This window comes from Haematobia irritans, chromosome 5, assembly GCF_050003625.1.
Source record: "Haematobia irritans isolate KBUSLIRL chromosome 5, ASM5000362v1, whole genome shotgun sequence".
Lineage (NCBI taxonomy): Eukaryota > Metazoa > Arthropoda > Insecta > Diptera > Muscidae > Haematobia > Haematobia irritans.
This window is the reverse complement of record NC_134401.1, coordinates 12,088,778-12,149,725: the sequence shown is the minus strand read 5'-3', so window position 1 is coordinate 12,149,725 and position 60,948 is coordinate 12,088,778. Positions and strand designations below refer to the sequence as shown.

The 60,948-nt window shown below is 32.4% G+C and overlaps 10 protein-coding genes across 10 annotated transcripts; 5 read left to right on the top strand and 5 right to left on the bottom strand.

Moving 5' to 3' along the window:
• Positions 1-1,045: 1,045 nt before the first annotated feature.
• On the bottom strand, positions 1,046-1,964 carry LOC142240942 (trypsin-1-like). Its single transcript, XM_075312687.1, has one exon. It carries the CDS (start codon positions 1,921-1,923, stop codon positions 1,144-1,146), a length of 780 nt encoding a protein of 259 aa, XP_075168802.1. The 5' UTR covers positions 1,924-1,964; the 3' UTR covers positions 1,046-1,143.
• A 341-nt stretch (positions 1,965-2,305) lies between these two features.
• On the top strand, positions 2,306-3,252 carry LOC142240931 (trypsin zeta-like). The gene has a single exon (XM_075312677.1). It carries the CDS (start codon positions 2,321-2,323, stop codon positions 3,212-3,214), a length of 894 nt encoding a protein of 297 aa, XP_075168792.1. The 5' UTR covers positions 2,306-2,320; the 3' UTR covers positions 3,215-3,252.
• A 5,226-nt stretch (positions 3,253-8,478) lies between these two features.
• LOC142240940 (trypsin 5G1-like) lies at positions 8,479-9,355 on the top strand. Its single transcript, XM_075312685.1, has one exon. The coding sequence runs from the start codon at positions 8,489-8,491 to the stop codon at positions 9,269-9,271; it is 783 nt and encodes a 260-aa protein (XP_075168800.1). The 5' UTR covers positions 8,479-8,488; the 3' UTR covers positions 9,272-9,355.
• Positions 9,356-16,878: 7,523 nt separating this feature from the next.
• LOC142240953 (trypsin-4-like) lies at positions 16,879-17,770 on the bottom strand. Its single transcript, XM_075312698.1, has one exon. It carries the CDS (start codon positions 17,709-17,711, stop codon positions 16,944-16,946), a length of 768 nt encoding a protein of 255 aa, XP_075168813.1. The 5' UTR covers positions 17,712-17,770; the 3' UTR covers positions 16,879-16,943.
• A 6,822-nt stretch (positions 17,771-24,592) lies between these two features.
• Positions 24,593-25,481, bottom strand: LOC142240954 (trypsin-3-like). The gene has a single exon (XM_075312699.1). It carries the CDS (start codon positions 25,426-25,428, stop codon positions 24,664-24,666), a length of 765 nt encoding a protein of 254 aa, XP_075168814.1. The 5' UTR covers positions 25,429-25,481; the 3' UTR covers positions 24,593-24,663.
• A 6,374-nt stretch (positions 25,482-31,855) lies between these two features.
• On the top strand, positions 31,856-32,647 carry LOC142239515 (trypsin eta-like). The gene has a single exon (XM_075311304.1). The coding sequence runs from the start codon at positions 31,856-31,858 to the stop codon at positions 32,645-32,647; it is 792 nt and encodes a 263-aa protein (XP_075167419.1).
• A 5,246-nt stretch (positions 32,648-37,893) lies between these two features.
• On the top strand, positions 37,894-38,820 carry kappaTry. The gene has a single exon (XM_075312337.1). The coding sequence runs from the start codon at positions 37,982-37,984 to the stop codon at positions 38,768-38,770; it is 789 nt and encodes a 262-aa protein (XP_075168452.1). The 5' UTR covers positions 37,894-37,981; the 3' UTR covers positions 38,771-38,820.
• Positions 38,821-41,231: 2,411 nt separating this feature from the next.
• On the top strand, positions 41,232-42,283 carry LOC142240577 (trypsin eta-like). Its single transcript, XM_075312269.1, has one exon. The coding sequence runs from the start codon at positions 41,307-41,309 to the stop codon at positions 42,072-42,074; it is 768 nt and encodes a 255-aa protein (XP_075168384.1). The 5' UTR covers positions 41,232-41,306; the 3' UTR covers positions 42,075-42,283.
• Positions 42,284-45,327: 3,044 nt separating this feature from the next.
• On the bottom strand, positions 45,328-46,188 carry LOC142238899 (trypsin delta-like). Its single transcript, XM_075310630.1, has one exon. It carries the CDS (start codon positions 46,146-46,148, stop codon positions 45,369-45,371), a length of 780 nt encoding a protein of 259 aa, XP_075166745.1. The 5' UTR covers positions 46,149-46,188; the 3' UTR covers positions 45,328-45,368.
• Positions 46,189-50,738: 4,550 nt separating this feature from the next.
• Positions 50,739-51,748, bottom strand: LOC142238678 (trypsin beta-like). The gene has a single exon (XM_075310383.1). It carries the CDS (start codon positions 51,715-51,717, stop codon positions 50,902-50,904), a length of 816 nt encoding a protein of 271 aa, XP_075166498.1. The 5' UTR covers positions 51,718-51,748; the 3' UTR covers positions 50,739-50,901.
• Between the last annotated feature and the right edge of the window lie 9,200 nt (positions 51,749-60,948).

The window sequence follows — 60,948 nt, the reverse complement described above, 5'->3', positions numbered from 1 at the left end:
CAAGATCATGCGATTTGACGCCTTTAGACTATTTTTTGTGGGGCTACGTCAAGTCTAAAGTCTACAGAAATAAGCCAGCAACTATTCCAGCTTTGGAAGACAACATTTCCGAAGAAATTCGGGCTATTCCGGCCGAAATGCTCGAAAAAGTTGCCCAAAATTGGACTTTCCGAATGGACCACCTAAGACGCAGCCGCGGTCAACATTTAAATGAAATTATCTTCAAAAAGTAAATGTCATGGACCAATCTAACGTTTCAAATAAAGAACCGATGAGATTTTGCAAATTTTATGCGTTTTTTAAAAAAAAAAAGTTATCAAGCTCTTAACAAATCACCCTTTATAATGGTAAAATTAGATTGGGGAATCACTTACACAGCAAAAAAAGCGTCGCCAAAAAATTGTGAAAATGTTCTTTTTGGATCCGAAAGTGATGCAAAATTTGGCGCATATTTAAGCGATGATTTTGACATGGGCTTGTCATAGGACGGATGTCCACCATTTCAACAGCCGTTGCACTGAATTTGCATCACTTCTTAAGGTTTGATGCGAATCCATTGATTTGGATGTGAATAAAGAAATTTTTTGATATTTTGACGAATAAATAATTTTAATTTTTTTTAATGCATTATAACGCTTGTCTGGAACGTTTGACATCAAATATTTTTAAAAAATTTTCTAGAAAGGATTTAGCATTTTTTCGGCAAACTTTAAATAATTTGCTCTATTTTTTAACTTTTAATCTGTTTTTAACCCATTTAAAACAAATAAAATTTTAAATTTCCCATTAAAAATATGAAAAAAGCGAGTTATAAAAAATTGACTCAAATGAACTTCCTGTGCTGTTAAAATAAAGAACATCTTTGGGAGACAATTTGTGGAAGTGCTTTTAAAGTTGTGCCTTAAGAAGAACTTCCAAATTTTTTTGCTGCGTATTTATAGTTCCCAAAATATTATCACAATATGATCTATTATCTCTACACCAATGCAAAGCAACCTCCCTTAATCCCGGTCAGTTTTTCTTTTGTTTAATTTCAAGGAAGACATAAAATATATCGGATTTTTTATTTAGTAAATATTTTTCATGTATTTAAAATTAACATTAGAATTTTGTTGCAAGGTGAAATGTCCTCATTTCATCGATTTACAAGGAAAGACCAGTCTTTTCGGCAATCCAAGGCAAGACAGATGAGACACGAGCATAGACACCAGGATAATTGGGTTCAGCACAACCGTAGCCCCAGGAGACGACACCATACAAAGTACCTTCGCGAGCCATTGGGCCACCAGAATCACCTTGGCAAGAATCCTTACCACCTTGAGGAAAACCAGCGCACAACATACGATCGGTAATGACTCCGAAACCACTGTAGGCCTTCTCGCAAACATCTTTGCTTACTTTGGGTACTTGGACAGCTCTCAAAACGGAATTGTCTTCATTAGGGTTCTTGGTGTTACCCCAGCCGGAAACGGTTAGGAGAGTACCATCAGCTAAATCATCACCAGAAGGCAATTTGGCATAGGTCAATTCGAAAGGCAAGACGGTTTCGTCATAGTCCTCCAATTCCAAAATGGAGAAATCGTAGTCAACAGTGCTGCCATCATATTTGTGATGTTGATGAATGCGAACGGGTTTAACCAAGAGACCACCAGTTCTGGAGAAAGAGGAGCCTAGGCGAACGTTGAAGTTGGGATAGAACTCGGAATCACCATCGGTACAGTGAGCAGCAGTAAGAACAAAGCGTTTGGCAATCAAGGAACCTCCACAGTAATGCCATCCATTTTGAAGGGATACTTGGAAGGGCACATCCTTGATATCGGTTTCGAAGCCACCAACAATACGACCATCCAAGCGAGGCATACGAGGTACGGCAGCTGAACAGCCAGCCACAAAGAGGGCAGCAAAGGCAATGAAGAAACGCATAGCTCAAATGTTCCCAAAAGACCACAGAAACTAATGATGCTTAATCTACGAAATGTGTTGCACTTTTATAGGAACTTTCAAAACCCTTAGAACCTTAAAATTGTCATTCTCCATTTCAAATATTGCTTCAATATTTTCTTATCTAAAGGAATTTTAAGAGTGTAGACTTAAAGTATTTTCTTGAATAGGTTTGGTTAGTATGCTAGGTTTTTGAAAGAAACGCCACTTTATCAGCCAGAAAGTAATCCCATTTACGTTACTGATATTTACAATTGACAAATCGCTATCACAATGCCATTGCATAAAATGCAACTTGCAATCTATCAAACCCCTGGAATTCCCTCCAACTATCTAAGCACTTGAAAAAAAATATATAGCCTGTACTTAGCAGAACCAAATGCCTTTTAGAAATAGTTTGCGTTTGGATTTCTTACGAATATCAACGTCTTACGGTAAAATGCATTTTGGACTAGTCCTTCTGATCTCCCTCTTGGCTTTCGGCCATACTCTACCTTTGGAGGAATCTGTAGAAGGATATTTGGAAGGATCTCGCATTGTTGGTGGTCAACCTGTTGATATAACTTCCTATGGCTATCAAATAAGTTTACGTAAGAGGAGTATTTTTAGTCCCCAGAGTGCGTATAGGCATATCTGTGGTGGTAGTATATATTCGGAGAGCATTGTCATCACTGCTGCCCATTGTGTCATTGGTGCTGTTCCCGGAGAATTTATGGTAGTAGCTGGTACAAGCTTCCGCACCGGTGGCGATGGTGTTATGGTCCCCGTTAAAGAAATCTTAATGCACGAATCCTATGATCCCCCAACCACCAACTATGATGTTGCCATTTTGATGTTATCTACTCCCTTACCACTGAATGGTTATAACATACGTGCTATAGATCTTATCGATTCAGAACCACTTCCTGGTACTGAAACTGCAATAACTGGCTGGGGAGCTTTGGTCCAAGGTGGTGCTTCGCCTCATCATTTATTTGTGGTTAAAGTTCCTGTGGTTAGCCGTGAGCAATGTAATGCCGATTATGAGGGTCGCATTACTGAGCAAATGTTGTGTGCCGGTGATCGTGATCAAGGTGGCAAAGATGCTTGCCAAGGTGATTCTGGTGGTCCACTGGCAATTCGTAATAAATTAGCTGGTATTGTATCTTGGGGCGAAGGATGTGCTCAACCCGGTTACCCTGGTATATATTCTAATGTATGGAATTTGAGGGACTGGATATTGGACAAGGTCAATCAGCAAAATGGCCGAAAAGAGTTCTTTGATTTTCTATGAGATGATTTGATAAATTAAATAAAAAATAATTAAAAATACTACTTTGCCCATTTCTTTAAAATTTTATGACAATATAAAATTAAATGCCTAACCCCCCATATATAAAAAACTTAATAAAAACTTCAAGCCTACTTTTACCATAGAAATTCCTTCAGTAAACTGCCAATAAATTGTTTGGCATAGTTCATTATAATTTGTTATTAAAGGGTGATTCTTTTGAGGTTAGGATTTTCATGCATTAGTATTTGACAGATCACGTGGGATTTCAGACATGGTGTCAAAGAGAAAGATGCTCAGTATGCTTTGACATTTCATCATGAATAGACTTACTAACGAGCAACGCTTGCAAATCATTGAATTTTATTACCAAAATCAGTGTTCGGTTCGAAATGTGTTTCGCGCTTTACGTCCGACAAATTTTGTTCAGCGATGAGGCTCATTTCTGGTTGAATGGCTACGTAAATAAGCAAAATTGCCGCATTTGGAGTGAAGAGCAACCAGAAGCCGTTCAAGAACTGCCCATGCATCCCGAAAAATGCACTGTTTGGTGTGGTTTGTACGCTGGTGGAATCATTGGACCGTATTTTTTCAAAGATGCTGTTGGACGCAACGTTACGGTGAATGGCGATCGCTATCGTTCGATGCTAACAAACTTTTTGTTGCCAAAAATGGAAGAACTGAACTTGGTTGACATGTGGTTTCAACAAGATGGCGCTACATGCCACACAGCTCGCGATTCTATGGCCATTTTGAGGGAAAACTTCGGAGAACAATTCATCTCAAGAAATGGACCGGTAAGTTGGCCACCAAGATCATGCGATCATGCAAGGCGTCAACTTTAGACTATTTTTTGTGGGGCTACGTCAAGTCTAAAGTCTACAGAAATAAGCCAGCAACTATTCCAGCTTTGGAAGACAACATTTCCGAAGAAATTCGGGCTATTCCGGCCGAAATGCTCGAAAAAGTTGCCCAAAATTGGACTTTCCGAATGGACCACCTAAGACGCAGCCGCGGTCAACATTTAAATGAAATTATCTTCAAAAAGTAAATGTCATGGACCAATCTAACGTTTCAAATAAAGAACCGATGAGATTTTGCAAATTTTATGCGTTTTTTAAAAAAAAAAAGTTATCAAGCTCTTAACAAATCACCCTTTATAATAAATTATGTTAAAAAAAATAAATAAATAAATAAATATTAAATTTAAATTATAATGCTAGTTAGTAATCACCACGATTTCTTTTATTATCTAATCATTTTATAATTGGAACATGTGTGCGTATGATTAATATTAATAAGTTAGCAATCGGAGAAATTTGGCCAAAACTTGAGTTATTTCACAGCGTTGGCAAATAAAGTGAAATCAAAGGGTAGATCAATATGTCCTCCAGAATTTAACAATACGGATTTTGACAATAAAATCAGAACTAAGAATTATATACCAAAATGGTGTGACATTCGAACCATGGTTAGGTTAGCTTATCCGGATTCATTTCAATCTGACTTTTTAGTTCATTCAAATACCACATTAACTAAAAAGTACCTATAACAAATAGGCATTTCTAGTTTTGTTTTTTTTTACCGTTGAATCCATCCGATAAAATTTTTCCAAAATATTGGCAGACAGCTTAACATAAATCAACATTTTTCAGTTCCACCGAACCATCGCAAAGGAAATTTAGAAAATGTTTATCTTTTGGGATAGGCACCTAATAAGACCAAATTTAATTTTTTTATTGTTCTCTTGGTCTTATCAAAGCTTCTCTAAGTGGTTTCACTGCAATGTGGAACGCCGTTCGGACTCGGCTATAAAAAGGAGGTCCCTTGTCACTGAGCTTAACATGGAATCGAGCAGCACTCAGTGATAATAGAGAAGTTCACCAATGTGGTATCACAATGGACTGAATAGTCTAAGTGAGCCTGATACATCGGGCTGCCACCTAACCTTGGTCTTATTAATGTCGTAAGAAAGTAGAACCCTATATTTTTATTTTATTATACAATTTTGAGGGGTGTATGCTATACTAAGATAGCTACCAGATATTATTTTAATTCGAACAGGGGTGCGTATGATTAATTTTAATAAATAATTAATCAGAGAATATTTACCAAAACTTGAGTTATTTCAAAGCGTTGGAAAAGAAAGTGAAATCATATGCAAGGTCAATATGTCCTCGAAAGGTGAGCAATTGTAACAATAAGGTTAGATCTGAGGATCATACAGGGGGGCTGATATGTAATGCAACAAAGTTGTGGGCTATTTTTTTTTAATTTGTTCAAATTTTATTGTTCGAAAGCAAAGAAGATTTGTTCGATTTGACTACCTTTTCACGAGTTATAGCTTTCAAACGTTCGATAATGTCAACACACGCTGCACCAAAGTGACTCTGCGGTATTTTGGCCCATTCCTGGCGATGTGTCGTCCTGAGATGGTCAATACTTTGGTGTTTTTTTAGAGCTAAACTTACAATCCAAAATGTCCCAGAGGCAAGTGTCTAATGCATTGAAATCTAAAGATTTTGGTGGCCATTGATCAGTAGATATGAAGCGAGTAACCTCCATTTTATGCCATTCTTAGTTGATGCGTGTTGAGTTCTATTGAATGACCATAATCTACGGCCTAAATGTTTATCTGCCCAGGGCACTACTGTCGTTAGGACTTTTTCCCGATAATATGTGGCATATATATTTTCCTCCACTCCACAGTCGATAGATACTCCACAGTCGATAGATACGACCATCGGCCGTTACAGTGGCCCACACCATTACCATCAGTGACACTTGGGCTCTGGTGGCCAATCAAAGGTGTAAATTTTCAGCTGACCTTTTTCGTAAAATTCAGTCTAACATTCTCAGCTCACGAGCAAATATTCTAACACTGCGAAGGGTATATCGATCAAATCTGGCTTTGAATTTTGAATTGTAATATGAAAAACATTTTTTTATATAAAGCGCAATGCCATGGTCCTCAAATCATTGCATCCTCAAAAAATTCTAATCACTGGAGAGGAGGCTTAAGCCCTATGTAGGATCTAGGGTGTCCAAAACGGCCGAAAACTTAACTATTTCAGTATTCGCTTTGGATATGAGAAATTGACTTGTACAGAGAAATTGGCGTAGCCACCTGTTTGTCAATTTCAACATATTTGAATTTGAAATATTAGCATACTTTTAGGCGAAGAAATTTATGTGAAAAATAAATGGACATGCTAATGAAAATTGTTCATAAACTTATTACTGAACATACAAATACCCATGGATTGCGATGCTATAATTGTTTGATATACTCTAAAAAGCGATTAGAAAGAGCTAGAGATAAAAACAACTGTGATAAATTAGATATGATACAAAAAGTCACCCATTAGTCACACGTTTAGTTAGCCTATTTTGGAATTTCATAAGATATATCTTCTCATAAGAAGATATATATTTTTATACCCTGCGCCACACTGTGGAACAGGGTATTATAAATTAGTGCATATGTTTGCAACACCCAGAAGGAGACGAGATAGACACATGGTGTCTTTGGCAAAAATGCTCAGGGTGGGCTCTTGAGTCGATATAGCGATGTCCGTCTGTCAGTCTGTCCGTGAACACATTTTTGTAATCAAAGTCTAGGTCGCAGTTTTAATCCAATCGACTTAAAATTTGGCACAATTATGTGTTTTGGCTCAGAATAGATCCCTATTGATTTTGGAAGAAATCGGTTCAGATTTAGATATAGCTCCCATATATATCTTTCGCCCGATATGGACTAATACGGTCCCAGAAGCCAGAGTTTTACCCCAATTTGGTTGAAATTTTGCACTAAGAGTACAATTAGTAGTGTAGTCAAGTGTGCCAAATTTTATTGAAATCGGTTCAGATTTAGATATAGGTCCCATATATATCGTTCGCCCGATTTACACTCATATGACCACAGTGGCCAATCTTTTACTCCGATTTAATTGAAATTTTGCACAGGGAGTAGAATTAGCACTGTAGCTATGCGTGCCAAATTTGGTTGAAATCGGTTCAGATTTAGATATATCTCCCATATATAGCTTTCGCCCGATTTACACTCATATGACCACAGAGGCCAATTTTTAACTCCGATTTAGTCGAAATGTTGCACAGGGAGTAGAATTAGCATTGTTGCTATACGTGCCAAATTTGGTTGAAATCGGTTCAGATTTAGATATAGCTCCCATATATATGTTTTTCCTATTTCGACAAAAATGGTCAAAATACCAACATTTTCCTTGTAAAATCGCCTAATAATGACTCTAATTTTCCTAAACATCTAATACGTATATATCGAGCGATAAATCATAAATAAACTTTGCGAAGTTTCCTTAAAATTGCTTCAGATTTAAATGCTTCCCATATTTTTTTACTAACATTGAGTTCCACCCTAGTGCATTAGCCGACATAAATTTTGAGTCTATAGATTTTGTAGAAGTCTATCAAATTCTGTCCAGATCGAGTGATATTTAAATGTATGTATTTGGGACAAACCTTTATATATAGCCCCCAACACGTTTGACGAATGTGATATGGTATCGAAAATTTAGATCTACTAAGTGGTGCAGGGTATAATATAGTCGGCCCCGCCCGACTTTAGACTTTCCTTACTTGTTTTCAAATAGCTAAGTCCTTACTCAAGTTTGTTGCAACATATTTCTGATTAATATTTTTTTTTTAAATTAATCATAAGCTTAAAAGGACAAATTTACAAACCAAATGATTTCATTTTGTTTGATATCGCTTCGCATTAGTCACACGTTTAGTTTGCCTTTTTGGAAATTTTCCTATACAATTAGGCAAATTGAGACCATGCAAGTATTTTGTTTGCATGTAAAACAAATTCCACATTGCGATAATTTTGATACATAATTTATTGCTAGTAAAATCACAAACATGAAAGGTCTGTAAAATCAAACAAACGATTACCAAGATATTTAGACTATCACTGAATGATTATGAAGTGATTTAAACCCGTTGAAAGGCAAATCAATGAAAAGCCATAATTCAATTTGGCCAATAACCGATTTTATGTAGACCTCTAATCTTATAACCTTCTGCTTCTAATAACGTGGGCGTGGGTTTATCGCAAATCTCTTTGTATACCCCTGTATATATGAAATCAATGAACTTGCAGTCACATTCAAGGGTGTCCAAGTAAGATTCCCTACACAGATGACCTATAAAATTCCTATAAATTCCATTCAATTTTGATTTGATCAACATTAGTTTGTGGTCTTTAAACATTAGCGTTTGGAAAATTTGTGAATCATGTATTCCTTCATCAGTTTTGCTGTACTCTTTGCTGCTGGTTGCTCGGCTGCCTCTGTACATTTACCTCGTCTGGATGGCCGTATTGTTGGTGGTTATGAGACCGACATTAAGGAAGTTCCCTTCCAAGTATCCCTTCAAAATGGATGGCATTATTGTGGAGGTTCTTTGATTGCCAAACGCTTTGTTTTAACCGCTGCCCATTGTACCGATCGGGATCCAGAACACAATCCCAACTTCAGTATACGTATTGGTTCCTCTTACTCTAGAAATGGTGGTCTCTTGGTTAAGCCCATTCGCATTCATCAACATTGGGACTACAATAACATTAATGTAGATTATGATTTCTCCATCGTGGAATTGGAGGATTATGACGAAAGTGTTTTGCCTTTCGAATTGACTTATGCCAAATTGCCCAAGGCTAAAGATGTAGTGGCTGAAGGAACCCTTCTTACTGTTTCTGGATGGGGTAATACCAAAGACCCCCAAGAAAGCCGTGATGTTTTGAGAGCAGTTCAAGTTCCCAAAGTTACCAATGATGTTTGCGAACAAGCCTACAGTGGAATCGGAGTCATTACCGAACGCATGTTATGTGCTGGTTATCCTCAGGGGGGTAAGGATGCTTGCCAAGGTGATTCTGGTGGTCCCATGTCTATTGATGGTGTTTTGGTTGGTGTTGTCTCTTGGGGTTATGGTTGTGCTGAACCCAATTATCCTGGTGTCTATGCTCGTGTATCATCCATACTACCATGGATTGCCAATACCACTGGTCTCGATTTATGAAAAATAACAATAAGAATATGTGATATTTGATTCAGGACAATGATTAAAATAATCTATCGTAAAAAAAAGATTTTATAAAAGAAATATCTATGTTTTTTTAATTCTTTTCTAACATTTTTGAAAGGCTTTATATAGAAAAGTTACTAACGTATAAAGAAATATGGGTTCAAACTAGATTATCTTTTCTAAATAATACAGGGACATTTCAAGGCATCTCCAAGTGGTTTCCCATACAATGGACAACAAAATGGAGGTCCCTTTAAATAGAGTGGCACTTATCGAGAAGAAAACCCTTTTACCATATGTGGTATCACAATGGATTGATTGATTGAATAAGAAACTCTTTCCCTATATCTCGAATATTTTGTAAATAGATTAATTAAAATTTTGGCAGAATTTCTCAGACCATTAATATATTAATATTATTCATACGCTCCCATGTCCTCATAAGATAAATAATTTAATAATATTATTCATACGCACCCATGTCCTTACAAAAAATTATTTGAATATGTCATCTTCCCTAGAGCAATATGTTAGTATGCTCAGATTTATAGTTTTATATTTTTGCAATGGAATTTTTGAAAATTACTTACGAAGTAGCTAAGCAATTTCTCTGTATGCATTAGTTACTATTCCAAAGATGTGTGTGTAGGAAGAACCATTTACCTACCGCAATTGACCTATCGATTCATTTTGTATCAAATCGATACGAAATCCACAAATTTGAGCGATATATCCGCGGTTGACACAGTTGGTAGAATTCTACCAAAAATAGCAGATTTTTTTTTCTGTTTGGTAGATTGGTAGAATTCTTGATGTTTTTGAAGATTTTGCCAAATATTCCTCTCCAAAAATTTTCTATAGAAAAACATTTTGACAAAATTTTCTATAGAAATAACATTTTGACACAATTTTCTATAGAAATAACATTTTGACAAAATTTTCTATACAAACAAAATTTTGGCAAAATTTTCTATAGAAAAAACATTTCGACAATTTTGTTTGTAAAATTTTCTATAGAAATAAAATCTTGACAAAATTTTTTATAGAACTAAAATTTTGACAAAATTTTCTATAGAATTTAAATTTTGGCGAAATTTTCTATAGAAATAAAATTTTGACAAAATTCTCTATAGAAAAAAAAAATTGACAAAATTTTCGATAGAAATAAAAATTTGACAAAATATTATATAGAACTAACATTTTGACAAAATTTTCTATAGAAATAAAATTTTGACAATATATTCTATAGAAATGAAGTTTTGACAAAATTTTCTATAGAAATAAAATTTTGACAAAATTTTCTATACAAACAAAATTTTGGCAAAATTTTCTATAGAAAAAACATTTTGACAATTTGTTTTTAAAATTTTCTATAGAAATAAAATCTTGACAAAATTTTTTATAGAACTAAAATTTTGACAAAATTTTCTATAGAATTTAAATTTTGGCGAAATTTTCTATAGAAATAAAATTTTGACAAAATTCTCTATAGAAAAAAAAATTGACAAAATTTTCGATAGAAATAAAAATTTGACAAAATATTATATAGAACTAACATTTTGACAAAATTTTCTATAGAAATAAAATTTTGACAAAATTGTCTATAGATATAAAATTTTGAAAAAAAATTTCTATAGAAATAAAAATTTGACAAAATTTTCTATAGAAGTAAAATTTTGACAGAATTCTCTATAGAAATTAAATATTTGGCAAAATTTTCTATAGAAATAAAATTTTGACAAAATTTTCTATACAAAATAAATTTTTGCAAAATTTTCTATAGAAATAAAATGTTTACAAAATTTTCTATAGAAAAATCATTTTGACAATTTTTTTTTGTAAAAATTTCCAAAGAAATTAAATTTTGACAAATATTTCCATAGAAATAAAATTAAGACAAAATTTTATATACAAATTTAAAATTTGCTATACAAATAAAATTTTGACAAAAATTCTTTATAGGAAAAAAATTTTTGACAAATTTCCGACAGAAATAAAAATTTGACAAAACATTCTGTAGAACTAAAGTTTGGAAAACATTTTCTATAGAAATAAAATTTTGACAAAATTGTCTTTTTTTTTTTAATTTTGAAAAAAATTCTATAGAACTAAAAATTAGACAAAATTTTCTATAGAAATAATTACTTTTCTTTATATGGTGAACTACTCTCTTATCATTGAGTGCTGCTCGATTCTATGTTTAGCTCAATGACAAGGGACCTTCTTTTTATAGCCACTTGGAGAAGCTTTGAAACATTCCGAAATCTCACCATTATAACTGATAGGTATAACCACGGTGGCCACAGTTGGTAGAATTCTTCCAAAAATGGTAGATTTTTTTACAGTTTGGTAGATTGGTAGAATCCTTGAAGTTTTGGTAGATTTTCAATTTTTTATAGAAATACAATTTGGTAAAAATTCTATAATGATAAAATTTTCACAAAATTTTCTACAAAATTAAAATATAGACTAAATTTTCTATATATATAAAATTTTGACAAAAATTTCTATGGAAATAAAATTTTGACGAAATTTTCTATAGAAATAAAATGTTGAAAAATTTTTCTATAGAAATAATTTTTTGACAAAATTTTCTACAGAACTAACCTTTTGACAAAATTTTCTATAGAAATAAAATTTTTACAAAATAGATATAAAATTTTCTATAGAACTCAAATTAGACAAAATTTTCTATAGAAATAATTAATTTTTTATATATACCGTATATAATTATTACTTCAAAAGAACTTCTAGCGAAGTGAAAATTATAAATCTAGAAGAGCATTTTTGGATGTATAATAAAAGTAATGACTTAGGAAGAACTTCCAATTTTTTTTGCTGGGTTCCCATAGTTACCCTATCAATTCTCTTTGTTTCAAATCGTTTCGAAAGTACTCAAATTTTCTTTGATTATTTTTATATTATAATTCAAATTGGAAATAAATTCGTAGTGTTGAGATGGGAAAGGAACTCTTTCAAACTTTAGGAAAATAATATCTTAAGTGGTTCCATTCCATTTTCCACATTGTCTAAATTTTGTCAAAAAAAAAATGCTAAATCCATTCTAGAAAAATTGCGAATTTGAGGTCAAATGTTTTAGGCAAGCGTTAGAATAAATTAAAAATCATAAAAAAATATTTATTTGGTAAAATATCACAATTTTTTTTAAGTCACATCCAAAACACTTAATTCGGATCACATCTTAAGAAGTGATGCAAATATAGTGCAACGGCTGTGGAAATGATGGACATCCGTCCTATGACAATTTAACATGGTAAAATCATCGCTTCTGCGCCAATTTTGCACCGCTTCCGGATCCAAAAATCACAGTTGCATCACTTTTTTGGCGACGCTTTTTTTGCTGGGATTTGGTAAAAGTTCTCTGTTCAAAATTTTTTTAAAATTAATCATACGTACTCATGTCAGATTTAAAAAATGTTAGGCAGTATTTGGGGGCAGTGTTGGGGCAATTTTGACAAAATTTTCTATAGAACTAACATTTTGACAAAATTTACTATAGAAATAAATTTTTGGCAAAATTTTCTATAGAAATAAAATCTTGACAACATTGTCTATAGAAATAAAATCTTGGCAAAATTGTCTATGGAAATACAATTTTGACAAAATTTCCTATAGAAATAGCCCATTTTAAGGGAAAAATATCCAATACTTACAACACTGTTTGGGGACAATATAATGCGTCATAATTAAATTTTTTTTTCTTTTGCTTCCAGCAAAAACTGATAAAGAAAAACACCGCATGAAAAAATAACAAAAAATCTACTATCATAGTATAAGAAAAATCCTTGAAAGAATTTTTCTCAAGTTATCTGATTTATTTATTTTCAATATAAAATTTGTATCTCTCAATGAAAGTCAACATATGATTACAAATAACGTCCGGTCTTTTCAGCAATCCAAGGTAATGCCTGATAGACACGAGCATAAACTCCAGGAAAATCAGGACGGGCACAGCCAGCACCCCATGAGACAACACCCATCAAAGTATCATTCAGGACCAATGGACCGCCGGAGTCACCTTGACACGCATCCCTGCCACCCTCTACATAGCCAGCACATAACATTTGTTTGGTAATAGTGGTATTATAGGATTTCTCACAATTCATCTCATTAACTTTGGGCACTTGAACAGCTCTTAAATGATAGATATCATCAACTTTATCATATGTATCACCCCAACCGGATACTTGTAACACTGTACCATCTACCAACTCATGGCAGGAGGGTAATTTTGGATATTTTACCTCGAAGGGTAAGTCTTTTAAATCATAATCTTCCAATTCCACTAATGAATAATCATAATCGAAGGTAACTCTATTAAATTTGGGATGTTGATGTATACGTATAGGTTTCACCAATAAACCACCATCATTGGAAAATGTTGAGCCTATGCGTATCATGAAATTGGGATTATTTGATTGGTGTTTAGTGGTGCAGTGAGCCGCGGTAAGAACAAAACGTTTGTTTATTAAGGATCCTCCGCAAAAGTGCTGGCCATCTTGTAGGGATACTTGAAAAGGTATGTTCTTAATATCAGCCTCAAAACCACCAACAATACGACCATCCAGATGATTTAAAGATGCCAAGCAATAGGCAGTCACCAAAAGAAATACTGAAGAGGTTAATAGAAATTTCATTCTTCAAAACTAATTTGTAGTATTTCGCAATCGCAACTAATGACCAGTGACTAGATATCAATGTTTTTATATTGCTCTGGTATGATTTAATGTCCGGGTTACCTATTTTCAATACTCTCTACTGAATGGCAATCAATTAAAAGCAACAATTAACAGAGAGAGAATGAGAGGGAGAGACAGAGTACTTTTGAGTGACAATCAATTCAAAGCAAAAACTAACAGATAGAATGAGAGTCTGAGAGATAGAGTACTTTATAGTGATAGTTGTAGTTATGTGCAATGATTGCAACATGGGTGTTTCCTATTTTTGGTCATTATATTTCAATTTTAGCCAATATTGCGGAAGATTTGAATAGGGAAAAGTATCCAAAAATATATCATGTATTGAGTTGTATTGACAACCGGTTAAAAATCTTAAAAATCACAAAATCTACTTTTCGAACTTTTTAATTGGTCATCTGAAACAGTTTATTTTTTGTAAAACATTGCAACCCTATATACAACCCCTACATAAGTTACACTAAACTAAGGTATTAACCCTTTCACTACCGAAATAAACCTAATGTTAAAAACTTTTATTTTTCTTCTGTTTTTACTTGTACTAACAGCATGTAGAACAAAAATTGTCATTTTGAAAACCTACCTCAATTACTTCAAGAACTTGTTCTGAAAAGCATGTAGAATAAAAATTGTCATTTTGAAAATCTATCTCAATCACTTCAAGAGCTTGTTCTGAAAACTTGATTCTTGAATTGTGACCAAATGACCTTACGAAAATAAGGGCTATTTGGCCTATAATGTCTTCCAAAGTGTGAGAAAAAAATACAAAAAAGAACCCGAAAAAGTAGCACCTTTAGTTTAGTTGTATAAATGTCCATTTACTAGAAACATACAGTAGAAAAATTGTCTTAAATTTTCGTATTTTTTGTTTATTTTTAAAGAAGTTTATAAAAATGTATTTTAGACCTCACCAATATGGACAATATTTATAGCTTATTTAGATTAAAGTCTCTACTTTAAAATAACATCGAGAAATAAATCGAAACTAAGTGGGAAAATAGAATTTGGTGTCTTTTTCGAATGTGCTTCTAAGTGGACATCGGCAGTGAAAGGGTTAACGTTGAGCAACTTAAAAGAAAAACAAAAAAACAAGTACATACGGCCGTAAGTTCGGCCAGGCCGAATCTTATGTACCCTCCACCGTGGAGTGAGTAGAAACTTCTACTAAAGACTGTTGTGGTAAAACTTACCGATGGCAAGGTATCTCAAAACTTCTTAACATCGTCGTTTAAATTGTAAGTTAGTCCATACGTGGTATATATTTGACAACCAAAAAATAGATTCAATACGTATATAATTCAGTTCTTGACCCGGTATATGGTATATAGGGAAGTGTACAAATAATTACCAACAGATATGAAGGTTTGCGCGGTAATTAGAGAGCCGAGTTGAAATTAGAGAGCCGAAGTGAAATATGAAATATAAGGGGGCTATATACAATTACGAACCAATATAGCCCAATTTTTGTATGATTGGGGATAGGTTTATCTGGGGGCTATATATAACTATAGACCGATATGGACCAATTTTGGCATGGTTGTTAGCGGCCATATACTAGCACAATGTACTAAATTTCAAGCGAATCGGATGAACTTTGCTCCTCCAAGAGGCTCCGGAGGTCAAATCTGGGGATCCGTTTATATGGGGGCTATATATAATTGGACCAATATGGACGAATTTTTGCATAGTTTTTGAAGACTAAATACTAAGACCACGTACCAAATTTCAACCGGATCGGATGAATTTTATTCCTCCAAGAGGTTCCGGAGGTCAAATGTAGGGATCGGTTTATATGGGGAATATATAATTATGGACCGATATGAATTTTTGCATGATTGTTAAAGACCATATAATAAAACCACATACCAAATTTTAACCAGATCGGATGAATTTTATTCCTCCAAGAGGCTTCCCATTTCAAATCTGGGGATCGGTTTATATGGGACTATATATAATTATGGACCGATATGGATAAAATTTTGGATGGTTAGCGTGATTTCAACAGACGGACGGACGGACATTCTTAGATCGACTCAGAATTTCACCACGACCCAGAATATATATACTTTATGGCGTCTTAGAGCAATATTTCGATGTGTTACAAACGGAATGACAAAGTTAATACACCACCCATCCTATGGTGGAGGGTATAAAAAGATATTACCGTCAATTGTTATCATTAAACGAAAGTGTGTGGATAGTCTTTTCAAACCTATATATTAGTTTCAAGTGGCACGAGTTCTTATCATTAATACGAGGTGTATATTTGTTGAATTATCCAGAGATATTTGAAATTAGATCTCTTTAAAATCTGTTCAATAGTAGCTCTTCAAGGGACAAAATACCTCATATTTGTGATACAAGAAGAACAAGTGTTTGCATAATAGTATATAAAATAAAGATAAAAATATGGATGACATTTTCCCGCAGACGCTCTCTTGAAGATATTGATGATATTTCGCATTAATCTGAGCCACCAAGATGCAATGGTTAGCATGCCCGCCTTTCAAACATAGGATCGTGGTTTCAACCTCAGTTTCGAACGAACACCAAAAAGTTTTTCGGCGGTGAATTATCCCCACTCAGTAATGCTGGTTACATTTCTGAGTGTTTCAAAGCTTCTCTAAGCGCTTTCACCGCAATGAAATTTACATTACACTTCCAAAAATCCACTTGACCTAGATCTCAACTGTCATTTGTCTTATAAAAAGGGAATTACAAATCCACTTTTTATAGATTTCTAATGTGAATGGCTTATAAATCTCGAAGAAGCATGCTTTTGATCATAGTATGAACGAAGTATTAAACACATAAGAATGCATAGCTACCCAAAGTAAATTCCTAAATTCAAACTTCCATTCTCTATCACTACAAAATCCTATATTTTTAGAATTTTTAATCAATTTATTTCTTTTTTTTATAAAGTAACTAGTAAATTCATACGATCATTACAACCTAAGTCCAGTGATCTCAGCAATCCATGGTAAAGCCTGATAGACACGAGCATAGACCCCAGGAAGTTCGGGTATAGCACAACCAGTACCCCAAGATACCACACCGACCAGAGAACCATTGTAAACTAAAGGACCTCCAGAATCACCATGACAAGAATCCTTTCCTCCTTCATCCGAACCAGCACATAACATACGTTCCGTAATACGATTACGATAGGCTTCCTTGCAAACATTCTCATTAACTGTTTGGACATCAACAGCTCTCAATAGATATGAGTTATCATAGGGATTCAAAGTACTACCCCAACCTGATACGGTTAAGAAGGTATCATCTACCACCTCATTACTTCGAGGCATTTTGGCATAACTCATTTCATATGATAATGCCTTCAAATCGTAATCCTCCAATTCCAATAGGGAATAATCATAATCAAGAGTAAAGTCATCAAATTGAGGGTGTTGATGGATGCGTAATGGATTCACCAATAAACCACCTTCGTGGGAATTGGATGAACCGATGCGTACCTTAAATAGAGGCTTAAAATCTTGATGGCCTTTGGTACAGTGAGCAGCCGTTAGAACATAATGTTTGGCTATTAAGGATCCACCACAAAAATGATATTGACCTTGAAGAGATACCAGATAAGGCATATCCTTAATATCAATCACAGATCCTCCTACAATACGATCGTCTATACGGGGTATATGGGCTGAAGAGCAATCTACCGGTAGGAGATATAGAAATGCCAGTAAAACTAGCATTATTTCCAGTATTTCAAAGTTTTTCCGCCGAAAATGTTTTTTATAAAACTAATGATGGAGTACTCCACTGAATTGGCATTATATAGGGGAATAATCGAATATAGTTACCCTATCATTTTTTTTTTTTTGCTGAAAAACAATGTTGTAAGAAAGATAGGGTGTATGCGCAGGGTTGCCATTTTGGTCCAAAAAATTATTATTTTTTAAATTTGATGACGAACATCAACGTCCAATGGCTAGTTTTTTTTTTTAATTTCTATAAAAATAAAATTTTGACAAAATTTTCTGTAGAACTAAAATTTGGACAAAAATTTCTATGGAAATAAAATTTTAACAAAATTTTCTATAAAAATAAAACTTTGCCAAAATTTTGTACAGAAATAAACTTTAAAAAATTGTTGTATAGATAAAAAATTATGCAAAAAAATTTTAGAGGAAGACAATTTTGTAAAAATTTTATATAGAAATAAAATTTTGCGATAATTTTCTATAGAAATAAAATTTTGCGATAATTTTCTATAGAAATAAAATTTTGCGATAATTTTCTATAGAAAAAAAAGTTGACAAAATTTTCTATAGAAGAAAAAAAAATTTGGTAAATTTTTCTATAGAAATAAAATTTTGCATAAATTGTCTATAGAAATAAAAGATTGCAAAAATTTTCTATAGAAATAAAAGTTTGCAAACACTTTCTATAGAAATAAAAGTTTGCAAAAATTTTCTATAGAAAAAAAATTTTGAAAAATTTTCTATAGAAATAAAAGTTTGAAAAATTTTTTATAGAAATAAAAGTTTGCAAAAATTTTCTATAAAAATAAAATTTTGCAAAAATTTTCTATAGAAATAAAATTTGGAAAAATTGTCTATAGAAATAAAAGATTGCAAAAATTTTCTTTAGAAATAAAAGTTTGCAAAAATTTTCTATAGAAATAAAAGTTTGCAAAAATTTTCTATAGAAAAAAAATTTTGAAAAATTTTCTATAGAAATAAAAGTTTGAAAAATTTTTTATAGAAATAAAATTTTGATAAAATATTCTATAGAAATAAAAGTTTGCAAAAGTTTTCTATAGAAATAAAAGTTTGACAAAATTTTTTATAGAAATAAAATTTTGGAAAAATTGTAGAAATAAAAGTTTGCAAAAATTTTCTATAGAAATAAAATTTTGACAAAATTTTCTATAGAAATAAAATTTTCCAAAAATTGTCTATAGAAATAAAATTTTGCAAAAATTTTCTAAATAAATAAAATTTTGCAAAAATTTTCTAAAGAAATAAAATATTACAAAAATTTTCTATAGAAATAATATTTTGCAAAAATTTTCTATAGAAATAAAATTTTGCAAAAATTTTCTATAGAAATAAAATTTTGCAAAAATTTTCTATAGGAATAAAAGTTTGCAAAAATGTTCTTAGAAATAAAATTTTGACAAAATTTTCTATAGAAATAAAATGTTGGAAAAATTTTCAATAGAAATACAATTTTGACAAAATTTTCTATAAAAATAAAATTTTGCAAAAATTTTCTATAAAAATAAAATTTTGCAAAAATTTTTTATATAAATAAAATTAGGTAAAAATTTTATACAGAAATAAAATTTTGTGATAATTTTCTATAGAAATAAAATTTTGCGATAATTTTCTATAGAAATAAAATTTTGTAAAAATTTTCTATAGAAATAAAATTTTGCAAAAATTTTCTATAGAAATAAAAGTTTGCAAAAATGTTCTATAGAAATAAAATTTGTTCTATAGAAAATAGAAATAAAATTTGTCAACATTTACTATATGTTAGAAATAAAATTTTGACAAAATTTTCTATAGAAATAAAATTTTGCAAAAATTGTCTATAGAAATAAAAGTTTGCAAAAATTTTCTATAGAAATAAAATTTTGACAAAATTTTCTATAGAAATAACATTTTGGAAAAATTGTCTATAGAAATAAAAGTTTGCAAAAATTTTCTATAGAAATAAAATTTTGCAAAAATTTTCTATAGAAATAAAATGTTGGAAACATTTTCTATAGAAATAAAATTTTGCAAACATTTTCTATATAAATAAAAGTTTGCAAAAATTTTCTATAGAAATAAAATTTTGACAAAATTTTCTATAGAAATAAAATTTTAACAAAAAATTTCAACCGCAATAAAAATAAACTTTTAATTTTGTAAAAATTGTTTGTAGAAATAAAATTGTGACAAAACTTTTTGAATGAAATAATTTTTTTTTGTTTTAAGTCTCGTCCGTGACTGTGATGGTTCGCATTATTTTAGTACGCGATCGATAACTTCTTATCTAGAAAGTGTTCGCGTGGAAGCGTAGTATAGAATCTCATGCTTTTTTCGACTAAAACATTCTTGAAATTCAAGAAAATAGTTTTTTTTACTATGGCTTTTACAAAATCGAATTTTCTTCCTGTATGAACTTGTCTGTTTTGGCAAATTTGTAAAAGACTATTAGCAAATAAGTTTGTTAAAGACTTTCTTCAAATATTTTGTCAAAACTATTGTACCATAAATCTGATATCGGCTCAAAACTGTCTACATCATTCGCGGTGGTACTACGGTAGTGAACAGGGTGAAAAAGTATTCAAAAAAGTACTGTAGTACTGCATTTTCCATCCCTGGTTGTTACTGGGAAAGTAAGAACATTTTCAGAGAGCAATAGAGAGAGAGAGAGAAAGAGTGACACAGAGGGATTACATGAGGTGAACTCAGTTCGTTATGTATTTTTATGCAAAATGAAAAATGAAAGGTATTTAGTGGAATTGCATTTTTTAAATTCTGTAAAACTTATTTTTACGAAATGGTTTTGTTTTTACTCTACATCTTTGTAGAGTAAAAACAAAACTTCTCAAAACATTTAAAGACGCCAAAAAGTATTGCTGTTATGAGTACTTATCCATAATTTGCGGACCTTTCATTCTTATCTGTAAATAACTTTCCATTAGGTTACATCATCTTAACTATAGAAGTTTTGAATTTACGATCTATTTATTCGATTTTTTCAAGTGTCTAGTGCTTATTTAGTTTTTTCATTGGTCTAAATGGAGTACCATTGACATAGAAAAATACCACAGTGGAATATTTTATTTTTAAAAATTAATCCTTATGAAAAAGTTTTAGTTGTTTGTTTTATTTAAAATAGGGTTGATTATATTTGTACAAGAAAATTTTATTGCGCATTGTTTGCAAATACGCATTGAAACTTAAATACACCAGAGATTGTAATTTAAAGCATCATTAAATTAGGAGTTAAATTCAATTCAGTTAATAAAATTTAATTTACTTTTTGACCTTCCACCACACAGTGGTTCCAAATGGCTTTTTTGGAAATAATTCTGAAACTTTTTTTTTAATGTTGCCAGCAACCTAAAAATGCTGTCATTTCAGCGGACAGAAAAGTATTCAAAGAAGGAAACAGGGCAATCACAGCACTCTCGTTTGTCGGTGCTGGAAATGCCCGCATTTTGTCTCTATGCGTGGCGCTATTTTCACAAAAGAATTCGAAGCCTTTTCCCACTTTTGCCTGTTTTTTAGAAAAGAACCTAAAATGTACATTTTCCGGGCAAAATGCAAAAAAAGTGCGCATTTTTTACACGAAAAGAAAATGCTATTAGTATAACACCAGGGTAACATCTTTTTTTCGAAACGAAAACTTCCTTAGACTTGTAAGATCCTGGCAGTTACATTGCTTACCCGAAAATGGCCAGTTTACGAATTTGGTTTTCTCCGATAAGAATGGCTTTCAGAACAAAATGATCGAGTTTACTTGCCAAAGAGATCTGTTGAAAATGTACATCTTCGATCGAACACCAAAACTTAAACTCCGACAATGACAATAGTGTGAGCCGCCGTAAAGGCTGATGGTCGCTCCCCGCTCGTATTCATCGATCGTGGAGTTAAAATGTATGCTGAATATTAGCGGGAAAATGTCCTTAAGACAGTATTGAATCCCTGGTCAGATAAAAATTTTGGCCACAGGCCATGGGTATTCCAACAGAACTCAGCTTCAACGTACTCAATACGCGTCAACCAAGAATGGTTTAAACCCGTCATTTCTCGCTTTCTACCGCACAATGACCACCAATATCTCTAGATCTATGTACTTTAGCGTCTGAGCATATTGTAGGGTAAAGTTGGCACTAAAAATACCAAAGTGTCGATCATCTTAAGACCGTGCTTCTCCTTCAATGGTACAAAATATTTCAGAGTCACTTTCGTACAGCTTGTGATGGCTTTGTAGGCCATTTGAAGGCCGTGATTTGTGCCAAAGGTAGGTAATTCGAACAAATCTAAACTGATTTTAAAGTTTTGCGTTCATTTCCAAAATTTTTGCTTGTGAAAAATAAAGAAAAAAACATGAAAAAATATAGTGCTTTACATTGATGCATTACACATCAGCCACTCTGTATAATCTGGGTCGTGGTGAAATTCTGAGTCCATCTAGTGATGTCCGTTCGTCCAGCTGTTGAAATTACGCTAACTAGGTCAGATGATATTGTATTGTGCAATTAAAAAAAAAATTTGCTTGGACCCAAAGATTTTGACCTTCCCTTGAGGATTTTGATATTGATTCCGAGCCAAAGATGCGGCTTCTTTAAAATAAAGACATTTTTTGGCTTTAAATCTAAGATCAATAAAATTTAAATTAGGATAGAAATTTCATTTATCGAATTTTCATTCTCTTTTCGCGGTATATTAATAAAAATTTCAAATTATAACGGATACTTTAAAGTACAAAATGTTCCCAACACAAAACCTTTAAACCAAAGATGTTAAATCTTCACAATAAGTCTTAGACTATATTTGAAGCGTTTTTATCTTAAACCTAAAGATTCAAAATATTTAGGTTTAAGATAAGGACGATTTCTTTAAATTAAAAATATGTTTCTTTACTTTAAGGAAAATTTGCATTAGTTCAGAGACATACAGTCGTTAACGAAGAAACGCAAATTTCCAAAATTTGTGCTTTATAATATATAAACTTTATTTTAACTAAAATTTCGGTATTTTAAAGAATTTTTTCCTGAACATTTAGTAAATTGCGCATCCTAAAATTAAGGTTGCGTTATCTTTAATATCTCGTAAACAGTTTCTTCCGTGTGGTACATGATGTTAGTATATGCGTTCTAACAACTAGGCAATAATTGGCTCTTGGAAGAGCAAATTTCTTATGATCCGGTTAAAATTTGAAGAGTGATGTTAGTATATGCCTTCGACCATGGGGGATTACTTTCAGGTTCATGGAATAACTCCAGAATAAATAATTCTACAAATATGAAAAATATATTTTATCAACAATATATATAAACTTGTCCCAGCGATATTCCCAAATTTTGTAAGCTGTCTAAACAATATGAAATTAGAAAATTTTGCCAAAATTTTATTTCTATAGAAAATTTTGTCAAAATCTTATTTCTATAGAAAATTTTGTCAAAATCTTATTTCTATAGAAAATTTTGTGAAAATTTTATTTCTATAAAACATTTTGTCAAAATTTTATTTCTATAAAACATTTTGTCAATTTTTTTTTTCTATAGAAAATTGTATCAAAATTTTATTTCTATAGAAAATTTTGTCAAAATTTTATTTCTATAGAGAATTTTGTCAAAATTTTATTTCTATAGAGAATTTTGTTAAAATTTTATTTCTATAGAGAATTTTGTTAAAATTTTATTTATATAGAAAATTTTGTCAAAATTTTATTTATATAGAAAATTTTGTCAAAATTTCATTTCTATAGAAAATTTTGTCAACATTTTATTTCTATAGAAAATTTTGTCAAAATTTTATTTCGATAGAAAATTTTGTCAAAATTTCATTTCTATAGAAAATTTTGTCAAAATTTTATTTCGATCGAAAATTTTGTCAAAATTTTATTTCTATAGAAAATTTTGTCAAAATTTTTTTTCTATAAAAAAATTGTCTAAATTTTATTTCTATAAAAAAAATTGCCAAAATTGTATTTCTATAGAAAATTTTGTCAAAATTGTATTTCTATAGAAAATTTTGTCAAAATTTTATTTCTATAGAAAATTTTGTTAAAATTGCTTTTCTATAAAGATTTTGTAAAAATTTTATTTCTGTAGAAAATTTTGTCAAAATTTTATTCCGATAGAAAATTTTGTCAAAATTTTATTTCTATAGAAGATGTTGTTAAAATTTTATTCCTATAAAGATTTTGTAAAAATTTTATTTCTGTAGAAAATTTTGCAAAAATTTCATTTCGATAAAAAATTTTGTAAAATTTGTTCGGTAGTTCCAAAATGCCCTTCTATGCAACCATCTTGCACCATCTTGGGAGCCACCGTGGTGCAATGGTTAGCATGCCCGCCTTGCATACACAAGTCGTGGGTTCGATTCCTGCTTCGACCGAACACCAAAAAGTTTTTCAGCGGTGGATTATCCCACCTCAGTAATGCTGGTGACATTTCTGAGGGTTTCAAAGCTTCTCTAAGTGGTTTCACTGCAGTGTGGAACGCCGTTCGGACTCGGCTATAAAAAGGAGGTCCCTTGTCATTGAGCTTAACATGGAATCGGGCAGCACTCATTGATAAGAGAGAAGTTCACCAATGTGGTATCACAATGGACTGAATAGTCTAAGTGAGCCTGATACATCGGGCTGCCACATAACCTAACCTAACCTAACCATCTTGCACACACATATTTCTCCTTTGTTTGTTGCTTCCTTCCATCATTAGTAATTGGCTAATCTCAACCCTAGGCTATAATATATTTATTAATAGATTTATTATAGTTTATAATTGAAACCTAAATGATCCACATTTAAACTTCCCACACCAACAATTGGTGAAACTCCCAAACACAAATTTCAAATTATCGACACTATTATCATAACCCTTCCACAAAAATACACTGAATGCATTCAATTATTTATTATACATTCATTTTAGATTAATCCATGCGATTAATAATCAACTTGCATTAGCAATTACAATTCAAGTCCTGTGGTTTTAGCAATCCAAGGTAATATTTGGAAGACACGGGCATAAACACCAGGATAATCAGGTAAAGCACAACCGGAGCCCCAAGAGACCACACCCACAAGAGTACCATTATGAGCCAAAGGACCACCAGAATCGCCTTGGCAAGAGTCTTTGCCTCCCTCGGCAAAACCAGCACATAACATGCGTTCCGTAAGCAGAGGATAGGCAACTTTGCAAACATCTTCATTAACTTTAGGTAGATTCACGGCTCTCAATTGTGTTTTGTCAGCATCGGGATTTTTTGTATTGCCCCAACCGGATGCAGTTAAAATGGTACCATCAGCAATATCATTTTGTTTGGGCAATTTGGCATATTGCATCTCAATGGACAGATCACTCATGTCATAGTCATCCAATTCCACTAAAGCAAAATCGTAATCGATAGTATTCCTATTGTAAAGAGGATGTTGGAGGACACGTATAGGGCGGACCATAATACCACCTCTATCACTGTAAGTTGATCCTATGCGTATATCGAAAAGGGGTTCAGGTAATATTTTGTCTTCAGTGCAATGGGCAGCTGTTAGAACAAAACGTTTCGATATTAAGGAACCTCCACAAAAATGATCTGATCCGTATAAGGATACTTGAAAAGGTACATCTTTGATATCGACTTCAAATCCTCCAACAATACGATCAATCGGGCGAGGCGAAGATAGCGATAAGGAAACAACCACAAAGATGGTTGCAAAACTCAAAAGAATTTTCATGGTTTAAATTACTTCGTTAAAAGTTTCAAATTGCAACTAAAGGCGAGTCGTAGGCAATCTGCTCTATATATGTCAGGGCTACTGTAAATAAATTCATTTGCCCTCTGATAATATCGTAATAATATATATTCTATGATTGATACCCTCTTCATTACTGAGAGAGTATAAGAGAGTAAAAAAAAATCAATAGTGCAATTGCAACAAGATAGTGAAAGAGATAAAACGTTAGGGTGCAACGTTTGGCAACGTTAGGGTTGCCAAATTTCCCGAATTATTTTGCATTTTATTAGGTTAAAAAAGTGCTGAGTTTTATTTTAAAGATGTCACATTATTGGAATGTTGAAGTTAGCATACATTTTAGTGAACATTAATTTTATCCATTAAGATATTTTTCTCTTTTTTGTTCACTCGGTCTGCTTTGTATTATTTTCCGTATGAACTTTTTATCTTAGCACATTTTTATTTTTTTGCTATTTTTATAGCCAACACCTTAGAATGGGGGTAAAATAAGTTGGCCATTTCAGTTTTAAACCATCGAAATATTAATTTTTTTCAAATCTGATAAAAAATTTCTCAAAAAACAATATGCTTGCGACAAACGTATTACATGTTCTTCGGGAAAAAGTAACATTATGCTCTTCAAACATGTTTGGAGTGATCATATTTCTTAGCTGGATGTATATAGTCTAGATCTGCCCGTTGTCCTTTTGTAATCCCGCAACAACCTCAATAATGACGTTATCTTGCCGAAATTCGGCACTGATTAGATTTTTGTCAGCAAACGAGACGAGTTTTTATATAGTCGGTTTGCCTTCTTGAACATCTAGACAGCGCATTTTTTATTCGATTTGCCTGAAATTGGGAAATTGGCATCCATACAGACCGATATATTTCGATTTGATTTCTTGGCCATCTATGCACCGACATTTTTATCCAATTTGCCTGAAATTAGAAATCTGAAGATATTTTAGTTCCAATAATAGGTGTATCCAATATGGTGTCGATCTATGTTTTGGTGTAGGACCCATATAGACTTCATATGTTGGGCATCTAGATATCGCAACATTTAAGTGAATTTCCTGAAATTGCAAAACTGGAGGTATTTTTGGTCCAAAAATTAGATGTGAATCGGTCCATATTATAGTATAGCCCCCATAAAAACCGGTCTCCTGATTTTTTCAGCTATGCACCATAAGTTTTATTCGAAATTTGAAGTCTTGACGTAGTTTAGGTCCACCTATATCAATTTTGGTATAGTCCGAGCCAAGAGGCTCCGCAAACCAAATCTGGGGATAGATTTATATGGAGGCTATATATAATTATGGACCAATATGGACCAATTTTGGCATGGTTGCTACAGGCCATAGACGTACCAAATTTCAAATGGATCGAATGAAATTTGTAATTCGAGGAAGCTCCGGAAATCAAATCTGCGGATTGGTTTATATGGGGGCTATATAACATTATGGACCGATATGGACCAATTTTGGCATGGTTGCTAGAGGCCATAGACTAAAGTCCCGTACCGAATTTCCACTGGATCGGATGAAATGTGCACCTCCAAGAGGTTGCGCAAACCATATCTGGGGATCGGTTTATATGGGGGCTATACAAAATTATGAACCGATATGTACCAATTTTGGCATGGCTTTTAGAGGATATAGACTAAAATCACGTACCAAATTTCAATTGGATCGGATGAAATTTTCAATTCGAGGAAGCTCTGATAATTGAATCTGGGGATCGGTTTATATGGGGGCTATATAACTAACATTATGGACCGATATGCACCAATTTTTGCATGGCTATTAGAGGACATAGACTAAAATCACGTACCAAATTTCCACTGGATCGGATAAAATGTGCACCTCCAAGAGGCTCCGCAAACCAAATCTGGGAATCGGTTTATATGGGGCTATATATAGTTATGGACCGATATGGACCAATTGTGGCATGGTTGCTAGAGACCATAGACTTAAATCACGTACCAAATTTCAACTGGATCGGATGAAATTTGCAATTCGAAGAAGCTCCGGCAAGGAAATCTGGGGATGGGTTTATATGGGTGCACAGAAAAAAATTCATGAAAATCTTTCCAAAAAAAGTCTTGAGTTCTAAAAAAAATATTCTATTAAAAATTTAATTGAATCAAAAAAAATTAATTGAAACAAATATCAATCACAGAAAATAGTATAAATTAATTTTTTAATTGACTTTCAATTAACTTTTTAATTGAAACTATCATTTCTGTGATTGAAGACATTTCAATTAAACATTAATTGGATCAATTAATTTCATGATTGAAGATAAAAAATATATTTTTGTGTGTGCTATACAAAATTATGGACCGGTATGGACCAATTTTTACATGATTAGGCCCACCAAGTTTAGTAACACATCGTACCAAATTTCAACCGCATCTGATAACATTTGCTCTTCCAAGGGGTTCCGAATGCCAAATCTGGGGGTCGGTGTATATGGGGGCTTTACCTAAAAGTGGTCCGATATGGCCTATTTGCAATATCATTCGACCTACATCAATAACAACTACCCAGCAAAAAAATTTGGAAGTTCTACCAAAGGCACAACTTTAAAGTCACTTCCAGAAGATGCACTTCCAATGATGTTCTTTATTTTAACTACCCAGGAAGTTCTTTTAATTAAATTTTTTATAACTTGGTTTTTTCATACTTTTAATGGATAATTTTAACTTTTTTTTGTTTCAAATAGGTTAAAAACAGAGTAAGAATTCATAAAATGGTACAAATCATTTACATTTTGTCGACAAAAATGCTAAATCCAAGCTGGAAAAATTGTGAATTTTTGAAAATATTTGAGGTCAAGCGTTAGAATCCATTAAAAATTATAAAAATTATTTATTTGACAAAATATCACAGAATTTTTTAATTTACATCCAAAACATTGAATTCGGATCACACCTAAAGAAGTGATGCATATTCAGAGCAATGACTGTTGAAATGGAGGACTTCCGTCCTATGACAAGCCCATGTTAAATTCATCGCTTCTGCGTCAATTTTACACCACTTCCGGATCCAAAAAGAACATTTCCATTTCTGTTTTGGCGACGCTTTCTTTGCTGGGTACATGTACCACTTATTTCGTTCGGAAGTTAGCATGATTTGAACAAACGGACGGACGGACATCGCTAAATCTACTCAGAATTTCACCACGGCCCAAAATTCGTTTTTATTATTCAACATAATTCCCTTCAAAAGCGATACAACGATTATAACGACCTTCCAATTTTTTTATACCATTTTGGTAGTACTCCTTCGGTTTTGCCTCAAAATGAAGTTTCGGCGATCACCTCTTCATTGCAGCCAATTTTTTCCCCTGCGAGCATCCATTTGAGGTCTGAGAACAAGAAAAAGTCGCTGGGGGCCAGATCTGGAGAATACGGTGGGTGGGGAAGCAATTCGAAGCCCAATTCATGAATTTTTGCCATCGTTCGCAATGACTTGTGGCACGGTGCGTTGTTTTTGTGGAACAACACTTTTTTCTTCTTCATATGGGACCGTTTTGTCGCGATTTCGATCTTCAAACGCTCCAATAACGCCATATAATAGTCACTGTTGATGGTTTTTCCCTTCTCAAGATAATCGATAAAAATTATTCCATGCGCATCCCAAAAAACAGAGGCCATTACTTTGCCAGCGGACTTTTGAGTCTTTCCACGCTTCGGAGACGGTTCACCAGTCGCTGTTCACTCAGCCGACTGTCGATTGGACTCAGGAGTGTAGTGATGGAGCCATGTTTCATCCATTGTCACATATGGACGGAAAAACTCGGGTGTATTACGAGTTAACACACGGATGAAAAAGACTGTTTTTCATATGTTTGGCTATAAACATTATATGTTTGGAACACAAATTTTTAAACACAATATTTTTGAGTGCAAGCATATAATGTTCATAAACTAGCATAACATGTTTGGGACATATATGTTAATATGTTAGAACATATTATGTTTGGGACATAAAATGTTTGTAAATATAATATGCTTGGATGCAAACATATATTAATTTAGAAATAGCCTATAAACATATATGTGTTTAGTAGCTTGGAGCGCTATTTAACAGGGAGCGATATTGAATTAAGTTGGTGGTTGTTGCTTGTTATTACAAAATTAACATTTTATTTTTCCTTGGGCAATTGATCAGCTACTTCTTTCATCCTTACAAACTGTGTGGTCCGCTGTTCGAATCCCCGTCCGGCAAAAGGTAAAATTAAAATAAAAAAAATCATACAATTGAATAATTTCTTCTACAATGTTTGTATTACAGAAAAAGGTGCTAAGAACTAAAAAATCTCGTGGAAGTGAGAAAGATGTGGGGGAATATACAATTGAGCAGAAACAAAATTTTGAGCATTCAGGTCGAAAACCTATGTTGTTAGCACCTATATTACCTGTTTATTTTCATAATTCATTGTGATTGTAAATATATAAATAAATAAATAAAATTTTGAGCACAATATTGTTTGGGAGAATTTTTTTAAGCATATAATATTTTTGGGTGCAAAATGCTTCCAAACATATTATATGTTCACATAATAACATATTGTTTTTTTGGAAGACAACATTATTGAATTTGGATGCAAAAATACAAAATGTTTCGAACTTAGACTACCCAAACATATATTGTTTATACCAATATGCTTTCAAACATATTATATATTGGAAGAGATCAAACATATAAATGTTTGGGCAATACCCAAAAATGTATATGCTTGAAGCAAAATATGTTTGGGAGTATATGTTACAGAAGCGATTTTTTGTGAGCGTGCAGCTGCAAACACCGCTCAGAATCATAAACACGTTGTTGTTTTTGGTCAAATGTGAGCTCGCGCGGCACCCATTTTGCATAGAGCTTCCACATATCCAAATATTGATGAATGATATGACCAACACGTTCCTTTGATAACTTTAAGGCCTCTGCTATCTCGATCAACTTCATTTTACGGTCATTCAAAATCATTTTGTGGATTTTTTTGATGTTTTCAATCGGTAACCACCTCTTTCGGGCGTCCACTGCGTTCACCGTGCTCATTTCACCACGATTGAATTTTGCATACCAATCAATTATTGTTGATTTCCCTGGAGCAGAGTCCGGAAACACATTATTAAGCCAAGTTTTTGCTTCCCCCGTATTTTTTCCCTTCAGAAAACAGTATTTTATCAAAACACGAAATTCCTTTTTTTCCATTTTTTTTCACAATAACAAAAGTTGCTTCACAAAAGACGCTCTATCTCACAAACTAATTGATTTACAGACGTCAAATTTTGAAACGAATCATTTGAAGGTTGGTACTATATAAAAATAATATGCATTTAATACTAGCGACGCCATCTATGTGTCAGACCGGGGACTTATCAGCCAACCTGTTACTATCTACTTTATGGGGTCTTTGGCCAATATAATATAATGCGTTACAAACTGAATGATTAAGTTAGTATATTTTCCATCCTATAGTTAATATATATAATATATAATATATAATATATATATATATATAATATATAATATAATATTATAATAAAGTGAAATTTCAGGAGGAAAGTATTGTTTTCTTTGGGTGTATGGCTTATAATGGCCATTTCATTCGATTTTCTTGAACGCTTAGAAGAGAAATTTAAGATTTTTTGTAGAAATCAAATTTTTCTTATAGGTCCAGAATCTTTTGTAGTCTTGGTATCAACAAATTTTAAATTTATTCTAAAATTCTATATAATATCATGTAATCGGTTACAACAAAGAAAATAATTCTAAACGATTCATGGTGTTGAGTATTTGAGATTCGACAAGACCGATCTTAGTGCCATATATACTTCTTTTATCTTCAAATAACCATATCATAAAAACGCTGCATTTTTTAATAAAAATACTTTTGATTTTTTTTTTTCATAGATAAATATTTTTTTCATTTTGTTTTCAAAACCAAAAAAAAAAATACCTCATGACTCATGAAAAGTTCTAGGAAAATTTCCCGCAATTATTGAACGTTTTTTATTACCTAAAAAAAGGCCTTACGCAGAATTTCATAATTTTAAAATACGAACAATTCAATAAATCAAATGATTGGCTAATTGTACGATACAAAACAAAATTAGAAAACAGATAGTATAAGTATTATAATAGAACCAAAACAATTTTATAGCCATAACCTAATCGATATCACCGCTTATCGATGGGCGATAAGAAGGTCTCATAATTAATAATGAATAAGTTAGCAGACAAAAATACACCCTAAATCTTTGATGAACTATAATCAATATCAAAACAAACCCGTATTGTAGTTCCCCAAAAATTACAACCTCAGCATATTCTTTATCAGATTAAAATACTATGTCTCAGTTCTTATTTAGTCATTCATCATTAAACACCCATAGATTGCTCTTAAAAAAAAAATGTGGAAATATTTTGGAATATTATTAACATTAGCAGTAGTAGCTAAAAACTATGTAGCTTCACAAGAGTACGAATCCCGTATAATAGGAGGCCAAGAGGAATTTATTACGACCGTACCGTATATGGTGTCAATACGTTATAAAAAGAATGAAACAACTCCCTACGAGCATCGGTGTTCGGGTACCATCTATTCAGCCAATATCATATTGACTACAGCTACTTGTGTCATAGGTTTGGATCTCAATCGTTTACATATTAAAGCTGGCTCTTCATTTCGTACCCAATTCGATGGTTCGCTATTTTTGGTGGAGAAATATGTGATACATCCAGATTTTAATATATGGTTCACGGATTATGATTTGGCTTTGATAAAATTGGCTTTTGATTTGACACCATATCCAAGTAAAGAAATCAAAGCTATAGAAATTGCTGATCAATTACCTGCAGCTAATCGTATGGCCAACGTTGCAGGATGGGGTACCACAAACCCCGATTCGAATACGGAATTTTCTGAACAAATTAAAATGGCAAAGGTGGTCATGGTGGAAGATGAAATATGTCGTGAAATTTATGGTGGATCTCGAATAAGTGAAGTTATGTTTTGTGCTGCTGCTGCTACTGACCTGGAAGATGCCTGTTATGGTGATGCCGGTGGTGCCTTAGTCTATCAGAATAAGGCAATTGGTTTAGTTTCCTGGGGAAGAAGTTGTGGTGATATTAAATTTCCTGGTGTTTATACAAAATTAGTGCTATTTAAAACATGGATTGACAATGAAATTGCAAAGTTATAAAATTTAAGGTGATATTTAAGAAGAAGAAAAAAAAAAACAAAAATAAAAATATTTTATATTATTCTAACAAAAAGGTCGACAAAGAATCAAAGAAAAAACTAATAATGTTCGTTATTTATTTTAATTTTTCGATGCAATTGTTTCAACGACTCTATGGATTTAAAATCGACTAAACTTCAACATCAACTGATTTTGATTTTGTTGGTGTTTTTATAGTGACCACAATCAAATACTCCGAAATATAATAAAACTCTGGAAAAATCGAATTTGAGTTGCAGAGTGTGATGTGGGTTTTTTAAATTCTAATCGACTATTTGTCGTCTTATTTACTATAGAGAAATTTGTTGGCATACTTTTAGGCGGTATATGTTTCTACGTGAAAAACTGATTTTTTGTATTTTGTATTTATTGAGTCGTTGTTTTTATGTAAATGATACAATCAAAGGTTAGCAAGAAACTCTTAAGACTATAATGTATTGTCTTAATTATACATAGAGTATTATACAACATCAGGTTTAATTTTTAAATGGCTTATATAGCACTCGTTTTTTATCCATTCTTGGCTCATTACTTGGGGACCATCCCACCTGATTTTCTGTAACCAAAGCCGCTGTTGAAAAATCTCCACAAATATCGTCGATGGCGATAGGAATCCACTTCGAATATTGAAGCCGTATCGAATATTATCGTCTTACTTACTATAGAGAAATTTCTTTGCATACTTTTAGGCGGCATATGTTTCTACTTAAAAAACTATGATATGAGAATAAAAAATACTCGCTTATATAGCATTCGTCATTTAGCCTTCTCAATTATTGGCTCATTATTTGGGGAATGGGATCATCCCACGTAATTTTCTATAACCAAAGTCGCTGTAGAAAAATCTTCACAAATATGGTCGATGGTGACAGGAATCCACTTCGAATATTGTAGCCGTATCTGATAGTATTATATTTCGAAACATTTTACAAAAAAAAAAAAACACACACACACACAAGAAAATATGGCAGAAAGTTCTGTCAGACCAAATCTTATGTACCCTGCGTCATGGTTTGCGTACAAATTTCTACTAAAGACAGTCATCCACAATTGTTCTTTACTGATGTCAAGGTATAGCAAACTTTCCTAACATTGTCATATAAATTGTATATTAGTCCATATGGAGTCTATTTGAGATAAAAAAGGATGAATAAATATCATAGGTCACATCTGGTTATGTGTTTATAAGTTAAAGGGCGTTGGATAATATTTGCTCTTCCAAGAGCCTCCGAAAGACAAATCTGGGGGTCGGTTTATATGGGCGCTATAGCTGAAAGTGGTCCGATATGGCCAATTTGCAATACCATCCGTTGTACATCAACAACAAGTAAGGAAAGTCTAAAATCGGGCGGGGCCGACTATATAATACCCTGCACCACTTTGTAAATCCACATTTTCGATACTATATCAAATCCGTCAAATGTGTTGGGTGCCATATATAAAGGTTTTTGTCAAATAAAATAAAATTAAATTTAGCACACTTTACTACACTACTAATTGTATTGCAAAATTTCAACCAAATTGGGCTAAAACTCTGGCTTCTGGGGCCATATCAGTCCATATCGGGCGAAAGATATATATAAGAGCTATATCTCAATCTGAACCGATTTCAATTAAATTTGGCACACCTGCCTATAGTACATATTCTCCTGGTGCAAAATTTCAAGCAAATCAGGGTAAAAGTCTGGCTTCTGGGTCCATATAAGTGCATATCGAGCGAAAGATATATATGGGAGCTATAGCTAAATCTAAACCAAAATCAATAGGGCTCTATTCTGACCCAAAACAGGAACTTGTGCTAAATTTGAACGCGATTGGACTTAAACTTAAAAATTTAATTGATTCAAAAAAATGGTTAATTGAAACAAAAATCTATCACAAAAATTAATAGTATCAATCAATTTTTTAATTGACTTTCAAATTATTTTTTAATTGACTTTCAATTAATATTTTAATTGGACTTAAACTTAAAAATTTAATTGATTCAAAAAATGGTTAATTGAAACAAAAATCTATCACAAAAATTAATAGTATCAATCAATTTTTTAATTGACTTTCAAATTATTTTTTAATTGACTTTCAATTAATATTTTAATTGATACTATCATTTCTGTGATTGAAGACATTTCAATTAAAAATTAATTGGATCAATTAATTTCGTGATTGCTGACAAAAAATATTTTTTTGTGTGTATATGTGCCAAGGTTCAAGCCGCTACCTTGTTTCGTTGGGAAGTTAGCGTGATTTCAACAGACGGACAGACAGACTTCGCTTGATCGTCTCAGAATTTCACCAAGACATGGAAAATATATACACTGTATGGGATCTGAGACCAATAATTCGACGTGTTACAAAAGGAATGAAAAAGTTTGTATATCAACCATTCTGCAGTGGAGGCTATAAAAGCCCCTATTGAGAATGTTCACACCAAAATTGGTGTATTGGTAACACTACATGTCAGCTACCTTGTAGACACCCCGACAGACCATCAATGTTAAGCCAACTGAGTAACCGATTATAAATGTACTAAATTTCAGGTCGATAGCCTCTGTGTTAAACGCTTAAAATATTCACATAGTCGGACAACGTTAGATCTTTTAGAATTTCAAATTGCTGTTGTAGCCAGTGTTGCAATTATTGGGGTTTTCGCCAAATAGGGAATATTCTTGTCATATATTTGGGGCGAAATGTTTGATTGGGGGATTTGGTGGGAAATTTCCAGAAATTTGGGGGTTTTATGGGGATTTTTTTCCAAATCTGTTCCGAATAATAAATCTGGTTTAGAATGATGGTGTTCAAGAAATTTCTTTCCAAACATTCTTAAAAAAGGGCTTAAAGAAGTACAGTGTATCCTCAAAAACTTTGTTCCTCATTATTCCACGACATTTATATGGTGCGAATGGGGCTTTTAAACTAGAAATGGATATAGGATTTTGTTCAGTTATTTTCCATTATTGTAAATTATAGGCATTCGGGTCAAAATGTTGCCCCCTTATCTATGTAAATTACAGATTTGGACAATATATCGGATAGATATTGACATAATCAATATGGTCCATTTTGAACAGAGAATTTTCGTTTATAAAAACACGCTAGCCGAGCTTCATTTTTTTATTTTTCGAGCATTTAGTAGTCGATTTGCATAAGATAAAAATCCGATGATTTTTACAGCCATAATTAATTCTGATGACAGCTTGGGCATTTTTATTTTGTAAATTTTTAAAATTATTTCTTTATTGTTTTCAAAATAAACTTTTCAAAAATGTATTGTGCATTTTTGTGAGGACTTCTAATTTAAATTTGGGATTTTTAGGGACGAAAGCGCCATAATTTGTTTGTGGCATAAACAGAGAGAATAAAAAACAAGAGAACGAAACTGTGAAGCGAAACTGCGTCAGTAGGTGACAGTCATGAGAAAAATTTCTCTAATATCATGCAGTTTTTGTCGGCACTTCTCTCAAATATCATACAGTTTACGTCGGCGTCACCCAGTTCAATTCTCGGCGGACTTTACGAAACCTAAAGAAAGTTTCTCTAATATCATGGAGTTTTTGTCGGCGCTTCTCTCATATATCATACAGTTTACGTCGGCGTCACCCAGTTTAATTCTCTGCGGACTTTACGAAACGTAAAGAAAATAGTACTTAAAACCTACTTTGTAGTAACAAATGTTCTTTTTTATAAATGTTTTCATTCAATTAAATTTATCAAAACAGCGCTTCGACCGCAACGTCGGTCATACCTGCAGGCATTGTGTGACATTTATACGGTTGACATTTGTTGTTTTTGTAAATGGTGGTTAAAATTTCAAAGACCGATGTTGATTTTGAATAAAACACAAACTATTTAGAAAATTATTGTAATTTTATTTTATTATGATATATTGGTATTACTCAATTATGTATGGAACAAAATATCGGTCAAATAGGCGCCGCGACCTCGGTGGCACACCTTCATCCGATGGTCCAAATTTTCGATGACGCTGAGGCATAATGGAGGTTCTATGCCGTTAATGTGCCGAATTATCTCATCCTTTAGCTCTTGAATTGTTGCTGGCTTATCGACGTACAACCTTTTCTTTCAAATAACCCCAAAGAAAAAAGTCCAACGGTGTCAAATCACATGATCTTGGCGGCCAATTGACATCGTCATTACGTGAGATAACACGGCCATTGAATTTGTTGTGCAAAAGAGCCATTGTTTCGTTAGCTGTGTGGCAAGTGGCACCGTCCTGCTGAAACCACATATCGTTCACATCCATATCTTCCAATTCGGTTATCATCTCACGATAGCGAACACCATTCACAGTAACTGCCTGACCGGCCTCATTTTGGAAAAATACGGCCAGCCCATAAACCGCACCAACAGTCACTCTTTGTGGGTGCATTGTTTTTTTCAACAATCACTCTTGGATTCTAATTCGCCCAAATGCGGCAATTCTGTTTATTGGCGAATCCACTGAGGTGAAAATGTGCCTCATCACTGAAAATGATTTTCTTCGAAAATTGATCATCCACATCATAATAAGTCTGGATAACTTTAACACGTTGTTGGATTGTGTATCTCTCTATGGTTCAAAATGAGTAAGTCTGAAATAGATAAATGTCAAATAAAATTCGGAAAAAAAAACTTGGCGTTTAGGTGTGGTTCACATTCAACATCGGCTCTTGAAATTTAACCACCCTTTAGAAGAGAAATTTTCATCCTCTTGTGTTTTTATTTTCTCTGGCATATATTCAGGTGATAAATAATACAAAACCAATTAACCTTCTCTGCGAAATAATCAATTAAAAGCCAATTACATATAATGGTAATAGAATCATTTTATGGTCAATAGTGGACACCCATAATTGTTTCAATAGGCCACAAGTTGAATGAAAGCCTTCTATAAAATGCTAGTGAAAAATCTCTTTCTCTTTGTGCTCAAACTTTTGCTCTCTCTCTCTCTCCATATCATAAACCATAATACACCATTAATCTTTATAGCCTATATAACAAGTGATTAGTTTGTTTTGGGTGGACATTATATCAATTGACTTCCATGTTCTATGGGGTTCAATTTGTTTGTTGTTGGTTCTTGTTAACGTTTTTAGTTTTTTTTTTTTTTCACTAACACAAGTGGTTTTGTGACAACAAACCCCGATAATATTTGTAGTTCGTACTCACCTAAAAATTCCTAATAATAATCCAACAATGATCGATATGATTATAATATACAACCTTTAGTTGCTCCACGCAGTTCAAGCTAATAGGTTAGTAAGGTGCTTAAGTAGTAAAGGACAAATTTTGCACAAAATGACCAACTTTATATTTATGGCTTTCATGATATTGACCATAAGCTCAGTAATCAAGGCATTGGATTCGACGAATACACGTATTGTGGGAGGTCGAGAAACCGACATAACCAAATATCCTTTTACCGTGTCCATACGCTATAGGACCACACCCAATGATGCATATAGACATCAATGTGCTGGAGCCATTTACTCGGAACGTGTAGTTATAACAGCTGCCCAATGTTTGGTGGATATTGGAGCTACAGAAAAATTAATGGTTGTAGCTGGAGCCAATTCTCGTACGGGCTTAGATGGTATTCTATATCCTGCACTAAAATGGATCGCACACGAGAGTTATAGTTCTTGGACTGTCGATTATGATATTGGTATTATCATCATAGATGACAAATTCGATTTTAGCCATTTGAAAATTAGCCCCATATCTATCAAAGAATCCCGGCCAATAGAGGGAAGATTGGCTAATGTTGTCGGTTGGGGTTATCGTGAAGAATATGGCCCTTCATCTCTGAATTTGGAAGAAGTACAAGTACCCATTGTAAATTCTGATGTATGTACCAACTATCATGGTCCCGGTGAAATTACAGAACGTATGATTTGTGCCGGTTATGCTAGTGGAGGCATGGATAGCTGTTATGGTGATACTGGAGGTCCTCTTGTATTCAATGGTGAGCTCGTGGGTTTAGTCTCATGGGGTCGCGGTTGTGCTAGACCTAATTTCCCTAGTGTTTACACCTATGTTTACAGTTTAAAGAAATGGATTGATGATACTATTGCTGCAAATATGTAACAAAAAAATAAATTATGGAAAATGTAAATAAAAAATTTGTTGTGAACAAATATCTGATGGTTTTTAACAAGGCCGTATGAGCATAGCCATGGGCATGCGCTATGGCTACACACAAAAAAAGGATGTCCGGTTCCAAAGATTTTATCTTTACTCTAATTGTTTTGGTATTGATTTTGAGTCAAAGAAGCGCATAATTCATTAATTTTTTCAGCTTGTTTCCTTCATATGCTATCAACGTCCTTTAAAACAACCTGTTAACGACAACTTTAATTCCCAAATTCAGACTCGAATTCCAGTAGACGTTGTCAAGTCGTCTTTAAAAGTTTTGAAAATTAAAATCCCTCACAAAAATCACCAATTAAATTATGACAACATATTTAGCCATTCCCCACCTCATCAAAATTCCAATGATACTGCAGCGTCGTCTACTAGCCTAAAAGAATATTTTCCATAGACTCAGTCTTTGTAATTCTAACAGTAGTTTTTTTTTGGCTCTTGTCCCCAAAATAGAGCGTTTTTGTCCCCGAAATATAAAATCCTTCACAAAAATCCCCAATTAATTTATGACAAGATATTTAGCCAATTCTCGCACCAAACTAACATTCCAATGACACTTCAGTTCCATTTACTAGCCTAAAAGAATATTTCTCATTGGCTCGTTTTTGTAATTCGAACAGTATTTTTCTGGCCCTTGTCCACAAAAATGAGGCGCTTTCAGTTCCAAAAATCCCCAATTTAAATTACAATCCTCTCAAAAAAATTCGCAACAACTTATTTAGTCTAATGACACTTCAGCGTCATCTACTATAAAAAAGCTATATTCCCATATGATCAGTCTTTGTAACTCTAACAGTATTGTTCTGATTATTGGAGCTTTCGTCCCCGAAAATACTCTATTTGCATTAAAATTCCTCACGTAAATACCCAATTAATTTTTCACAAGATATTTAGCCAATGACCTCACCACACCAATGACACTTCATCGCCATATTCTATAAAAAAAAAAAAAATTATTCCCATATGCTCAATCTTTGTAACTTTAATAGTGTTGCCAGTATTTTTCGAGGCTCTTGTCCCCAAAATGGGATGCTTTCATTCCCAAAAATAATCAATTAAAATTCCTCACAAATATTCCTAATTAAATTTTGGCAAGTTTTTATAAAAAAGATAATAGGATCTACTCTCAAAAATCCTAAATAATTTAAAAATTGGACAAAAAGTATAAAAATGTTATCATGCCAGTTTGCGAGTTTCAATAAGATCAACATTTCAGAATAGAAAACCATGAAGGTGGTGATCAAAATTTCAACCCATACAAACCGTCGTCTGAATATTAATTTATGGGTATAAAGAATCGAATTCGAATTTTTATCGCAGGCATACCGTTTAAAAAATCCTGAATTTGAATTAAAATTCCTCACGAAAGTTCCCAATTAATTCCCGCACCGCACCAATGAAACTTCAGCGCCATCTACTATAACAGGTTATATTCACATATGCTCTGTCTTTGTAACTCTAACAGTGTTGCCAATATTTTTCGAGACTCTTGTCCCCAAAATGAGATGCTTTCGTCCCTTAAAATTCTCATTTCAAAATTAGAATTCCTTAAATACATTTCCAATTAAAAAAGGTAATGGACTCGATGTAAGGAATCCTTAATAATTTAAAAATTGGATAAAAAGTATAAAAATGTTATCATACCAATTCGTGAGTTCCAATAAGAGAAACATTTCAGAACACAAAACCAAGAGAGCGGCGATCAAAATTTCAACCCATGCAAACCATCGTCTGAATATTATTTTTATGTGTATAAAGAATCGAATTCGAATTTTTATCTCAGGCATAATATATTTCAAATTCGATTTTGAAGTTCGAACAACAAATGCGACGATTTCGGAGTTCGAACCAAAATTTACTTCTAAGTACTCAAGAAATAAAATTGGGTGATCATTTTGATCGAACACCTTATTAAAAATAGATGATTATGATCCATCTTTATCATATCTATATTTATGGGAAATAGAGTCCAAATCGGTAATGTACGCAGATGAGGGGGCAGCATTTAGACCCTTATCCCAAAACCAAAAAGGATTGGGCCCGCCAAAAAGAAATCCTACGACTATATTGGAACATATATCATGGAATAAAGAGAAGAAGTTATTGATTTTCAAAAAAAAAAAATCTTCTATTAAAAAAAAATTTTTTTTTTGAATTTTTTGTCCATATTGTGGAGTTAATGGTTTTTGTTAGATCCACTATTTCCTAACCCTGAAAATATATTTCTTTTTAAAATTACTTTATCAATTTCCATTGCCAGTATCAGTAACATGTACTGATATTGTATAAACGACCATTGAATAATTGCTAATCTTATGCCCTATCGAAATGATATATGATTAAGAGAAGTTATCATCCCCATACCGTAATCAAAGACTTTTGGACAAAAAATCAATTGGAAGTGGCATAATTTTAGTATTCAATAAAATTTGGTTCATTTAAGATCATTAAACGGTTGAATCCTTCAATAACAGCAACTATGAGGATATTATCCCTAATCGTAATAGTCGTTTTGACCATTGTAACAAGTTGTACAGAGGCTGGAATAACCTCACGTGCAGTGGGCACCAATAGCAATTCCCATATTTCATTATTCCCCTATGAAGTTTCCATACGTCGTCGTTTTTGTGATGCCTGTGCTTATGAGCATATCTGTAGTGGTACAGTCTATCATTCCAAACTTGTGATAACCTCTGCTAGCTGTGTTAAAGGTGCCGATGTGAAGAGAACCAATGTGGTTGCAGGCACCAGCAAACGTTTGACCTCGGCTCATGATGGTCAAGTCTTTTTGGTCGAGAAAATCTTGGAGCATGAAAATGCTGATCACGATATTGCCTTGGTCTATTTAACATCAGATTTAAAATTTAATGATGTGACTATAGAGCCTGTTGTTTTGGCCACCCAATTACCTAATGCTGGTGATAAAGCTTGGGTTGCAGGTTGGGGTCAACTATCTGAGTTTGAGGCGAATTTTGATGATAATCTAAAAGCTATACAAGTGCCCATTATGGATTTGAGTGTTTGCCGCGAGGCTTATTTCTGGACTGAAGTTAAGGATACCGAAATATGTGCTGGTTTTCTGAAAGGTGGTGTTGACGCTTGTCAAGGTGATGCCGGAAGTCCTTTGATGGTCAATGATAAAATGGTCGGTATTGTGTCTTGGGGTTATGGTTGTGCCCGTGCTGGTAATCCTGGTGTTTATACGAATGTTGTAATGTTACGTGATTGGATTGCAGAGCATTCTTAAGCATTTTTGGGAAAATAAAATATTAAAAAAATAAAATTATAATACAAAAAAATATAAAAATTGATATATCGCAATTAATTTTTTCTCGGTTAATTTAAGTTGCAGAGATAAGCCCATGGATTTCAGATAATGCCTTTTAACAATTTGTGAACTATGCATGTATAAGAAATAAAAACAAACAACCGTCTTGATATATCGGATCGAATAAATGTAATTTTGTTTCAAAGGGCTCCCAACATGGAACTGTATTAAATTGTCGATAAAAATCAGAAGAGAGAATATGAATTGACCCTGTGAGGACCTTAATTTGTTTTTTCATATTTAGCTGTAGCCATTAGCGATACCGTTGAGAATTTCTAAAAAGTGGCACTAAAGGTGGCATATACATTTTAAAAAAGTGGCACAAAAAATGACACTCTTTCATAAAGAAAAATAAGAATTAAAGGTACGGTGGGAGCCACTGTGAGAATTTTTAAAACGTGGTACTAAAAGATGGCATATTCATTATAAAAAAGTGGCAAATAAAATGGCACACTATTTCATAAAGAAAAATAAGCATTAAACGCACGGTGGAAGCCACCGTAGTGCAATAGTTAGCATGCTCGCCTGGGATACAAAGGGCTATGCATTTAAACTCAGTTTAGACAAAATAGCAAAACGTTTTTGAGCTGTGGACTATCCCCTCTCAGTAATGCTAGTGACATTTCTAACTTTACAATGATTCTCTGAGTGGTTTCACCGAAATGTGAAACGCCGTTCGTAGTCGGCTTTAAAAATGAGGTAAATGAGACATTGAGCTAAACATAGAATTGGGTAGCAATCATTGATAACAGATAAGTTAACCACTTGTGGTATCACAATTAACTGAATAGTCAAAGTGAATCTAAAATAATGGGTTACCACTATACCTAACCCAAGCTAACGCATTTATACCAGTGTTTTATATAAAATTGGGAAATATATGTTTTTTATATTAGATCCTCACAATTCCTAAAAATGATTTTTTTCTCCTTTTTAATTTAAAATCATTCCTCGAAATTTACTATTCAGAAGTTTAATCCATATTAAGTCCACTGTGGAAAAATTGCTTTGCATACTTTTAGGCGGAACAATTGTCCACTGAGAACATAATGGCATAAAAGGTAAAATTGTTCATAAATATCGTATTTGACTGATAAACTTGACCATATTCGTAATTTCAACCGTATTTGGAATCAAAATGTATAAAAAACATCTTAGAGCATAAATGTATGCAATTAAAAAGTGGTACAGTATGATGATAAGGTAGCACAAAAATAAAAAAGTATCACATTTGCTGCCACAAAAGTAAATTGAAATTTACTGTTTTGAAGTTTAACCCAGATTAATCCTACTACGGAGAATTTTCTTTGCATACTTTTAGGCGAAATAATTGTCCCTGAAAAAATTGTGGCATAAAAGGAAAATCGTTTTCAAATTAGTATTCAAGTGGTAAACTCGACTATATTTTAACTGTATTTGGAGTCAAAATGTATAAAAAATCTTAGAGGATAAATGAATACAATTAAAAAGTGGAACAGTATCACGAAAATGTGACACAACATAAAAAAAAGTATCACATTTGTTGCCACAAAAGTATTGACGTTTGAAAAAGTGTCAAATTTGCCACTAATGTGTCTCAACGGTAAATTGAAATTTACTGTTCAGAAAATGTGCCTCAACGGTAAATTGAAATTTACTATTCACAAGTTTAACCCAAATTAAGCCTACTACGGAAAATTTTCTTTGCATACTTTTAGGCGAAACAATTGTCCACTGAAAAAATTATGGTATAACAAGGTATACAAGTGGCAAACTCGACCGTAGTTTAACTGTATTTGGAGTCAAAATGTATAAAATAATCTTAGAGGATAAATGAATGCAATTAAAAATTATGGCGAAAGGTAACACAAAAATAAAAAAAGTATCACATTTGGTGTCACAAAAGTGTTATCGCATGAAAAAATTTGCAACTAATGTGCCTCAACGGTAAATTGAAATTCATTCAGAAGTTTAACCCACATTAATCCAACTATGAAAAATTTTCGTTGCATAATTTTAGGCGGAAACTGATGCTCATTAATATGAGCATCAATCAACTTTACTATAAAAATCAGCCTTACTATGAAAAATTTCTTTGCATACTTTTAGGCGTAAATTGGTGTTCATTAATATGACAATAATATTTATTGAGGGATACTTTAACCTTTTTTTCTCTAGAGAAGCTTAACCCTAGCTCTGGCACTATTCACATTTACATTTGTAAATAATAATTTAGAAAAAATTGGTGCCAGATCTAAAAATCCGTAGTTAAACTAACTCTAATTTTAACTTATTTTTATAAAAAAAAATTGTTTGTTTGTAGTTAAATTTTATTATTTTTTACGAAATTTTCCACAGCCCAATGACATTTAACTTTTTTTTAATTAGTCTCAGACATTTTATGAACTAAACGTGGGTATAAAGTTCACTATGAACTAAGGCAGAAGACAATTTTCGTACGATTCCCAAAAATAATAAGAATGAACTACTGTATGGTTACAATGGTCATGGTTTGGCGCCAATGATTTTTTTCTTTACTTTTAGTTAATTTTTTCTTCTATAAAAGGGTGTAATTTCGTGAATTGCTGTTAAAAAGTACCCCAATTATTAGGTTCTTAATTATTCCATTGAGATGAGATTTTTATGGTTTCAATATCATTAAAAATATTAAATTAAATTGATTTATCTTTTTTCACATCTTTTAGCCATTTTTTGCTGGAATATTTCAAATTCAGCAGAGGTTAACGGCTTATTGAGTTTTTTTTCCATTTTGAACATTTCAAATTAAGCGATGCTGAATATAGTTTGTGAAGATATTTTTTTAATTCAACTATGCTGATTAAAATTTACCTTCAAATATTTTCAATTCAGTTGAGATAAATGTAGAAAGGTTTCCTAAATTCTCAATATAGGAATATATATACCTTTTTTTAATTCCCCAGTGTTTTCTTAATTCTCTTCAATTCAGCTGTGCTGAATATAAATTCTCAAGGACAACCTTAATGTACCATGTAACTAACATAAGGATTTCTTAATAAGAACTTCAATTCCGCCAGACTGATATTATCGTCCCTGACGAAATCATCAATTCAGCTATTATAATTTGAATACTATCAATTCAGCTGAGCATCTCCTCTGGGATTTATGTTCAAGATTTTGTTGTCATTTGCATATTCTCTTAAACCCTCTGCAATAAATTTACTCAATAATTTGTATTTTATTATGTATTGCAATTTACAAAAATGAATATTCCTTTACTGTGGCATGTTGCTTAATCCAGTCTCTTAGATCGGGAACTGAGGCATAAACTCCAGGGAATGATTTACGGGCACAACCAATACCCCATGATACAATACCCAATAATTTGTTCTCATGGATCAAAGGACCACCAGAATCACCTTGGCAGGCATCTTTACCGCCACCTTCAACATTGGCACACAACATACGATCTGTCAACATCAAGGGATAGGATCTCTTGCATTTGCTCAATTCAACATAATTGACAGTGACCTGTTGCAAGGTATTGGGAATATTTCCGCCTTCGACTAATGTACCCCAACCGGTGACAATGACTTCAGCACCAGCTTCAGGTCTAGATGTAGCCAAAGCAATGGGTTGGATTTTATCATTGATGGGGAAATGACCACCCAAAATCAAAATAGCCACATCGTAATCATTGCTGGAGGTGTATTTCTCATGGACGATGATTTTGATAACTGGCAATTCCCAGGTGACTTCATTCAAATAGGTCGAACCAGCAACAATGGTTAAAAGGCTCAAATCCAAATCTCCAACAACACAATGGGCAGCTGACACTATGACGTTACTGCTATACACACTGCCACCGCAACGGTGATTTCCACGATAACGCATGGATATCTGATGGGGATATTGTTCAATAGTTGCATCACTACCACCCACAATACGACCATCCAACATGGGTACCGAAGGTACAAATTCTGCCATCAAGGCCGGCACCAAGGCCAAACACAGTACAATGAAAAACTTCACCATTTTTACCCTCTCTCACTCACCGCACTAAACGATTCACCAGATATTTTCTAGTATTTATACACTTTCGCTTTAAAAGACCATACAAGAAAAATTAAATTCTGGGACTATCCATTGATTATTTACTAGTGATGGCGGTGGCTTCCATTAATAATAAATCAATGCCTAATCAGCTGATATGGGGTTTTTTATTTGCGTGTCCAGGCCTTAAATGAAAAATTATCGTATCTGAGTGGAAAGAGGAAGGCCGAGAATGATTGCAGTTCAAATTTCGTTTGCAAATCCATATGATTTACTATACACCCGCAACAGTTGGAGAATGAGAATTCGATAAGATTTAAATTCCAAGTAACCTCCGCGAAAGAGATCGAGAGAGAGATCCAAACAAATCGATGGTTACCACAGAAGCTAAGATTTTCATATGAAATTAGTTAAAATTGTCATTAGATTAGAATAACAGAATTGTATTAACATTTGTGCGGCATTGTTAATAACATTATACGAGGAAATATTTTAAAAATGTTTATCGCATTAGCTAGAATCTCATTTCAAAGCATACTTTTAGGCTGAGAAATTATTGATTTAAACATTGCTTTGAAAACTTTTTGAATTCAAATAGGCTTTTAATTATTTTATAACAATTCAATGTTGCCAGGTTGGGGACTTTCCGCCCTAAATTTAGGGGTTTTTTTCTCGGTTGGTGGATTTTTAGGGGTAACATTTATTTGAATTTGAAGAAAAAATAAAACAAAAAAATTAATTATTTACTTTCAACAATTTGGGCACATCCAATGCAGAAGATTTAGAAATTGTGGACTATTTTTGGCAAATAATGCATATATTTACTGAATTTTATTTTGTCAACTTTTCTACATTATAAACCGAATTTTCAATTATATATTTTTAATTAATTCGATTTATAAATTGATATTGACATATTGTGTGTACTTGTATAAATACAGGTTTTTTTTCTCAAAATTTGGAAAGGCATTTTTATCATTTACATTCCTAAAATTTTTGGCGGTTTTGAAAAAAACTTTAGAACAATTTCGGGTTTTTTTCTTCTTAATATTTGGGGGTAAGGTATACAAATGACCTGGCAACACTTTAATAATTTTAATTAATCCAGTATTTCTGACTTTTGTTCCCAAATTAAGACGCTTTCGTCCTCAAAAATTCCCAGTTTAAATTAGAATTCCTCAATAATTTGTTTACAAGTCTCTATGACAAAAACTAAAGAAAAACCAGTATGCTGTAGAAAATCAGCAATAATTTAAAAATAAAAACAAGTATATTCTGCAGTAAGTTCGACCGGGCCGAATCTTAAATACCCACCACCATGAATCAAATATAATAGTTTCCTTTGAAAACTCTTCATCGTAGCGGGTTATTTGATAATATATAGAATTTCAGGGGGGTTTTGATGACAGCCGATCCTAAGCCATCCAGTTCAACCAGTACGCTTCCCCAAGATAAATTTAAAGATTCTACCTATGAAGACTAAATCAGATTCTGGATTTCTAACAACCATTTTTGTTTGAGATTTTAGAGGAATCACGAACATCTCGTGTAGGTGTGCAAGAAAATGATGAACTAACACCTTGAGTTGAAATCCAAAATCTTTAGACTAAAAAAAACTAAATCTGTTCAAATTTGATAACAACTACGGTTTATATAAGCCCAAGGAGTTAAATCAGGAGATCAGTCTATATGGGTGTTATGCCAAAAACATGCACTGATACACACCACATTCAGCACACCTAATTGTGGTTCTGAAAAACCTACAGAATCTTTACCGATACATAATATATTCGGAACACCTATTTATGGCCCTAAAAATCCTCTACACTTCACATTTCCCTAAAAAACCTCTACATTTCACATTTCTGGCAAATTGGATAGGTTAGGTTAGGTATAGTGGCAGCCCGTTATATCCGGCTCACTTAGACTATTCAGTCCATTGTGATACCACAGTGGTGAACTTCTCTTTTATCACTGAGTACTGTCCGATTTTATGTTAAGCTCAATGACAAGGGACCTCATTTTTATAGCCGAGTCCGAACGGCGTTCCAGTGAAGCCACTTAGAGAAGCTTTGAAACACTCAGAAATGTCAACAGCATTATTGAGGTGAGATAATCCACCGCAGAAAAACTTTTTGGTATTTGGTCGAATGCAAGGCTGGCATGGTAACCATTGCACCACGGTGGCTCCCAGGCCAATTGGATAAAAACTACGGTTTCTAGAAGCTCAAGAAGGAGAATGGGGAGATCGGTCTATATGGGGGCTATACCAAAAGATGGATCGATACGACACTATTTTCGGCAAACCTATTTTTGGTTATAGAATACCACTAGATTTCAAATTTCAAGCAAATCGAATTGAAAATACGGTTTCTAAAAGCCCAGGAAGTAAAATCATGAGATCGGTCTATATGGGACTATACCAAAAAATGGATCGATAGACCCTATTTTCGCTACACCTATTTATGGTACTAAAATACCTCTAGATTTCAAATTTCAGGTAAATCGAATTGATGATACGGTTTCTAGAAGCACAAGAAGAAAAATGGGAAGATCGGTCTATATGGGGGCCTATAGCAAAACATTGACCGATATGCCCCATTTTCGCTACACCTATTTGTGGTCATAGAATACCTCTAGATTTAAAATTTCAGGTAAATCGAATTGATGATACGGTTTCTAGAAGCACAAGAAGTAAAATCGGAAGATCGGTCTATAGGGGGCCTATAGCAAAACATTGACCGATATGTCCCATTTTCGCTACACCTATTTGTGGTCATAGAATACCTCTAGATTTCAAATTTCAGGAATTTCAAGAAATAAAATCGGGAGATCGGTCTATATGGGGGCTATAGCAAAAGATGGACCGATACGCCCCATTTTCGCCACACCTATCTACGGTCCTTAAATACCTCTATATTTCAGGCAAATCGAATCGAAAATACGGTTTCTAGAAGCCCAAGAAGTAAATTCGGGATATCGGTCTATACACTGAAAAAACAGTGAACCCACCAGGAAGAAAAGTTTCGGTTAATTTTAGAAAATTTTGAATATTTGTAGAAAATTTTAACTAAACAGTATTACAAACGTTGGCATCACTCCAATGTCATAAAAATAAGTAAATATTTTTCGACAAATTCAAGAACATTTATTAGACATAACTAAGTTTTTTCACTTGTTAAAGAAAATTTTGTAGTTTGAAGGAAAAACTTGGAGTTCAAAATTGCAAGAATGTCTTTAGTGATATACGAAGTTCATGATGGACGCATTTTTGGTAAAATTTACAAATTTAAAGAAATTCTGAACTATTTTGAGGAAGGTACGAATTTAGTTAATCATTATGCTTCATTTGAGTTTATTTTTTTCCTCGGTTTTAGTTAATTTAACTAACCTAAACAAAAAATTATTAGAGTAAAGGAAACTTTCTCCAAACATAATAATTCCATGAACTAAAATAAAGTTAAATTGGCTTTAGTGAAATAGAGAGTTCACTTTTTTTTTTGAGTGTATGAGGGCTATACCAAAAGATGGACCGATACACCCCACACCTATTTATGGTTCTTAAATACCTCTATATTTAAAATTTCAGGCAAATCGGATTGAAAATACGATTTCTAGAAGCCCATGAAGTAAAATCGGGAGATGGGTCTATATGGGGGCTATACCAAAACATGGACAGATAGGCACCGTTTTCGGCAAACCTATTTGTGGTCCTCAAATACCTCCAGATATCCAATTTCAGGCAAATCGGATAGAAAATACGGTTTCTAGAAGCCCAAGACCCCAAATCGGGGGGCCGGTTTATATGGGGGCTATATCGATACCTGGACCTATATAGCCCATCTTCAAACTTGATCTGCCTGTATATAAAAAACGAATCTGTGTCAAATTGCAGGACAATATCTCCATTATTGAAAGCTGTAGCGTGATTACAACAGGCAGACATACAGACAGATGGACAGACGGATATGGTTATATCGTCTTAGAATTTCTCCCTGATCAAAAATATATTTACTTTATATAGTCGGAAATCGATATTTAGATTTGTTACAAACTGAATGACAAACTTATTATACCCCATCACCATTCTATGGTGGTGGGTATAAAAAGTTTTCACCTATCACTATGGTTATATTTACACTCTGTTTGGAAGTTCGATGCAACAGAAACTGTTTAATTTTTTTTGCTTTTGCCCAATACAAATTTTTATTAATAATTTTGTATAAATGTTTGTTATTAAAAAAAAATAAGTTACAAATATTTTGCTTGTATTTGCTTGTATTCATATCGATGATTTAAAAATTATACACAAAAAAACATTTGAAAAATGTTTGGCGACTGATCCCAAGTAATCTACAAGGGGGTTATTGGTTACTTTGACGGACAATATATTTGTTTTAATATAAAGATTTAAAATGTCAGATTTTACTCATAGAAGAAAATCTCCTTTCACATGCCCTCACAGAAACCCCACTTTTTAGAGACTTCATCTACTACCTAGGCTTTACACAATTTTTCTTTTTATACCCTGCTCCACACTGTGGAACAGGGTATTATAAGTTAGTGCATATGTTTTTATATAATTCTTATTTCAAGGATATAATTTGTTCGGTTTGGCTATAATAATTTGTTCGTTTCGTTAATTTTTCACTTCTTTATATTCCTTTTAATTTGTTCGGTTTGGCTTTAAAATTTGACCATTTCATTTTTTGATCACTCTCTTGTTTCCTTCGATTTACATATAAGGTTGGGCATTATCCTTAATCCATTGAATATGTTGGGGAACACTGGCATAGACACCAGGAAAACCTTCACGAGCACAACCAATGCCCCAGGATACAATACCAACCAATTCATCATTCACCACCAATGGACCGCCGGAATCACCTTGGCAAGAATCCTTGCTAGCATCCTCAACACCGGCACATATCATTTCATCCGTAATCGTATAACTTTTAGTGGCATATTGACTATTACAATAATCACGATCGACAATATTCAATTCCACCATTTGTAAGTGATTGGTTAGGGTTTCAGCATCCTCATCAATTTTACCCCAACCACTGACAATGGCTTTGACGCCTTGACTGGGTTTTTCCAAAGCCAAGCGAATGGGTTGGACCGACGAAGAATAGACCAAATCTTCGGCCAAAATTATCAGGCCCACATCATTGACATGGGTATTCTTATTGTAGCCAGTATGGGGTATTAATTTGCTTACTCTATAACCATCATCAGAATCGAGTAGAGATGATCGTCCAGCCACTATCCTTATGTAGGAGGCAAAACGTCCTTTAATACAATGGGCTGCTGTAACGACGACCCGAGGGGCATAGATTGCACCACCACAAATATGCAAAAGGGTATTCGTCTCCAAACGTACAGAAACTTGATATGGCAGTCTTTCGATGGAAACTTCCTGACCTCCAATAATACGTCCTCCTTTATTATTCTCCACAGAAGTTTGGCTGCGAGGCGCCAATACCGAAGCTTCTGCAAATACAATTAAGGTGAAGGCTATCAAAGCCAATGTGGTGTTACGTGTTAGCATTTTCGCTTAGTTATGATCACTGGAACCTTCTTTATCAAGGCCTTTATATAGCAAAAAATTTTGAGCTGTTTTACGATGATATTGGATAATCAAACAAACAATTGCCGGTTTATTTTTTTTAAGTTTAATGATGACCAAGACGAGTGGTAAAGGTCTATCATCAAAGTGTTTTTGTTTTATTTTCCAGTGGTGGACATAGACTTACAAAAAATTAGAGTGACTGATAATGGATCAAATGAAAGTACATTTGGGACTTTCTTTCCAAAACAAAAACAATGAGCTGAAGTCAGGCAGAGTCGGATAAACATCTAGGGTAATAACGCCATATTTGCATATATGCAAAAAAAATATATTTTTTTTTTTCGAAAACGTATATTTGGATCCATACACGTAGAAAAAGTTCCTATACTGAAAAAAATATTTACGTGATATTAAAGATTACGCAACCTCAATTTTAGGATGTGCAATTTACACACTATTAAGGAAAAATTTCTTTAAAATAATGAAATTTTATTTAAAAGAAAGTTTATAATCTTTGCTTCAAAAATTTTTTCCATTAAATTTAGGACACACATTTTGAAAATTTCCGTCCCTTCATTAAAGTTGCATGACTTCAAGCTAAGGCAAATTTTCGTTCAAGTAAATCTTAAGATTTAAGATAAAAACGCTTCAAATATAGGCTGACTTATTTTGAGGATTTAGCATCTTTGGTTTAAAGTTATTTTAGAATTAAGACAATATTTTTTACTTCCAAATATCAGTCATAATTTGGATTTTTAAACAGGCATTTGTTTGTACGTGAATAGCTTTATTAATATACCGAAAAAATAGAATGAAAATTCAATAAATGAGATCTGTATCCTAATTTTATTTTTATAGATCCTAGATTTAAAGCCATATACGTCGCAAAAAAAATTCCTTATTTTAAAGAACCCGCATCTTTGGCTCGGAATCAACAGCAAAATCCTTAAAGGAAAGTCAAAATCTTTGGATCCAAGTAAACTTTTTTTTTAGTGTATGTAAATATATAAATAAAATTTCACTATAGAAAATAAACTAATTCGAAAATTTCCTATAGAATTTTTCGGAAAATTTTCTATAAAAATTAATATTTCCGAAAATTAATTTCTATAGAAATTAATTTTTCCCAAAACGAAATGAAACGAACAAATTATTATAGCCAAACCGAACAAATTATATCCATGAAATAAGAATTATACAAAAAAAAAAAAAAAAGAAAAATTGTGTAAATTTGTCAATCCGTTTGTAACACATCAAAATATAGATTTCCGACTATATAGAGTATATACATATACTCTTGAACAGGGAGAAATTCTAAGATGATATAACCAAATCCGTCTGTCTGTTGTAATCACGCTTCAGCTTTCAATAATGGAGATATCGTCCTGCAATTTGGCACAGATTCGTTTTTTATATTCGAAGAAGGGCTATATCGGTCAAGGTTTCGATATAGCCCCCATATAAACCGACTCCCCGATTTGGGGTCTTCGGCTTTTAGAAACCGTATTTTATATGCGATTTGCCTGAAATTGGATACCTAGAGGTATATGAGGACCACAAATAGGTTTGCCAAAAATAGGGTCTATCGATCCATGTTTTGGTATAGCCCCCATATAGACCGATTTCCCGATTTTACTTCTTGATTTTACTCTCTAGAAACCATAGTTTTTATGCAATTTGCCTTGGGAACCAGCGTGGTGCAATGGTTAGCTTGCCCGCCTTGCATTCGACCTAACACCAAAAAGTTTTTCAGCGGTGGATTATCCCACCTCAGTAATACTGGTGACATTTCTGAGGGTTGCAAAGCTTCTCTAAGTGGTTTCAATGCCGTTCGGACTCGCCTATAAAAAGGAGGTCCCTTGTCATTGAGCTTAACATAGATTCGTGCAGCACTCAGTGATAAGAGAGAAGTTCACTACTGTGGTATCATATAGAAATTAAATTTTCCGAAAATGTTCTATAGAAATGAAATTTCCAGAAAATTTCCTAAAGAAATGTAATGTTGCAAAAATTTCTTTAAGAAATGAAATTTTCAGTAAATTCACTATCTAAATGAAATTTGCAGAAAATTTCCTTAAAGGGTTGAATTTTTCAAAAAATTTCCTTAAGTGAGTGAAATTTTCAAAAAATTTCCTAAAGAAATGACATTTTGAAAAAAAAAAATCATATAGAAATGAAATGTTCCAAATATTAACTATAGAATGGAAATTTCCTATAAAAATGCAATGTTAAAAAAAAAATATTTAGAAATGAAATTTTGCAAAAATTTCTTTCAGAAATGAAAGAAATTCTGGAATTTCTTTTAGAAATGATATGAAATTTTCCAAAACTCTCCTATAGAAATGAAATTTTCCAAAAATTTCTTATAGAAATGAAATTTTCCAAAACTTTCCTATAGAAATGAAATTTTCCAAAAATTTCTTATAGAAATTTGTCAAAAATGTCCTCTAGAAATGACTTTTTTTATAAATTTCCTTTAGAAATTAAATTTTTCAAAAATTTTTATAGAAATGAAATTTTCAGGAAATTTCCTATCGAAATGAAATTTTCCGAAAATTTCCTATCGAAATGAAAATTTTCCAAATTTTCTTTTAGAAATTAATTTTTCCGAAAACTTCCTATAGAAATGAAATTATCCAAAAACTTCTAATAGAAATGAAATTTTCCAAAAATTTCCTATAGAAATGAAAATTTTCAAAAATTTCCTATTGAGATTTTGATTAAAAAAAAAAAAAATATTAAATTAAATTTTTCAAAAATTTTTTATAAAAATGAAATTTTGCGAAATATTCATATAGAAATGAAATTTTCCGAAAATTTCCTATAGAAATGAAATTTTCAGAAAATTACCTATAGAAATGAAATTTTCAGCAAATTTCCTATAGAAATGAAATTTTCAGAAAATTTCCTGTAGAAATGAAATTTTCAGCAAATTTCCTATAGAAATGAAATTTTCGGAAAATTTCCAGTAGAAATTAAAATTTCCGAAAATTCCCTAACACGCAAAATATATATAAATAATTCTTTCCTCTCAAACGAAATTTTAGGTAAAACAAAGTTCGTTTCTCATTTGCTTTTCGCTGTAAGAAAGTTTATTTGGAAGAAAAGTATATTCTTTTTGTGATAAACGATGATTCTTTTCCAGGATGTAAAAACAATTTCACAAAGACTAACTCAACCCTCACATCTTTCTCACTTCCACGAGGTTTTTTTAGTTCTTAGCACCTTTTTCTGTAATACAAACAATGTAGAAGAAATTTTTCGATATTATAATTTTTTTAAATTTTACCTTTCGCCTGGACGGAGAATCGAATCGCGGACCATGCAATTTGTAAGCCAACACACTATCCACTGAGCTATGTTGTTGTTATTGTCATCAATAGACAATTATCCATATAAGTTATATTTATATAGCATAGCTTGCGGCGCCCACGAATCGATTAAAGAAACTTTATTTAATAGAAACATACATTTAGTTGGGCACCGTGGAGCAGTACCAAGGGTCGTTGGTTCGATCCCTGCTTCGACCGAACAACGAAAAGTTTTTTTTTACATATATTCCAGTTATGTTTGGAAGATTCCGAAAAGATGTTCAACATTACATACTGCTATATTAGGGAGCCACCGTTAGCATGCCCGCCTTATATAACAAGGTCGTGGGTTAGATTCCTGCTTCGACCAATTTGCCTGGGAACCACCGTGGTGCAATGGTTAGCTTGCCCGCCTTGCATTCGACCAAACACCAAAAAGTTTTTCAGCGGTGGATTATCCCACCTCAGTAATGTTGGTGACATTTCTGAGGGTTGCAAAGCTTCTCTAAGTGGTTTCACTGCAATATGGAACGCCGTTCGGACTCAGCTATAAAAAGGAGGTCCCTTGTCATTGAGCTTAACATGGAATCGGGCAGCACTCAGTGATAAGAGAGAAGTTCACCAATGTGGTATCACAATGGACTGAATAGTCTAAGTGAGCCTGATACATGGGGCTGCCATCTGACCTAACCGCCTAACCTAACTGTGTTTTATTAAAGATTTAAAGTCAGAAAAGAACAGTGCTTGATATAAACGTAATGGACTGTATTGTTGGTTCAAAAATATTTTTTTTTATTTTTTTATTTTGTAACAAACGAAATTTTTTTGGTTATAAAGTTTAAAATTTTCGAAGCAATTCAAAATACTCTAACAAAAGAAAAACGGTTCCGGTACACGTTTCCCAAACGTTTTTTTTTCTTTGCGTATAGAAATGAAATTTTGCAAACATTTTTTAAAGGAATGAAATTTTCCAAAAATTTCCTATAGAAATGAAAATTTCTTGTAGATACGAAATTTCAAGTTCAAATATTAGAAATAAAAGATGTAGCATTCAAGCTGCAATTAAATCCTTGGAGTCCATGTTCCTCAACTCGACACATACTTGACAACAATAATATAAACGAGATGGCTGAACTGTTCAATATTTAGAGCCTGGGAACTGCAATAGTTTCTGTTAGTTAGTACCGTTGAGCCACTTTAGTGGCAAATTTTGTCAATCGGTGATACTTTAGTGTCACTAAATACTATGAGCCATACTATGAAATTAATCCAGTAATATTAAATTTCATGAAATGATTTTCAATGGAGATAAAATGATTGTTAACTTAGTGAAAATCTATGATTTCTAATTTATTTAATACAAATTAAAATTGAATGCAATTTAGTTTCTGTTTTTAACCTCATTTCGTGAACTACCCACTTTTTTTGCCTTAACGACGACTGCTATCAATGTCCATGTTTCTAGATTGATATCTTTCCAATTTCTTGGACGACATTTATATCCATTATAAAATTTATTTTCGGTAGTCATGTTTTCAACCGAAAAAAATAATCGATAAGAACTTCATCGCAAGAACAACTCTAATTGGCTAAATTATGGCAAATGGAAATTTCCTTACAATTTATTATCGAAGGCTATAAACCAGCGCAATTGGATAATTACTTTTGAAGGTGTTTATTATGCCGAAAATCCTTAAAAGCCAATGAGTTAAAATGATCGGTATTGTGCGATTTTTATGCTGCGATAAATGCCAGTAAATATTTTGAATTGTATCATAAATATCAAATATGTTCATTAAATGTCATATAGGTATTGAAATTCTTTTCAGATGTGAAGAAGAAATCTTATCGTAAAAAAAACAAAACTAGCCTAAATAAATGTATTACAGTATCATTGCTCATGGTACAAATAATTCTACATTGTCATTGCTTATCAAAAAAAAAAAAACAATAATAATAATAATGTTAACACATTATTACTAAAATTGCAATCTTAGGAATCCCTTTTGTATATGAGTCAGAATAGTGTATAAACTTTGTACCGCGACAATTATAAGTACCTGCGATTAGGATTAAGAGTGTCTACAGAACCTCAGTTTGATTGCTACTAGACATTGTGATTAAAAGTTGATTAGAATTGCCCACTTATTGTTAATCCAAATTAAATAAAACAATGTCCCAAATATATGGGAAATTCTATGAAATATTGATAGAATTTCTTAAGATATAAAAATTGATAAATTTTGATGATAAGATATTAAATTAATTTCGTAAATAAATTAAAATTTCATGTAATTTTTCCGAAATTTTCATATAAAAATTAAATTTTCTATAGAAATTAAATGTTGGCCAAAAATTTCCTATAGAAATGAAATTTTCGGAAATTTCCTATAAAAATTAAATTTTGGTCGAAAATTCCCTATAGAATTTGACAGAAAATTTCCTACATAAATTAAATTTTGAGAAAAAATCCTGTATTGTGAAGAAATTTGAAAATTCAATTTTGACAGCAAATTTCATAAGAAATAAAATTTTCCGGAAATTTCCTATTGAAATGAAATTTTATGATAAATTCCTGCAGAAATTAAATTTTCAGAAAAAAAGAGCTTCCAAAAAAGTAGTTTGGATCCACAATCTGTGATCCGGTAGTAAATAAAACAATGTCCCAAATATATGGGAAATTCTATGAAATATTGATAGAATTTCTTAAGATATAAAAATTGATAAATTTTGATGATAAGATATTAAATTAATTTCGTAAATAAATTAAAATTTCATGTAATTTTTCCGAAATTTTCATATAAAAATTAAATTTTCTATAGAAATTAAATGTTGGCCAAAAATTTCCTATAGAAATGAAATTTTCGGAAATTTCCTATAAAAATTAAATTTTGGTCGAAAATTCCCTATAGAATTTGACAGAAAATTTCCTACATAAATTAAATTTTGAGAAAAAATCCTGTATTGTGAAGAAATTTGAAAATTCAATTTTGATAGCAAATTTCATAAGAAATAAAATTTTCCGGAAATTTCCTATTGAAATGAAATTTTATGATAAATTCCTGCAGAAATTAAATTTTCAGAAAAAAATAGCTTCCAAAAAAGTAGTTTGGATCCACAATCTGTGATCCGGTAGTAGTGCAAACTTGGATCATCTCCAATGAATTTTACATGGGCTTGTCATAGGACGGAAGTACTCCCTTTTTGGATCCTTTGCATTGCTTTAGAAGTTGTGCCCTGGAAGTTAATTTGAATGAAGAAATTTAAAAAGCAAAAAAATAACAAATTTTTTTCAACCAATTTCACTTTTTTTCATCAATATGTTTTATTACACAATTATTTTCCTATTATCTAATTTTTACAATTTGAAAAACTTTTTCGCTCCGACCAGGGGTTGAACCTGGGTTTGCTGGCACCATAACAGAACGCCTTAGCACACTCAGCCACAGACGCCATTGAGCATAAAGCGTCGAAAGGTCAATTCAAATGTTTGTGATATGATCGTAATACGACACCAAGGAATAACATTCTAATAGCTTCTCGAGATCTTCTTTATTATTATGAACGAAAAAATAAGAAACGCAGGTTCAAATCTCACCAGCGGCAAATGTTTTTATCAAATATTTTTCTAAAAAATTATTTTTTTATGTCATGCATCGTTTTTATTTTTTATTTTTGGCATATATTTTCGTATAAATATATTTTTTCCATTAAAAATCAACAAAAAAAAATATTAAAAATTCCCGTAATTTGCAAAACCTTCTCAAAAAAACTTCCATGGAAGCGAAAAAGTCAAACGGCACAGGTTCAAATCCCAGCGGGGATGAAATTTATTTTTTTTTACTTTTTTTATAAATTTCTATTTTTTTAGTTTTTTTAATAATTTTCTATTTTTCTGTAAAATTTAATTGTACAAAATTTGGACTTAAAATAGCCCGATTGCGTTCTTTCTAATACTTGTCCACAAGGACTGCATCGGAAGTAGAAAAAAATCATTGGGGATCCCAAGATGCGCTTTAGAAGAAATGTTTGTGCACTTGTACAAAAGGACTGCATCGGAAGTGGAAAAAAATTATTGGGGGATCCCACGATGCGCTTTAGAAGAAATGTTTGTGGACTTGTCCAAAAGGACTGCATCGGAAGTTCAAAAAACTCGATGGGGGATTCTGGGATGGGCTTTAAAAGAAATGTTTGTGGAACAACTTCCAATATTTTTTGCTGGGTAAATAAAACATGCAGTAAAATTCCTATATAAATAAATTTTCCAAAAATTTCCTATAGAAATGAAATTTTGACAGAAAATTTCCTACATAAATTAAATTTTGAGAAAAACTCCTGTATTGTGAGGAAATTTGAAAATTCAATTTTGACGGAAAATTTCATAAAGAAATAAAATTTTCCGGAAATTTCCTATTGAAATGAAAGTTTAAGATACATTCTTACAGAAATTAAATTTTCAGAAAAATTCTTATAGAAATAAAATTTTTCGATAATTTCATAAATAAATAAAATTTTCAGAAAAATTTCTATACAAATTAAATTTTCCAAAAATTTCCTATAGAAATGAAATTTTGACAGAAAATTTCCTACATAAATTAAATTTTGAGAAAAAGTCCTGTTTAGTGAGGAAATTTGAAAATTCAATTTTGACGTAAAAAATTTCCTATAGAAATTAAAATTTTCAAAAATTTCTTATAAAAATTAAATTTTCCAAAAAATTTTCTATGCAAATAAAATTTTCCGGAAATATCAATTAGAAATTAAACTTTGAGAAAATATCCTATAGAAATTAAAATTTTCGGAAAGTTCCTATACAGATTAAATTTTGGCCGAAAATTCCCTATATATAGGGAATTAATTTCTATAGGATATTTTCTCAAAGTTTAATTTCTAATTGATATTTCCGGAAAATTTTTTGGAAAATTTAATTTTTATAAGAAATTTTTGAAAATTTTAATTTCTATAGGAAATTTTTTACGTCAAAGTTGAATTTTCAAATTTCCTCACAATACAGGACTTTTTCTCAAAATTTAATTTATGTAGGAAATTTTCTGTCAAAATTTCATTTCTATAGGAAATTTTTGGAAAATTTAATTTGTATAGAAATTTTTCTGAAAATTTTATTTACGTATGAAATTATCGAAAAATTTTATTTCTATAAGATTTTTTTTTGAAAATTTAATTTCTGTAGGAATTTATCAAAAAATTTAATTTCAATAGGAAATTTACGGAAAATGTTATTTCTTTATGAAATTTGCTGCCAAATTGAATTTTCAAATTTCCTCACAATACAAGACTTTTTCTCAGAATTTAATTTATGTAAATTTGGAAATTTGAAAATTCAATTTGGCAGCAAATTTCGTAAAGAAATAAAATTTTCCGTAAATTTCCTATTGAAATTAAATTTTTTGATAAATTCCTACAGAAATTAAATTTTCAAAAACCCTCAGTAATGTCACCAGCATTACTGAGGTGGGATAATCCACCGCTGAAAAATTTTTGGTGTTCGGTCGAAGCAGGAATCGAACCCACGACCTTGTGTATGCAAGGCGGGCATGCTAACCATTGCACCACGGTGGCTCCCATGTCCTATAGATAGGAAATTGTGAGGAAATTTGAAAATTCAATTTTGACAGAAAATTTCATAAAATTTCTTATAGAAATCAAATTTTTAGATTAAAAAAATAAAATTTTGAGAAAATATCCTACAATGAAATTTTGATAGAAAATTTCCTATAGCAATTACAGTTTCAGAAAAATTTCTATATAAATGAAATTTTCACAGAATTTCCTATAGAAATTAAATTTTAGTTTTTTTTTTTTGATTTCAGCTTATTAAATTAAATTACCAGAGTAACCTAACCAATAGTGGAAAAGTATGCGTGACAAATTTATTTGG

What these genes read in the sequence shown, in the direction of transcription:
- LOC142240942 (XM_075312687.1), bottom strand. Translation starts at nt 1,923, where the DNA reads ATGCGTTTCTTCATTGCCTTTGCTGCCCTCTTTGTGGCTGGCTGTTCA.
- LOC142240931 (XM_075312677.1), top strand. Translation starts at nt 2,321, where the DNA reads ATGCCTTTTAGAAATAGTTTGCGTTTGGATTTCTTACGAATATCAACG.
- LOC142240940 (XM_075312685.1), top strand. Translation starts at nt 8,489, where the DNA reads ATGTATTCCTTCATCAGTTTTGCTGTACTCTTTGCTGCTGGTTGCTCG.
- LOC142240953 (XM_075312698.1), bottom strand. Translation starts at nt 17,711, where the DNA reads ATGCTAGTTTTACTGGCATTTCTATATCTCCTACCGGTAGATTGCTCT.
- LOC142240954 (XM_075312699.1), bottom strand. Translation starts at nt 25,428, where the DNA reads ATGAAAATTCTTTTGAGTTTTGCAACCATCTTTGTGGTTGTTTCCTTA.
- LOC142239515 (XM_075311304.1), top strand. Translation starts at nt 31,856, where the DNA reads ATGTGGAAATATTTTGGAATATTATTAACATTAGCAGTAGTAGCTAAA.
- kappaTry (XM_075312337.1), top strand. Translation starts at nt 37,982, where the DNA reads ATGACCAACTTTATATTTATGGCTTTCATGATATTGACCATAAGCTCA.
- LOC142240577 (XM_075312269.1), top strand. Translation starts at nt 41,307, where the DNA reads ATGAGGATATTATCCCTAATCGTAATAGTCGTTTTGACCATTGTAACA.
- LOC142238899 (XM_075310630.1), bottom strand. Translation starts at nt 46,148, where the DNA reads ATGGTGAAGTTTTTCATTGTACTGTGTTTGGCCTTGGTGCCGGCCTTG.
- LOC142238678 (XM_075310383.1), bottom strand. Translation starts at nt 51,717, where the DNA reads ATGCTAACACGTAACACCACATTGGCTTTGATAGCCTTCACCTTAATT.